A 72,089-nucleotide genomic window follows, 5' to 3' on the forward strand; every position below is an offset into this window, starting at 1 on the left:
CTGGACTTGGGACCCTAAATTGCAAGTATTTTTAATGATTTTATAAGCGTTTCTAAGCGAAGGGAAAAAAAAGCTTAAAATGGCGACTGCTGAGGCTTGAGAAGCAGCCGAAAGTGAAAGTCCTTCCGTAATAAGATACAAAGTAGCAGAGCAAACAGTGCTGGCTAGAACAGAGAAAAGAAAAAATTTCTATTCTAAGTTTCTTTTTTTTTTGGAGATCTGATATTGATCTTGTTGGAGAGAAGTCCTCTTTCTTCAAAAAGAGTTTGTCTGTGTGGCAGGATGGCGTTAAAATTAACAAAGCCAGACAAACAAGCAGCGGGGGGGGGGTTCCCCCATTTACAATTGTGTGAGCAAGTTTCTAGTTTACAGACTCAGAAGGATGGTTTTAATTTAAAAGAATTTGTTTTGAAGGAAATGGCAAGATATGACGAGATTGTGAACCAGAATTTTGAAAAATTTAAGCAGGAAATTAAAGAATTCATACAATTAAAGTATGATAACTTACAAAGAAAGATTGTAACAGTGACTAATGCTTTTTCAGAAATAGTTATAAAGATGGATACAAATATCAAGTTATTAGAGTCTAAAATGGAGGAAGTTGATGATAAGATTTATAATTTGAACAATAAAATACAAAGAATGGAAAATGATCTGATAAATATTCAAGACAATAGTTCTGAAGTAAAGTCTAAACAGGAAGCTGATCACGAGACTTACAATACAGAAAATATAAAACAAGGGATTGAAAGAGAAGTTACAATGATGCAATACAGGCTCACAGAATATGCGGTCAGAATGAGAGGGTTACAGGAAAACAATAGAGATGATCTAAGAAAAATATCTGCTGAAGTTCTGGCTGGGATTTTAAAGATTCATCCAGAGGAGGTATCTTGCAAGATCGACAAGGCCTATAGAGTAAACTCTTGGATTGCAAAGCAAAGGCAATTGCCCAGAGATGTGGTGATTTATTTTACAGATAAAGAAATAAGAAATGATATTGTGCAAAAATCTTTTAATTCTACTCTACAATTGTATGGAAGAAAGATCTGGATATATAAAGAGTTGCTGCCCAAGATATTAAAAGATAGAAAGAAATTCGGATTTTTGATGGCTGAGCTAAACAAACAAAACATCTCATTCAGGTGGGATGTCCCAGTTGGCATAATATTGAGATATCAAGGAGAAAGATATCAACTAAATTCTGTTGAAAAAGCGGAAGAATTTTACTATAAGGTTCTTAAAATGGGTTCAACATCTTCATGTATAATACATGAGTGGAATAAAGAAAAGCAAAATCAACAAGAGATAGAAATTCAGGATAAGCAGAAAGAGATGGAAGTAATGGAAAAACAACAAGTTACAGAGGACTTTGTAGATGAGCAGCTTCTGGATTCTCCTTCAGAGGTTATAGCTGGACTATTTATAAATACAAGAGAGGCGGCTTTGGATTTTAATGTGATGATTCATCAAGTTACAGACCAGCATAGAAATCAATCAGTTGACATACAACTTAAAGAAAAGAAACCAGAATGGAGACTTAAGCCACAAAAGCAAAACCAACAAGATCAAGTTATAGATCAGCATGAAAACCAAATAGTTGATACACAATTTATAGAAAGGAAAGCAGGATGGAGATCCAACCCACAAAAAGTCAAGAAAAGAAGAAGCAGGTCTTACAAAAACAAAATTTTTTAAACTAAACAACAGTGCAATGCCAATTATCTAAGAGATGATTGAATATATGACAAGATAGCTGAGGCAAAGTATTGATTTATATTATCCTGAGGACAGTGACAGACCTCTGCAGTGCTGTACTTTTGGGATGTGAAAAGGGCCTTAAACTGAATGGATTGGAATTATCTATTTTGGATTCTTTGATAAATGTATTACGTTTATGTTGAGCTACAAGGCAAGAGAGTTATGGGATTGGGGCATGCAGAAGATCTGGTTGTTACCCTATTACGGTGTTGGAATTAATAATTTAGATGAAAGACACTACTATAGACACTATATGGAATACAAATATAAAGTCACTCGGGTGGTTGTTTTTTATATACCAAGTCATCTATTGTTGATGGGGGCAGATGGTAATTGAAGATACCGAACATACTGTTGGAATTAGGATGTGATGTTACCCTAATATGGGTGATGGAGTTAACAATCCAGCTGAAAGACATTACAGAAGATATTGTATGGATTACAAGTTTAAAGTCATTTGAGGATTTTATTTATATAAGGGAATACCTCTTAGTGGTGTGGGCAGAAGAATAAAGAGATCAAGAATTATTATGTATGGTAGTTCTGTAGGAATGTGGGTGGAGATAGGTTAGCTTATTGATTGTTTAGTTGAAGAAAAGGGATATTATGTTTAGATATGAATATATGTAAAAGATTTGAGTTAAGAGATATATCTATGGGGGTGGAGGAAATGGGCAGACTATGAGTTGAATGTATGTTAAATTAGGATTTATTATATAGTTTTATAATGGAAGGTCGCTTTGAAATGTTATATTAATATACAAAAAAGAGATTTGATTTAAGAGATATATGTAGGGGGAGGAGTAAAAGAGTAGATCATGAGTAGAAATTGATAAATTGGGGGATATAATAATATTACTGTGCTAAATTAGGAGTCATTATATAATGTTATAGTAGAATGTTATTCCGAAATGTATAGTATAAGGGGGATATAATAACATTATTAGAAAGAAAGGGTCAGTATATGGGGGATGGAGCAAGGGGATGGTAAAGTATTATATAATCTGTTAAGAATTTGGGTTGTACCTTGAAGAAGCCACGGGGGGAGGGGAGGGTGAGGGGGGTTAGGGAGGCGGGGGGGGGGGAAAGGGGGAAAAATTTGTATTTGAAAAACTTTTTCAATAAAAAAAAAAAGAAAAAAGAAAAAAGTGACATGACCATTTTTCACATTTGTGACCATTATAGCATCCCCACAGTCACATGATCAACATTCTGATGCTTGGCAACTGACTCATATTTATGACTGTTGCTGTGTCCCAAGGTCATGTGATCACCTTTTGCGACCTTCTGACAAGCAAAGTCAATGGGGAAACCAGTTTTACTTAACAACCATGTTACTAATTTACCAACTGCAGTGATTCACTTAACAACTGTGGTAAGAAAAGTCATAAAATGGGGCAAAAGTCATTTAACAAATGTTTCACTTAGCAATAGAAATGTTGGGCTCAATTGTGGTCATAAATTGAGGACTACCTATAATTTTATCAGGTGAAGCAGCACTTTATAATATTGTGAAGACTAGGTGATATTTTTCTCTTGTGCCCAGCTACAGTAGAAATTTTCCCAGAAACGACTGGATGACCACTTTAGCAAAAAGGATTCTAGACCAGCTAGGCTTTTGTCTGATTCAACAATTTATTTTGTTTTTCGGACAAAAGCTCTCACCATGCAAAAAGCATCTCTTTCAAATGGTGTTCCATATTTTTTAAAAAGCTACACATTTTCACAGCCATACATTGCAACTGGGAAAATCATAGTCAAGGTATGGTTTTCCCGGTTGCAATGTATAGCTATGAAAGTTGGACCATAAGAAAGGCTGAGGGCCAAAGAATTGTGGCCTTTGAACAATGGTTCTGCAGAAGACTCCTGCAAGTCCCTTGGACTGCAAGGCGATCAAACCAGTCAGTCCTAGAGGAGATCAACCCTCACTGCTCTTTAGAAGGCCAGGTCCTGAAAATGAAACTCAAATACCTAATGAGAAGGAAGGACTCACTGGAGAAGAACCTAATGCTGGGAAAGATTGAGGGCAAAAGAAGAAGGAGATAGCAGAGAACAAGGTGGTTGGATGGAGTCACTGAAGCAGTTGGTGTGAGTTTAAATGGACTCCAGAGGATGGTAGAGGACAGGAAAGCCTGGAGGAACATTGTCCATGGGGTCATGATGGGTCGGACACAACAGAGCAACTAACAACAACACATTTTCAGCTGATTAAAAGAGCAATTCCATGTCAATGTGGGTCATTCTGCCTCTCATTGGTCTTCCATCAACTGATAGAGCAAAATATTACACCTCCAACATCCATAACTTTCCAATTAATCAGCAAATACAGGTAGTCCTCGACTTACAACCACAACTGAGCCCCAGAATTTCTGTTGCTAAGTGAGAAATTTGTTAAGCGAGTTTTGTCCCATGTTCCGACTTATCTTGCCACATTTGTTAAGTGAATCACTGCAGTTCTTAAGTTAGCCACACGGTTGTTAAGTGAATCTTGGTTTCCCCCATCAGAAGATCGTAAAAAAAGGTGATCCCATGACCTAGAGACCCTGCAACCATTATATACATCTGAATCAGTCGCCAAGTGTCCCAGTTCTGATCACGTGACCATGGGGGGGGGGAATCCTGCAGCGATCATAAGTGTGAAAAGCGGTCATAAAATGAGATCCGGACTACCACCACTCTATTGGCCTTCCGGAAAGCGGTGAAGACCTGGCTTTTCCGGCAGGCTTGGGGCCGTTGATCTCGCTGTTGCAATCTTGCGGGATCCGGCCATGAATGATGTGCATGGGCTTTTAATGTTTTTATAATGTTTTTAATAATTTTTCTATGTTCATTGTTCGCATTATTTGCTGTAAGCCTCACAGAGTCCCTTGGGAGTTGGGCAGCATAGAAATGCGATAAATTAAATTAAATTAAATAAACCCCATTTTTCAATGCCGATTTAAACTTCGAACGGTCACTACACGAACTGTAGTAGTGTTGTTAAGTGTTGTAAGTCGAGGACTACCTGTAAAAAACAAAACAAAACACAAGTCCAAAGGGAACAGCGGTAATAAACCCTACGAATCAGGTCCCTTTAAACTTCCTGCTCTTATTTCTGCCTCCGCCCTTCCAACCGCATTCTCCCTCGCGCGACGCTCTCGTGCTTGAGGTGACGCAAAAGGCCTCCGGCCTTTCCAGCGCAGGGGACGAGAGCTAAAGCGCAGGCGCGTCGGCCAGGCCGCCGTCCTCCGAACAATACTTTGTTTATGCGCAATTGGAACGGCCGCCTTCTATTTCCCGTCCGGCGTGACGATGCGTTGTTCTGTTGCTTCCGGGTCACGTGTCCCCCCGGCGTTTGGGGCCTCCGACGTCTGTGGGTTTTGAGGAGCCTCTTGAGAAACGCCGGGTCGGGCCGATGTTGAGGCGTCGCTGCTGGCCGGGAGGTTGAAGGGCGGCCGCGGGAGCGAAGGGAAAGGGCCGAAGGGGACCGGGTGGCCAATGCTGGGCCGTCGCCCTTCGCCATGGAGAAGATCTTGGAAGGCCTGGTGAGCTCGTCCTACTCGTTGCCGGTGAAACGTATGATCGTCAAGCGCGTGGTGGAGTCGGCCGAGTCGCCGCTGAGCGGGCCGCAGTGCCAGGCCATGTTCGCCCTCAGCACCCGCCTCATCCTTCAGGGCCCCGACCAGTTCCAGCGCCAGGTCGGCCGGCAGGTGCTCGAGGCCTACGCTCTCCACCACCGCGACGACTTCGAGGCCTTCTTCACGCGCGACCTGGTCCTGGCTTTGCTTCACGGAGGAGGAGGAGGAAGCCCCGCATCCCTTCTCTTCCTCGTCCCTCCTCCGTCGCCTGCTCCCGGCCTCGGCTCCAACTTGGACCCCGGCGTCTTAGACTACATCCAGGCCGGCCTGAGGCTTCTCATTAGCTGCCCGGCGGTGCTGGAGCTGTTCGCTCTGCTCCAGAGGGAAGCGTTACGTCTGGTGAGCGAGAGGCCTCCGGCTCCTCTGTGCGCTCGCCTTTGCCAGCTTCTGAGCGACTTTCCTCAGTGTCTGCCCCGGGGTAGAAAACTCGCCCTCGCCTTTTGCCAGCAGTTGGTACGCAGCATTGCTCACTTCCAGACCCAAAGCACCCGCGAAGCCGCTCTACGCCTCTACGTCTCCCAAGTCACCCAAGTCAGCAATCTGCTGCGCAGCATCTGGAAAGCAGAACCCGACACGCTGCTGCCTTCCTTGCAGGAGCTCTTTGCCATCATCTCTTCCACCGGTAGGCTCGCGTTTCCCTCCTGTCTGTCTTCCTGTTGAATCTAATCCCGTTGGGATTCTGTAAGTAAAGGGGGAAAAAATAAGAAGCTGAGGGGGATATCAAGAGAGGGGAAAAGGCCTTCCAGCCAGCCCCAGAAAGGCTAGGAACCAGAGTCATGTTGAAGTGAAGCAGAAAGCTGGTTAAGGCTTCATCTGGATGGCAGCACAGAGATGTTGAAAACTGAAAATCCTCTGCTGCTTTCTAGTGGTTTCTGGATTTTTGCAACTCAGATATGTTATACCTCTTTTTGGTTGCTTTTTTAAAAAAAACACCAGCTAAATATTGGGGAATGGAACCTTCTCTTTACTGCTAATAAGGTTCTCATTAACACAGTATTTGTGTGATATCTGATTAAAGTTCCTAAAGTTTCAAAGAATGTAGGTAAAAAATTGATTGAAATACTAAGCATTGGTATTGGTTAATAGAACCAGTGACTAGATTTTAGAAGTTCTTGGAAGTAGGAACTGAATGTAAATATTTTGGAGAATGTTAGATTAGCAAGGTATATATTTTTATTCCTGTATGCCAGTGGTTCTCAACCTGTGGGTCGGGACCCCTTTAGGGGTCGAACGACCCTTTCACAGGGGTTGCCTAAAACCATCGGAAAACAAATATTTTCAATGGTTTTAGAAATAATTTTATGGTTGGGGGTCACCACAACATGAGGAACTGTATTAAAGGGTCGCAGCATTAGGAAGGTTGAGACCCACTGCTGTATGCCATGATGTCCTTGATTTGTGATGGGCTTTGATTTATAATATAATTCGGGGACAGCTTGAAAATCAGATGGATTCTAGTTTGATGAGTGAGATAGAAGTCACTAGATAGAAGTTTATATTTTTGTTATTTTTTGAAACTTTTAAGTCACTTATTATAGTATTATTAATGGTATAGTTAATATTAAATGTCATTGAGTGGCTTCTTGGGCTGCCTGCATGGCTTTTAGTGACTGTTGGCTTTAAAGTGCACTCATTTTTTTTTTCTAATGTGAGATTTTAACACAAGTAGAAAGTTTTTAGTTGCAGTACCATAAAACTAGTTTAGTTTAATCAATTGAATATATTTACAAATATAATTAAAGAGTAGTTATTACCATCCAGCTGTGCTGTCATGCTTTGGTACTAGCTGCAGAGATACAACTTATGGCTTCTCCATTTTGGGTTTCTCCTTGCAAAATAAATGATGACATGGTGCAATATGTCATGTGTTGCTGTTCATCTGAGATTGTACTCAATTATTTTTAAGAACTGCTTAGGACCAGATGATTTTTACTATGTCCTGATACATAAAACTTGAAGACGGTGTATTTTCTTTTTCGCATGACTGAATATGAACTATAGCATTTGCTAAAAACAGAATAATGGATGTTGAAGCTGGTGTCCTTTTTATAGTAGCATCACATTACTGAATGATACATCTATATGAGTGTGAGACAAATAATTTACATACAAAATGTAAATAAGAAATTCTATGAGTTGTATTATTCAGAAATTTATTTTTATTTTGCCTTTATATTGTTTTTATAAATAATTCAAAATGCTAATTACACATAATATTCCTTCCTCCTATTTTGCCATAACAACAACAACAACCATATGAGGTGGTTTGGAAAGAGAGTGACTGGCCCAAGGTTACCAAGCTGGCTTTCATGCCTAAGGACTAGAATTCAATTTCTAGCCTGGTGCCAAACCACCAAACTATGTTATATCCAGACTACCTGTGAGCTGAACTATGATACAGGAAAGCCCAATTAGAGGAAAGCAAAGAGCTGATTTTTCCAGTACTTTTGTAGTTTCTTTAGCTTTTCTCAAGATGAAAATAGGAAGCAATGCTCAAATACTATCTTTTATCCTTCCAGCAAGGAGCTTCCACTGAATATCACTCCTTTTGGGTTTGAAGGGAGTCTGAGAGCTTTGAATTGGTTCAGAATATGGTTAAACTTGAAACATAATCTTTTAAAATTGATTAAAATCTTAATGGAAAAAAAGCAGAAATAATGTATTATAATTTCTTATATGTTTGGCAATTATAGATACTTCTGAACCTTCAGTTGCTTTAGCAAGTCTTGTGCAGCATATCCCTTTACAAATGATTACAGTCCTGATTGGAAGCCTTACCACAGATCCAAATGTAAAAGATGCAAGTATGACACAAGCTTTATGCAGGTATAGTATTCAGTCTGGCAAAAGAGTAATTGTTAATTAAGCATCTTGTTTATTACATGCATTTTAAAAGGAAGTTTATTATTTCAATTTATATCACTGCTTATCTCAATTTCATGACTCTAGATAGCATCCAGTACTGAAACCACAACAAAGAAACAAAACAAAAAATTATACATGTAAATAGCAGCTAGGTAAAAACAATGACAAATTAACATAACTATTGTATGGACTACTGCCTACTGTCACAAAGCATGGATGTCACAACAGAAAGGCTCTCAGGGCCCAACATATAGCATTCCCTACTAAACTGACCTGAAGCATGCCTCCTGCCAGACTTAATAGTACAAGTACACAATCAGGTGGAGGCAGTTCCTCAGATAACTAAGTCCATTCTAGTTAATATGCAGATTAAATCTGCATATGTCTTAACATGGTGTTCCTGTGTTGAATTTATATTTGTATTGGAATGGAATACTTTATTTGGCCAAGGATAATTAGAGAAGGAATTTGTGTCCAGTATAAAAGCACTCAGTGTACTTGCCAGCAATGGAGACAATAATAATATAATACCAATAAAATGGGGAAATGAAGATAATGAAAAGGATAAATAATATTCCATGGTTTAATATGCATGCACATTAGACAGAAATTGCGAGAATCAGGTGTTCAGCAGAGTGATGGCATGAGGGAAAAAACTGTCTCGTCTTTAGTTGTCTTGGTATATAGTGCCCTATAGCACCATCCCAAGGTGAAATAGTTTATGTCCAGGATGTGAGACATCTGGAGATATCATCTCAGTCCTCCTGACTGAAATTATTTTTTCTGCAGTGTTAACCATCTGTTGATGTCTGTACCTGTCCTGTTTGGTTGCTATACTAAACCAGAGAGTTATAGAAGTACAAATAATAGACTCAATTATTCCTCTGTAAAGCTATATCAGCAGCCTTCTGGGATAGTCTGAACTTTCTGAGTTGATGCAGAAGAACATTATTTGTTGTGCCTCTTTAATGATGGTTCTAATGTTAAGCATTCATTGCAAGTCTTGGAAAATTATAGAACTCAAAAACTGAAGGACTCTACTGCTGATACTGTTCTATCGAATATAGTAAGAGGCAGTAAAATAGAAGGGCTCTTCTTAAAATCCGCTCTTCATTTCTACAATTTAAAGCATGTTCAGCTCCAGGTTGATTCAGCTGCACCACAGCCAAATAAAACTCCTTTTGCATTAATTTAGACAGCTTAAATTAGCCATGCAGCAAGCTAGCTCTAAACAAGAAATTTGTTTATCTTTTTCTTTCCTATCGTTTCTTCCAAAATAAAATACATAGGGCAGTGATGGCTAACCTTTTTGCCATCGCGTGCCAGGAGAAGGGGCGGGGGAGGGTTGCGCGTGCACATGCCCACGCGCATGTGTGCGCAACCCCCTCCCCCCCGCTCCTGGCACATGATGGCCTGGTAGGCCCGTTTTTCTTTCTTACCTGGCTCCAGATCCTCTTTGTGTATCTGGGAACGGGAAAAACAGCCTTTCCCACTCCCTTGGAGGCCCTACGGAGGCTGAAAAAGCCCATTTCCCAACTCCTGGTGGGACAGGAAGTGACATTTTTTGCTGTCCCCAGCCTCCAGAACCTCTCTAGGAGTCTGTAGGAGCCTCTCTAGGAGTCTCTGGAGGCTGGGGACAGGAAAAAACGTCACTTCCTGTCCCACCGGGAGTGGGGAAATGGGCCCTTTGAGCCTCCATAGGGCCTCCAAGGAAGTGGGAAAGGCTGTTTTCGCCGTTCCCAGATACACAGAGAGGATCTGGAGCCAGGTAAGGAAAAAAAACGGGCCTTCCCCACTCTCCCCAGGCCCTCCAGAGGCAGGAAACAGCCTGTTTCCCTACTTCTGGTGGGCCCAGAAGGCCCGAAAATCAGCTGGCCGGCGCGCGCATGCGCCCCAGAGCTAAGCTGGCGTGCCCACTAATATGGCTCCGCGTGCCACCTGTGGCACGCGTGCCACAGGTTCGCCATCACGGACATAGGGTATATACAGTAGCTTATTTTGTTATTTTCCATTAGCTAACAATTAAAAAGTGTGCTGACTGTATGATAATCTATTTTATATAGGACTCCTTTTTCTGTGATCACAAACACTGCAACAAATATGCCTATATATTTTAATTGTTGTAGACTACAAAGTCCATGCATGGTTTAGGAAAATAGTGCCATTTCATTAGAAATTGGGTTAATTTTGCAGCTGTAATTGACAAAAGGAAAGGTAAAGAAAAATTGAGAATTCTTAGAAAATGTTTATGTTTCACAGTAATTTCAAACCTTTTTTGAATTTCTCTACTACACGTAAATAATTTAGAACTACTGTACTTTTTCTTATATTTTCTTTTAGACATTTCCTTAGCCCTCTCTGGCATCTTTACTTGATTTACCTTTTTCCTTGGGGTGTTTCATTTTATTTATTTTATATTACCTATATATTACCTATATCAGTAATGATAGACAATTCAGCTTTCTGAGAAACTAAGCTAAAGTTAGGAAATGGGGAAAAATTCACCTTTTTAAAAATTAGATCATGAAACTTTTATTTCCAACAAAATTCAACAGCACTTCTGGTTTCCAAAGAAAACTTAGTGGAGATCTCGTGTAATTGCAGAATGTAGAAACATATTTATTGGGGGGTGGGGTTTTTACAAATCTGGAAGAAGAAATATTTTAAAGTGTACAAAAATGGTGAATATTGTGATTTAATAGAAAATTTAATTTGAAGATTATATGTGGAATATCAAATTAATGCTATCAAGAATTTTTTTTTTTTGCTATAATAGATGTTTTGATGATAGTGTAAAGAACATACGTTGGCTTTGATAGTTTTGTTTATGTAATGTAATAAAACCAGAAGGGATTCAAACTGTTTATCTGTATCGTGATGTCCATATAGTTCCATAGAGCAGTGGTCCCCAACCTTTTTATCGCCGCGGACCAATCAGCCTTTGATAATTTTACCGTGGCCCGCTGAGCGCGCGCAGGGGTGGGGGCTTTGGGCCACACGTACGTACCTGCGCGGGGCTCTCTTCCCTGGAGCCTTTGTGCACGGCCCAGGAGCTTTTGCGCACGGCCCAGGAGCCTTTGCGCTGCAGCGTTCATGTCCCCCGGCCGCTGCGCGGCCCGGTGCCAGGTACTCCACGGCCCGGCACCGGTCCGCGGACCGGGGGTTGGGGACCACTGCCATAGAGCACTGCAAATAACAAAATATGTGTTGCCTTGATGGAAACGAGACAAAATACTCAATCGTCGTTATAGCTTCCCTAGAGGAAAAGCTATCTGGCAAAGTTTTTCTCCCAGCCAGAGCATCTTAAAGTTCTGGTCTCACCTGTGATCTGTGACCTTCATATAATTGATGTAATATGTAAACCAATATCAGAGTTCAGAAATTGAGTAACTGGGATATAGATTTTGCAGCTGAAATACTAAAAATGAGAAATTCATCACTTTTCAGGATGATTGACTGGTTGTCCTGGCCATTAGCTCAGCATGTGGAGACCTGGGTGATAGCACTACTGAAAGGACTGGCTGCAGTTCAGAAGTTTACTATCCTTATTGATGTTACTTTGCTTAAGATTGAATTGGTAAGTATTATTACTCAATGATTATTAGAATTTTAGTTAATGTTTTAATAAAATTGTAAATGGGTTGCTTTTTTATAGAAATTCTTCACTTTAATTTGTGTATTTTAAATATATGATACAGAATTATAATACTGCTGTACATTTCTTATTTTTAATAATTCTTCCTTTTCCTGAAAGGTATTTAATCGCCTTTGGTTTCCTCTGGTGAGACCTGGTGCTTTGGCTGTCCTTTCTCATATGCTGCTCAGTTTTCAGCATTCTCCAGAGGCTTTTCACTTGGTGAGTTCTATCTTTTTTTTTTGCTTTAGAACTCACTGAAAAAGAAAATCTCTATAAGCATGCCATCTTACTATTATATCAATAAAACCAAAACCACATTCTTACAACCCGGAAAAAAATGAATCAAAACAAGTAACAGTAGTTTAAAGAATTTGCTATTTATCTATATAAAGATGTAAAATCTAGTAAGGAGAGAGATACTTTACAGAATGTTGTTGCTGATGTCTGTCTGGTTCTTAATACTTTCTTTCTAAGAGTGTTGTATCTTACAGTGGGTTATATCAGATTATGTTACTCCAGTGGCCAAAACGTCTTTGATCCTACAGATTTTTTTTCATTCCTTCATGGAGCCCCCTCCAATACTCCTATCTTGATAACCTTATGGCATAGGGATGGCTCATGCAGAGTGAAAGTGAAATCATCAAAATTGATTCCTAGTTTGCTTCCTTGAAGCTTCAACTGAATTTAAACAGTCTGTCATCAATGAACTTGGATGCAATTTATTTTATTTGTTACATTGTTACAGATGTCTGTTATAAAGAACAGCATGGGTTATAATTTAGCAACAATGCAAATTAAACTAGAAATTATAGGAACAAAAAATCAAAGATGTACTCTGCTAATTCTAAAATGATTGAATATTCTTTTTAGCACTTTTGTAAGATTTTTCCTTATTTGCTAGCAGAGGTGGAAAATTATGGAGCTATAAAATTAATTTCAGGAAGAGCTCACAAAAATAGAATGTTTTATACCTTTGCAGACTTGCCATACATTTTAAAATGTTACTGTTTCAATCACAGCATGTAGAGTAATAATGTACTAGTATTGGCTATCCTGATTTCTATCCCAATAGAATGTGAAATTATATTTCTTAACTTGAAGTTGCTCATTTAAAAATATAGATAAAACTGAGATGTTCAGGTAAATAGAAATATAGTTAATTATTATGTTCTGACTTCATAATATAGTAATTTTTTTAAAAATGTGTTACGTTCAACAAGCAAGCCAATTATTAATCTATTTATTTATCTTAAAATTAGATTGTTCCCCATGTGGTTAAATTGGTGATATCGGTCAAAAGTAATGGTTTGCCTACCAGCACAGCATTCTTGCAACAGCTGAGTGAATTAATGCACTGTATGATGTACCATTACTCTGGATTCCCAGAACTTTATGAACCCATTCTAGAAGCAATAAAGGTATGCAAACACAAATATTTCAGTACTGAAGGATGTAAACATCATTTTTATTTTTATACATAAAAATTGTATCAGATTTCAGGAAAAAGTAATGAAAACATTGAAATCAGCAGAGTAATACTGTCATTAATGTAAAGCTTTTAAATAAAATATTGAGTTTTATCTATAAAAGAAAATGGTAATGTATATTTTTACTTCAACATGGGAAGATTTTCATAGAGGTATTTCTTGCCAGTTAATTATATTTTTAAAAAGTCATTTTAGCTAATTCTTTGATATCAGAGATTGCTGTTTAAACTAGCCCAAAGGTTGCCAGATTAGAAAAAAGTTTTTCACATTTTTGTTAGCAAGGGAATAGTGTTTTAGAAGATAATGTGTGTTTAGATGTATGTAATAAACTTCCACAAGATGTCAGACAATGTCTGTAAAGGTGGATTGGTGACCACTTAGCTGTGATCCTTGAATTGAACTGCAAGAAATAAAAATAGATCGTAGTGAACAAGATGGTTATATGTTGTTGTCAGTTTACAAATAGGCACTTTTCTTAGCAGAGAAGTTGTTCAAGATTTGGAAGAGTGGAACATAGGCTGCTTGGCTACTCTTTTAGTAGATATAAATGCCATGGAAACGCTTGCATAATACTCCCTGTTCAACTTGTGTCTCTGATTTCATTATAGGAGCTTTCCAAACCCAATGAAGAAAAAATTAAGATGATACTGAATCAGAGTGCCTGGACATCTCAGTCCAGTTCCTTGCAATCTTGTCTGTCTAGATTTTCTGGAAAATCTGAAACTGGAAAGACTGGTCTGATTAATTTAGGAAATACTTGCTACATGAACAGTGTGATTCAAGCACTATTCATGGCTACAGAGTAAGTTTAATCCTATTTGTTTTAAGGTTTGCAACTTTTTATATATGCAATGTTTTCTTTTTAAAAAAAAATACATGGTATTTTTAAATTTTAAGATCTAAACAGTCTCTACTGGCATTTCAAAGGACCCTGAAGACATAGCTGTTGGTGATGACAACTGGCACTTTCTTTTCCTTGTTACCATCTAGACTTGTTTTCTTCGCCAACTTTGTTTTTTTGTTTTGTGTTCCTTGTTTTGTTCCTTGTTTTTAAATCTTTTGAACAATTTGTAAATGCCCAGAATCGCTGGGAGTTGAATGGCATATAAATTTCAGTTGTTATTGTTTCTACTACTAGTTCTGTGATGGCTTGAATATGGTAGTAAGAATCTGAGTAAACAGCAAAATGTATTTCCTTGCCTCAGTTCACATCATGATTAAAGAAAATGTAAATCGCAATCAATAAATTTTTATTTGGCCATTGACCAGCAAATAAAACAAGAAAATTACAATTATTTAGGATATAAATATCAGGAATATATAGGTGGACAGCGGGGAGGTAGGCAACAGTGCAGGAGGAGATGGTTGTGCGTGTGCAACCTAACTCTGTGCATGAGCAAATCAAGTTTTGCATGCTCACTCGTCGCTTGCATGGCCCAGTTCCCAACAGATTGCAGACTGGCACCTGGGAGTTGAGGACTTCTGAGTTAATGAATTGCCAAACATATTTCTATAGTAGAAGGAAATTTAAAGGCATTCCTTCTGCATTATTTATAATTGGAGAAATTTACTTGAAGGTTGCTTCCCCCCCCCCCCCCATTTCAAACCAAAGCAAAGTCATTTCCCAAAGTGATTAAATTGTTCTTCAAAAGTATGGCTTAGCATTAAGATTTAGTTCAAGTTTGAGCAGTCTCATATTGCTAATATGATTTGGAGCATAGTTAAATTATTTTAAATTAGCATAGTAAACACTCTTGAAACATCGGAGTGTCTTTGTATAAGTTGTATCTGAAAACATGATCTCATTTTTTGCAGTTTCAGAAGACATGTGTTATCATTAAATCTAAATGGGTGCAATTCACTAATGAGAAAATTGCAACATCTTTTTGCATTTCTTGCTCATACACAGGTCTGTATTATTTTCTGAAAATTAAAATAATATTGCAAAAAGGGGTTTTTGGCCTTATTTATGTGTAGAATTAATTGTGGAATATTTGAATTTTTTATAAATCAGTAGAAAATGCAGACCATTTTGTTTCATCTCTGAAATTTTGAAAGAAGAATTGGATGCTTCTGGAAAAAGTGCAGACTGGTTGAAACTGGGCACTATACTGATACCGTACTCGTAAAATTGTAAGATACTCTCATAAAACAGTAATTTTAAATTAGATATAATCAAATGTTTTATTCAAACATAATCCCAAAGGTTAAAGTAATACATTAAGAGGTTAGGATTAATGTCCAAAATTACTTTGGAAAAGGACATGAAACAATTCTTGTTGCACCTGAATACATAACATTTCATTAGTTGTCTTTAATAATAACTTTTATTTTTCTTGTATTTCAAATATACTTTTTAATTCTAAATTAATATTCAAGATTGAATTTGAACATGAAATTGGGAAGTAGATACTTAAATATTAGGATTTATTCTGCAGTCAGAACAGTTCATTTCCACTGTATAACGGTATGTGAGAAAGACTTTGAGAAGTGGGACAAAGAGATCATGTCTAAGGAACAATCAGATAAGAGGGTACATCCTGCAGCTGCATAAACCTCTCTAACTTCTCAGGCTTTAAATGAAATATGGTTGGAGATTTGTACTTTTACATTTGCAAGATTCTGTTAATGTAACCTTACAATAAATTAGAAGTAGCTTGTGTGGTCTGTTTCCTATCTGATGTACCTGGGAAGGCGGACATCTACTCTACTTGTCTCCTATTCACTTGATTTCTGTTTTTATAAATTATGAAGTGCTTTGTAGAATAAAGTCAGTGTTTGAAATCAGTTTTGTCTTTGTTTGTTTTATCTAGAGGGATGCCTATGCTCCTCGCCTTTTCTTTGAGGCATCTAGGCCTCCGTGGTTTACTTCTAGATCTCAGCAGGACTGCTCTGAATATCTTAGGTTCCTGCTAGACAGGTAATGATATTCTGAATTCATCATCCAAGATATTATTTTTAAATACATTTTATATGCAAAATATGTTGTAGGCAATACATTTCTTGTAATGGGTAAGAAGTATTTACCATAAACTTCTTCCACAGAGAGCTACAAAACTTGAAGCAGTCTTCCCAGTCTTCAGGTATAAAAAATATAGTATCTTTGTAAAAACAACTATTATTTAAAAATAAAATAATTGAATTTTATATGGTCTGAAATAATATGTGTTGCTTTTGACGTGACATCTCAATCACAATCTCTTTCAATACAACCTTTGTTTTCAGGTACTGTTTGCTAAAAACCATTTGAATCTCTGGAGTGGAATGTTTCTCTGTCTATAAAATTCATATGATGCATCAGAAAGCTCAAACTTTACCCCAGTTAGAGCTGAAGTAAAGTAAAGTAACTGTTAGAATTAAAGCAATGGAGCAGAGTATATTTGTAGTTGGGCTGACGGCATTCAAACTATAGTACTTTATTCCACACTAGTCTTGCGTAGTAAATAATTGGTTGTGTGTATAAGCATATTGAAACATAGTAACGTATCAACTAGGTAAACTGGTGGAGAACAATATAACTTGAATAGAATTATTTTTTTTCCTAAGGCTACACGAAGAAGAGAGAACCTTGAAAATTCTGTCTTCATCAAAGCTTCCTGAGGATATGAACGAAGAGTCCCTGGTCCAAGAAGTAGCCAACAAATCTCAACTATTTATCAAGCAGTCGTGTTCAATGAAAGAGGAGAGAACCTTGATAGAAAAAATGTTTCGAGGGAAACTACAAACAAGCATATGCTGTTTAAATTGCAAAAGTACTTCTCATAAAGAAGAAGCCTTCACAGATCTTTCACTTGCTTTTTGTCCTCCAGTATTCTTTAAAAATGTTGGTCCACCAACTGTAGAACATTCATCTGATGAGAAAGATGAGTCCATGGAACAAGTCAGTGCTAGGGCATTGAGCCCCGTGACAGAGATGCCATCCGGTGATTCCTGTGAAATGGTCACAAATGATGGGACTTTGAAAGATGCCCCCACTGACTCAAATTCTGAAACTGTTACTGATCCTTTTATCTGTAAGACTGAAGTTGGGGATAACTTGAAGAAACACGTCAATGAAGTTACTCCTTCAGTTACTGATTTGTTAAATTATTTTTTGGCACCTGAAGTTCTTAAAGGGGATAACAAATACTTTTGTGAAAAATGTGCCTCCTTACAAAATGCAGAAAAAATTATGCAAATTGTAGAGGAGCCAGAATACCTCATCCTTACTCTTTTGAGATTTTCATATGATCCCAAGTGTCATATTAGGCGTAAAATCCTAGACAACGTGTCTCTTCCACTTGTTCTAGAATTACCTGTTAATAGAACTGTCTCATCCTTAAGTACATTGTCAGGCATTTGGTCTATGAGTGTTGAGTTTTCTGACACGGGGGAGAATTTGGCTAAAAAACTAAAGCCTTCTGGTGCTGAAGAAGTCGGTTGCCCTCAACTAATACCTTATGTATTAAGTTCTGTAGTTGTTCACTCTGGCATATCTTCTGAAAGTGGGCATTATTATTCTTATGCAAGAAATGTTGCTAATTCAGGGTCTTCGCTAGGATCTTTTGATCAGTCCCAATCTCTGGCTTTAGCTTATCCTCAGAGCAATTTAACTGCAGCTACTGAAAAGGATCTGGATGAAAATGAAGTCTCCAAGGAATGGTTTCTATTTAATGACAGCAGAGTGACATTCACCTCATTTCAATCAGTCCAAAAAATTACAAGCAGATTCCCCAAAGATACTGCTTATGTGCTGTTTTACAAAAAACAAACCAGTGCTGGGACTATCAGTGCGAAATCAGCCAGTGGACTCTGGATCAACGGAGATCCCCCTCTGCAGAAAGAACTTATGGATGCAATTACAAAAGACAATAAGCTGTATTTGCAGGTAAATTGCAGATATTAATCTGAAGGAAATCAGTTCTGTAATTACTGTAAATGTGGACTGTATAATATAAGGTTGGGAATACAAATCTAGGCAGATTATTCTGATTAATCAGCATTATTAAGATAATGTTACCGATTGCTAAATTTTAGTATTCCCAGATTTCTGGCAAAGGAAAACCTTAAATATTTTCTGAACTGAAATAACAGTTCTTTGGAACCACAGTCACAGTGTGTTAAATTTTTTATAAAGTATTTTATTAGTAGTATATTTATTTTTCACCCATCTCACAGATTGAGATGAATCTGAGTGGGATTTTATGATCTGCATTTGTTGAATATATAAATATTATGATTATATAATTAAAGGCTTTACATGAAAAGTTATTTAAAAACTCAGGGTACTGTGAATCCACAATTTAGAATTCAGTTTGACAAAAAGCTGTCCCATTACTAAAGTGTTCGTATTTTTCAATATGCCAAATCTAAATCTCTTTCTAACTCAGCAGTATACTTCAATTATTTTAAAACGAGCAGGAGTCAAGATGGGGAATACTAGTTCTTGTCAGCTCTTGAACTTCCATTATTTAATGAATATTCTTGAAGTCAGGTTAACATATATCTATGTTTTATATAGCTGACCATTTCACATATGCAATTCTGGGTGACTCATTCTAGCTTTGAATAATTCTAACTTGAAAAAAAATTAAAAATTGCAATATTTGTATGGGATTTGAGCACAAGGCAAAAACCTAGTAATGTGATGTTATGTGTAGAGTTACTTGGTCATAATGATGAAATGATAAATAATCCATGATTTAGATATTTATGTGGATAAGCGGGAAAGTAGGAAACACAGTTAATTTGTAAAAGCAGTCAAGTAATGGATCAAGCAAGTTTTTCAATTGGGTGTAATTTTGTCTGTACATACCAACTTACTCTCAAAAATGGCTTAGTCATTATCATCCTAAGGTCCTGCGCAGAGCATATTGGGCAGCGAGTGGTTTCCAGTGGTTTTGATCATTCGCAGCATCTTTAGCATCATCCCAAGAGACATTAATAATCTTAAGAATTTAAGTGTTTGATACCAAGTTTTCCAAGGCTGGCCTCACTTCCTCTTTTCTTCAAGAAGTATCAAAAATGACTCAGTCCCGAGTCAAAGAAAGCAAGTTTATGCTGGTACAAAATTAGCTATCTTAGTGTTAGGATAAGAAATAACATACATATTTATTTATTAAATTTATATGCCCCCTATCTCACTATCCAAAACAATTGAAGAATGCAAAGCCTAATTTATTTAAATTGTCCAGTAATTTTGGAAATCTTCCTGACTGACTACAATAACTTACTGTAAAGCTATGGTTCCAGTGGAAGTGAAGAATTAACTTGAGGATAGAGCACATTTTATCCAGAAAACCCAGATTAGATAGGTCTCAAATTAAATTCCCATCAGAAACTCTAGGAAAGTGCTCAGTGAATCTATGTGAATCAGGTTAGACCACAATTGTTAATTTAAAGGTTCAACTGTGTGATTTAACTTTTTGATTTAAAATTCAGTGCAGTTCAGTTGTATTTATACCAGTTCAAGATTTCATTTGGAAGAAAAGATTTGTCTTTACTTTATCATGAGAAAGTCTTGAATGTCTGAAGCAGTTTCACTTCACTTTTTGGTATAATGGAATCCCTGATTGTATCAAGGATATGGTTTGCCTGTAATATATTGGGTTAGCTAGACATGGCAGTAGAAGGATGTTAGTACAGTTACAGTGCCATAAGATAGGCAGTCCATAACAAAATAGTAAAAGTGTCACCTGTGCCACTAGTCTATACCCTTATATACTACACCCTTACTTTTAGAAGAATAAAGAAGCTTAAACCTTTTCTAGCTGTGCAGAGTTTAAAAGTAAAGCAACCTTACTATTTTACTTCTCATGGCTTTCAGTGAGGTCTGACAAGATGGGCATTATCCAGTTCCCCTCAATTAAACAATCTTGTCAGATGGGACTTAGGAAATGCACCTCTGTTCTGTAAAACAGAACATCTGTTCTGTAAAATAGCCTCGTCCTCCAATATTGAAATGCCCCTAATCCTGTAATACATGGAAAACGTGATAATTCCTCTGGTAATTGGAACAGGAAGTTACCGTAAATGTGGTAATTGTTGATATTTTAATTTGTTGTTTGCCATCCAGGGTCATAAGTCAAATGGGTGGCTCTATATAGCTAGTTAATTAATAAGCTTGAATCTATATTTACATTGCTGAAAGCTGAGTTGAACTTCCAGTTGTGTTTGCAGGATCAGATTCCATTAGTGCAAGAGAGAGATTAAGGCTTGTGACTGGCCATATTAAAGAATGTGACAGCTGAGAAAGTGAAAGAAAGCCTAGGTAAAGTTAGCCTTGCCAAGAGCTGATTTGGTAGATATTATAATGAACAAATAAATTACTGGCCAGTAATTTGTGTCAGTGCCAGAAATCATAATATTCAGTGCTGAAGTTAGTACTCTATATATTATTTATAAGAATCACAACTATCCAAATCTCTGAAGTGCTTTGGATTCACTTTACTTGATTAACATACCTGCTTCAGTGGCTTGATTCAGTCAACGTTCTGCTGAATCTGTTGACCCATTCAAAATGTTACACAGTTTTACCCGTCAATAGATGCAATATTCAGTGGGAATAAAAAGGATAGGAATGCTGGTAATTTGAGTCCTTGATCTATTATACATTTTATTAATCCATGGTTTTAACAACTGAAAACATATCCAGAAAGCTTGCCAAAGGATTTATATAGGATTCTTGCAAAACTGGTATTTGATGTGCTTAATTGTTTACTTAATTTAGTCAACAATTTTGCCTATACCCTAAATCTGTCAGGGTCCAAAACTAGAAGTGTCTTCATATAGGACTTGGTGGTTTTTTTTCATCAGTAGGCAGACTAATTAGAACTAGACAAGCTATTTTTTCCAGAATGTTCTGGAGAAATACTAGAATTATGATGAATCTAGTGTCTGCTTATTAAAAGATTTTAAAGAAATTTGAAATGTTGCAGGATCCAATCTGAGGCAGTCACAAGGACCAAAGGTATATTTTCCTTCATCTACAAAATTTGAAATGTTCTGGAATAGTTCCTTAAGTTTAAAACGAAAGTTTCTAAAACTAGTAAAAAAAAAAAAAAAGGATACTTCTGGTTTATTTTGTAGAGAATTTGTTTTACATTTTATAGGGTCATAATTGAAGAGGTATTGGATAAAACTATTTGATATAGCTATGTCATATGTAGAATTCTGTTTCCCATTTCCCCCCCTGGAATTTACATCATAATCACGTTTCTTAAAAATCTGTGTGTGTGTGACCACCGTTTTTTTTTTTTTCTTTTAGGAACAAGAGCTTAGTGCTCGAACCCAGGCCCTAGAAGCATCTGCAGCTTCGTGTTCTTTTCGGCCAAATGGATTTGATGACAATGATCCCCCAGGGAGTTGTGGTCCAACCGGTGGAGGTGGTGGGGGAGGTTTTAGTACTGTTGGCAGGCTTGTATTTTAAGGAAGATTGCATTGGTTTCTAAACAGCTTTGATTCCTGCACAGGACTGTTATGTTACTGAACTGTATTAAATAATGTCCCAAGCTTTTTTCAAGATGTGATTTTTGTTCTAAAAAGAACTTTTGTTTTTTGTTTTTATTTGAAATAAATAAGTGCATCATGGAGAAATCTACCTCTTAAATTCACTTGTTTTTTGGAAAGATATTCTTGGTCAAAAAAGGAATTAAACTTTTTAAAAAACAATATAGATCAGAGAATAAAAGCACTTAAATATTTAATTCCAAGTCCAGTGATAAAATAATATTTGAAAAAAAGACATGTTTGTGTGACACCAACAAGGCTTGTGTTTTTATTTTTATTTTATTTCTTAAATATGTAAATTGTCAAAGGCATTAGAAATGATAACTATTAAATGGAAATCTAATCTTTTAAACAATGTAACCCAAAATAACAAAAGCTCTAATTCAATATATTTGTATTACAAGTACAAGTATGTAAAGATCAATTTCATGTGCGTGCTAAGTCACTTTTCTAAATGGGTATGGTCTTGTAGAGAGAATTTTTGGGGGGAGAAAGAAAAAAACATTTGTAGTATTTCTTATTGCTTTGAGGATTTTAAAATTATTTCAGGGAGTACATCTTGCTTTGAAGGAAGAGTTTCTATGTGCCTTTCCATACTGTAACAAAGTACAAAAAATTTTGAAGCTGAAGAAAAGTGTAGAACATGAGTTGTTAATTTTTTGTTTAATATGAAGTTCATGAATTTTTGAAAAGTGTTAGCTTCTCCAAAAGTAAAGTCTGATGGTTCCAAAAATATAGTAATTGCTCATGTGTTTTTAGTAATAATACTGATTAAAACCTTTTGCATTGAAAATTAATATTGTATTTAAAAATTGGAAGTGAAGCTTTACTTATATTGCTGAGATTAAACCTGTTAGGGTCATATTTGCTAAGTTTGTGGTAGTTGGCAAGAAACTTTTAATTTTTTCCCCCTCACATGCAGTCTTATCTAGATTTTTTTCCTCATATATCCTTTTGCATTTCAAGATTATTCGGTGAATATGCAGGTTTTGGAGATTGAGAAAAAATACTCAAAATGAAACATAAGGTGAGGGCACTTTTTGAAGTTAGAACACATTTACACCATTGGAATATGCTATAGCCACACAATAAGAATTGAGTACTGGGACCTTAGTGGCATCAGGAGTTGAAAGTCAAAGGAGTTTTGTGAGCCCAGTACAAGATTAATGTACACATCTTACTATAATATGTGATTTTTAACTGTTATTTTGAAGGGCACAAGGAGTTGTAACACTAACTGGATTGTATTACACCAAAGATGCATTAAATTAAAAACAAATTACACTCATTATCCAAGAAGTCAGCTGTTGCCTATTTGCCTGTGCTAGTATTGTTCAAATATTTTTAGTAAATTATGGAAGATAAAAATAACAACTCACAGTTGTTTTTAAAACTTTACATTAGTAAAAAGAAAAAAAATCAGTATGTGGTCCTAACACTTAGGAACTTTGGATTTTCCCTTATAGGTTTGTTTGATTCTGTCCACATTGCCCTTAATTGTGTTGTGTTGAAATATAGGCAAAAAAAGTAATCCATAATAACCTGCAACACGAGAGCCAAAGAACTAGATCACGGGTATCAAACTTGCTGTGTCACATTGCTGTCATGTGACATTTCACAATGTTTTTCCCACTCGTAGAGCTGGGGTAGGAGTGGCCTCTGTGTGACGCATCCAGCCCACAGGCTGCCAATTTGACACTCCTGAACTAGGTAGTCCAGTATATTGTTTTTCACATTGCTAATCAAATGGATTGCTTGCCAACAGACTTGAAGGCAACTGCCATTTTCTGCTATTATTTTCCAGAGTCAAAATATCCACTGACAATTGAATTAATGTTCTAGGGTAGTGTCTTATGTAAATAGCATTTTATTTCCTGAAAATAGAAAAAAAAGTTTTAAAAAGGTAGCATCTTGAATAGTTCCCTGTAGTCACAATTCTACACACAAAACCACTATCTTCTTAAACATGGGGTTTGTAAGGGTAAGGCTAAGCCCAAGAATATCATAGAACAATTCAACCAAAGTTCAATTCTTTATTTACTTACACACAATAGACAAAATCTTGCCAGGCTAAACTTTACTACTCTCACCTAAAGGATATATCCTGGAGATTCTGTTGTTACTCTTCCTTGTCTCCTCTCCAGCTCTGGGCTGGGTTACTTCTTATCTTGTCCCTTTTTCTAGAAAGGGGGTGTCAAACTCGCGGCCCGTGGGCCAGTTGCATCACGCACTGGCCATGCCCATCCCCAGTTTAGCAAAGGGGGAAAAATTGCAATACAACATGTTGCCATGAGTTTGACACCCCTGTTCTAGGCTATGCTCCCTCTTTCTGGGGAAACTGCTGCTTCGCTATAATCCATCACACCAGCTTCCCTCTCTGGGCACCATTTCTCAAAGGGAGCAACAGAAAACTAACTGCACGTACCAGGAAAAGATCAGCAGAATTCGCCATAGTTTCTAATTAAAATATTGCCGAGCCATTAAAATTAATAATTTTCCTTTAGGTTGCTATTTTGCTATGACTTTGAATGATTGCAGAGATATGTTTTTGAGACAATTATCTTTGAAATTGCTCTTATTTTAAATTTATTGAATAAACACTTTAAAAGATATTTGATTTGCTCTGCACAACTATAGTATATTTTCTATAACAATAATTGGCCCGATAAATTGGTAAATATTCATTTTCATATAGTCCAAGCTAGGCAAAGCCTATAAAGTTAGCATAATTTGTGAACATTGATACAGATTTCAGCACACATCAGCTGTAATTCATGTATATTAATATTCAAACTTCGTTACTTATATCAAAACTTCCATACAATTAATGAAAAGATTGAATCCTATAATCAAAGAGACGGGTTTCTTTTATAATCATTTGGTCATTCCTTACCACCTCAATTTTCTGAAAATATTTACTATTCTGCCTGCTGTATGTTGTATTTCATTTCTCTTGGAAATCAATAATTCTCCCAACTCTGGGTGTGTGAATGTGGACTGTAGTCCATTCAGACATAATTTGAAATAAGCTCATGGAACGTATCCCAGGTATGTATATGGATAAATCTGTGAAACTTATGCTAAAACAGTACAGGACTGAACTTTTGCTAAACTATCATTCATTGAGTTCAAACAACATGCTAAGCTCAAACCAAATAAACTATATTATATTTGAAAATGAAGTGTGAATTCAGTGATTGTACTGGCCATTGTTCAGTAAGAGCCATGCCTCATAACATCCAAATTACACAGGATATTTATATAAAATAAAAAATAGCAATAGCAGACTTATATACCGCTTTACAGCCCTCTCTAAGCGGTTTACCGAGTCAGCATATGGCCCCCAACAATTTGGGTCCTCATTTATTTATTTATTTATTAGTTCAATTTATATGCCACCTTTCTCCGGAGACTCAGGGCGGCTAATTTTACCCACCTCGGAAGGATGGAAGGCTGAGTCAACCTTGAGCCTGGTGAGATTTGAACTGCCTAACTGCAGGCAGGCAGCAGAAGTAGCCTGCAGTACTACACTCTAACCACTGTGCCACCATGGGTCATAAAAATGTTTATAGAGCAATGCTGGCATATACTGCTTCAAATGCTGAAAAATATAATTATCAGAATCTGAAGAACTGCAGAAAGAAAAAAGTTACTCCACTACTTTTCACAGAAACTCTGTACATGGGAATATACAGCTTTCTTTGTCACATATGTTCCCCAGTATGAGATGCATGTGGCAGGTCTGCTGAGGCACTGACCAAATGAGGGCATGACTCCCAAATATTTGAATACCAGCCACACTTCACAAATCCTATTTTTACAATGGCAATAAATTTTTGAATCGGCACTATTATTCCCATTCTTTGCTTCATGCTTTGCATATGTCCAGTTTAATTACTATTTTCTTATTTCTGCTTTCTTTTAGTCCTTTTGTTTGTATTAAAATTAATACAAATAATTGTTCAAGCTAAACAATTTCCCCATGGGGAATCCCTTTTTTCTTCTGCGTTAAATACAAAATAATTCTCAATTTTATCTTCAAGTAATAGTTCCATAGCTATAATCGACAACTCAGTAAATTATCAGACTAGTTAAAAGCAGGGAAAGTACTCTAATATCTAAACAAGCCAGAGAGAAGAGACTAAACGTACTTCAAATTAGGCGCAAAAATGCTATGGGCCACTGAAGAAAAAAAATCCCATCTTTCTTCTCTTTCTATTAGGCTAGTAAAAATATTTATAAATTATTTAAGAATTTTTTTAAGAGAATGAATCTGGGCCAACAAGATAATCTGAGTTTTACAAGTATGTTCTTGAAAGCTACATACAGTTGATACAAAATATACTTATCTCTGACAAATGCATTCATTCAACAGTTCATTCTAAGACCAAGAGTGGAACGTATGACCTAATTTTATTCCGGTTTTTTGTCTGAATTCTGAAGAATTTGAAAACTTGCAAGCTTTTTTATTAGTATTGGTTTTAAATATATACTATATCCAAATTTAGATTTTTTTTCTGGTGGACGAACATTGATGCTACATTGATTCTTTTTATTTATCATACTTTTCGGAGTATAAAACGCACTCCCCCCCCCAAAAAAAGTGGGTGGAAATGTCTGTGCGTCTTATACGCCAAATGTTGCTGAAGCCCCGCCCACCCACTGGCTCCCACCTGCTGGCCATTTCAGCCTCCATGCATTGCGTTTTCGGCCTCCGCATGCTCCATTTTAGACCTGTTCCAGGCTGTGGGAATTGCCACAGCACATTGTCACCGATCGCCACCTCTGCACGTTGTATTTTTGGCCTCCACATATTGCATTTTCAGCCTCCGCACGCCCCATTTTTGGCCTCAGTGCATCGTATATTCGGCCAGTTCCAGGTGGCAGTGATCAGCGGCGGCAATCCCCGCCAGCTGGAACCAGCCAAAAATGCATCATCTAGTGCAGTGATGGCTAATCTTTTCTGGACCAAGTGCCCAAAGGGCGGCTGAACCCCCCAAATGCAATGCTTGTGTGGTCCCCGCGCATACACACATACCCTGCCCCCTGCACATGGACATGACTCTGTCCCCCCGTGCATGCACGGCAGAGACCCGAAGACCAGCTGGCCAGCAGGAGGCATACACGCATGCGCAGCGGAGTTGAATTGGGGCACGGCTCATGTGCCATCAGAGAGGGCGCTGCGTACCACCTCTGGCACACATGCCATAGGTTCACCATCACGGGACTAGACATTCCCAGTTCCTGCAACCATTCTTCATATGTTTTACCCTGTAGTCCCATAATTATTTTTGTTTATTTCTCTGATTAAGGTGCAGAATTTTTGTTTATTGTTTTATTTATAGGTTTTATGGTTGTATGTCACCCAGAGTTACTTAATATGGGAAGCCATATAAATCAAATAAATAAATGTAAAGCAATTCCAGGAAGACACTTCTTGTCCTTCCCCTTATACCTGCGTTGCATTGTTCTCAAAGTTACTTCTCTTATTCTTGTCTTTCTCCTTTCTACAATGATACCTGGGAGTTAATAAAATGTTGGCTCTTAAATTAATTAACTTGAAGTGAGACTATAGCCATTACTTATTGGCTAATCGCCACTGACAATATTAGGGGATTAGAATTAATCATGTATTTAGGCCAAATCCTGTCACTGATTGCTGATGATATTTCAATTTTAAATATTCCAGAATCATTGTTTTTCATGTGAAATAAAATATTTAGAATATTACCACTTTCATTTGATTTCTCTTCATATTAAAATAACTAACTACATTGATGTCTATAGAAATTCTCAATCATCCAGATCATGGTTGTCCCAAAAGAGCTTTTTCAAAAGGCAACTGGACTTCCTTGGTTTTTTCTAACTCAGTTAGAATTGAAGGAGCTTCTTGGATGAGAAGCAAAATGTTTTCAAAGAAAAAAACCAAGAATCTCCAATTGCCTTTTGTAAAAAGCACTTTTGGGACAACCATGATCTGGATGATTGAGCACCTACATAGACATGATCGTAAAGGGTTATTTTAATATGAATAGAAGTCAAATGTAAAAGATTTAGAATATGACTACTAAAGTTTCCAAATATCTATTGAAACACTTCAACAGATATATGTTTGAACCACTTGTTCAATTTCTGTAGTTCAATACTGAACAAAATAATGAGCACAATATGTACACAGCCAGTGTTTCCAGCTTGAACCTATAGGTGGTGCTGTATTTCAGTTTTTCAAAGAGTAGTGCTATGCACTTTATGACATTTACTTTGCAATTTGCACAATTGAAAGCTCATCCCTCTTAAACCAAAGCATATCATGAGAATTAAGCAGTCAAAACAGCAAAGGAATTGCTGAATGTCTCTTCAATTGTTTTCCTAACATGCTCAGATCTTTTCACCATTTTCTCCATTGCCACAGAACACGTTTTATTTATTTATTTATTTATTATTGAATTTCTATACCGCCCTACTCCCGAAGGACTCAGGGCGGTGTACAGCCATGAAATAAAACACATAGATATACAAAATTTAAAATCGAATAAAATGAATTAAATAAATTTGGCTGAATTAATACCCATAATTTAAGATACCCATATTTTAAAATACATTAAAAATTTAGAATTTACACTTAAAAGGGAGAAGATTTAGGCGAGGCCAGCTTGATGAAATAAAAGCGTCTTCAACTCGCGGCGGAAGGTGCGCAGATCCGGAATCCTCTGTATCTCTGGGGGGAGCTCATTCCAGAACGTCGGTGCCCCCACAGAGAAGGCTCTCCCCTTAGGGGCCGACAGCCGACATTGTTTGGCCGACGGCACCTGGAGGAGCCCCTCTCTGTGGGAGCGTACTGGTCAGTGGGAGGCTGTTGATGGTAGTAGGCGGTCCCGTAAGTAACCAGGTCCCAAGCCATGGAGCGCTTTAAAGGTGGTAACCAGAACCTTGAAGTGCACCCGGAAGACTACCGGGAGCCAGTGCAGCTTGCGCAGGAGATGTGTTACATGGGAGCTCCATGTTGCTCCCATAACCACCCGCGCGGCCGCACTCTGCGCCAGTTGGAGCCTCCGGGTGCACCTCAAGGGGAGCCCCATGTAGAGAGCATTACAATAGTCCAAAATTAATAGTTAATTTTGTCTTTAATAGAATTATGCATATTCTCACTCCTCTACCATTCTAGTCCCAGAGATCTTCCTCTACCACCATTCTTCCTTCTTCTTCATGCCAAAAATACTAGGCACAGCTTTTGGAGCCATTTCTGCACTTAATAGGCTTCCAGCAGTGCTGGATGCATGTTTGATAAAGCAGGCAATAAAGGCTTATGGGGGATAATATAATATAGCCTTTGTTGTCATTGAACATAATATATACAACGAAACTGGTTTAGCCTCCCTGGTGCAATCCACAACAGAAAATACAAAACAACGTAAATAGTATAGAGAATAATCCCTATACAAGTAGAATAATCCCTATACAGTACAAGTAATTGGGGGAAAAAGATTAGTCATATGTTTCCGTATGTGCGTGGAGTGATTGTGATTGTGTTTAAGAGTCTAACAGCCCATGGGTAGAAGCTTTTTTTAACCTGCTTGGTTGGCTGGCTATGCTTCGATGTCTTCTGCCCAATGGTAGAAGCAAAAAGGGACACTAGCCAGGGTGTGAATCATCCCTAAGTATCTTCCTTACTCTACTGAAACAGCGAGACCTGGTGATGTCATTTAGTGATGTTAGAGGGCAACCAATGGTTTCTTGTGCCAAATTGATCACTCTCTGTAGTGCCTTCCTGTCCGCAGCTGTTAGACCAGCATACCATACTGTTATACAATATGTGAGGACACTTTCTATTGTAGACCATTGTTCCACTTGATTTTTCTGCAGGACTCTAAGGAAATAAAGTCTCTGTTGAGCCTTACTAACCACCAGGATGTGTTGTTTTTCCAGATGAGATTTTGACTAATGAGCATCCCAAGAATTTAAAAGAGGAAATCCTCTCCACATGGCCCCCTTTGATATACAGTGGGGCAGGTTCCTCTCTGTGCTTCTGGAAATGCAGCGCCATCTCCTTTGTCTTGCTAGTATTTATTTGTCAGTTGCTTTTTGAACACCATATGGATACCTTCTGGACTTCTTCCCTTTGTCCCCTCCAGTTATAAGCCCCAACACCATTGTGTTATCTGCAAACTTTATTATGGTGTCATATGCAGTCATATATATACAATGAGTACAGGAAGGGGTTGAGCACGCAGCCCTGAGGGGAGCCTGTGCTGAGTTTCAGGGTGGAAGATATCAGAGGCCCAACCCTTACTGTGTGTGGACAGTCCATTAGGAAGTCTTTGACCCGGTCACAAATGAGAGGAGGGAAATTCAGGTCAGTCAGCTTTTCAACAAGAATGCCTGGTAAGATGGTATTAAAGGCCAAGCTATCTATCTATATATATATATAAAAGGATGTATGTATGTATGTATGTTTGTTTAAGCATAACTCTGGAACACCTGATTTGCCCTCTGGAGACAAACACTGTGTGTGTGTGTCTGTGTGTTCCAGCATAACTCTGGAACGCTTCGAGAAATTTCAACCAAACTTGGTACACAGATGATTTACCCTCTGGAGACAAACACTGTGGGGGTAAGACACCCTAACACCCTCGGTGTATGTGTGTGTGTGTGTGTGTGTGTGTGTGTGTGTGTGTTCCAGCATAATAATGGAACACCTTGAGCAATTTCAACCAAACTTGATACACAGATGACTTTACTCTCTGGAAAAAAATACTATAGACACCCCTAATACCTCTTGGGGTGTATATGTGTGTGTGTTCCCTCTGGAAAAAAATACTGCAGGGGTAATACACACCTAACACCCCTTGGAGTGTTTGTGTGTGTGTGTGTTCTGGCATGCAGGTGGCATACAGAGCCCAGCTCAGCTCCACCATGCATGCTCGCGTGCTTCCTGCTGGCCAGCTGATATTTGGGTCTCTGCTGCACATGTGTGGGGGGTGGGAGAGCACAGAGGATGTTGCGCAAGCCCCCCACGGCCCATTTTGGCTGCAGGAAGGCATATTAGGCCAAAAATGGGGCACGGGGGGGCGGGGCGGCCCTCCAGCAGCCCATTTTGGCTCACAGGAGGCTTCAGGGAGGTCTACTAGACCCAAAACAGGCCCCGGGGGGGGGGGTCTTGCATACATGGGCGAGAGGCGGGGGGGATTAAGTTGAAAAAATACTCAGGCAGCACCAGGTCATCAGCTAGTAGGCTAGTTTGCAGAGTGAGGGACCTCCGACTGCAGCGCCAATTGCTGGCCAAGATGAAGATAACCCTGAGAATAATGATAGACAGAGCCCACGCTGCTGAACTATCAAACCAATCTACCGCTGAGATCCAGAGGACAAACAGTCCAACCCTAGCGCAAAAGCCTAATACAATTCATCATGAGGAGCTAGACTCTGATGATGGGACGGACAAAGAGGATGACATCCACCGCCTCAAAACCACGAAAGCAAAGAGCTGGACCAGTGACAAAGCAATAACTCAAGCTGTATGTATGGGATGTGGCGGGAATCACCCGCAAACAACCTGCAAGTTTAGAAATGCTGCTTGCCGACAAAGAGAAGAAAGGTCACTTAGCCAGAGTTTGTTGGGCTAGTCAACCAACATCAATTCCCTCAGCGGGGGCCTCTTACATCAAGAAACCTCCAGTCAAACTAGCATGGAGGAGAGAAAACTGTTTCACCCAGTGGTGGGATTCAACTAGTTCGCACCACTTTGGCTGAGCTGGTTGTTAAATTGCTGGCTGGTCCCTCCCCTTCCCACTCTTCCCAGAAGTCCCCCGCAGCCTGTTTTGGCTACCAGGAGGCTCCAGGGAGGCCTACTAGGCTCAAAATGGGGTGTGAGGGGGCGGTGCCCTTCCCCGCAGCTCATTTTTGCTCCCAGGGGCTGCAGGAGGTCGAGTGCTGCCTGTCACACCCCATGACCTCACCCACCATGGCCACGCCCACCCAGCCAGTCATAAAGGCAGAGAACCAGTTGTTAAATTATTTGAATCCCACCACTGGTTTCACCATAAGGAAAAACACCTGCCCAGCTGAAACTATTATCCGGCAAGCCAACCTGGGACACAAGAAAATTTTCCTCACAATTAAGTTGGAAGGGAATCCTTGCAAATGGAGATAGACACAGGGTCAGCAATGTCCCTGGTCTCCTGGAGCACCCTAAAAAGTTTGCTGCCTTATAGGCAGCTGACATCGTTAATTTATAATTTATCCCAATGGTCTAATTCAATACTGTATCATGGATAAATCAAGGATTACCTGTACTAATTTTACAGTAAGCCTAAATAGCCTTTACATCCGGCCTGGGGTTGGTAGTAGGGACTGTACATTTTATGTTGTCCACAGTTTTCTGCCAACATACAGATGCATTGGTATTACTTTAATTTAGGTGTGTGGAAAAGTCAGTAGTGAGAATTCAGCCAGGACTGGGAAGACCAACTTTCAAAATCTCTCCTCTATAATAAAATTATTCATGATTTAGTTTAACTCTAAATTGGCATTTTGTGCAAAGGTAATCACAATAACATTTGCTTGATTTACTATATTATATGATCCTAGCCACTGTAATTTTGAAATCATGGCTCAATTGGCACACCCAACCAATTGAGATTTATTTAATAACAATGTTTAAATAAATCATGTAGTGCAATATGTGAGCCAAATTCCCCCAAAAAAGTATAGAAGTATGCATAAATTGAATTGTCAATATATATATTCATGCAAAATGGCCATATGATTAATTATAAAGTTTACATTGCAGGAAATGACATTTAACGATGGCAGTCTTTAGTAACTTTAGTAACTAATGCCAACTACGTATAGTTTCTATCAGCCCCAAGCAGTAAACGATTAATGGCATCTGAATAGGATAGCTAGTTTATATTAATTGTATTTTTATTGTAAGACATCTTATATTTTAAGGGGAACCTAATAAGTGGAGTTTTTTTTGGCTTTTTGTTCTAAACCACCTGCTTTCAATAAAGCATTTCAGGCTGGACAAATGTGCTTTCCAGACTTTGCACCAATAACTTGTGGTCAGATGATAGTTAGATTATGATGCTCAGGCTTTAAAGTACAGCCGCAGAAGTGACAGAAATGGGATCTAAGGCAGCTCCAATTTAAGCTGAGCTTTTATGTACTTCCCAAGAACAATGCAAACAGGCTTTGATTTGAGATCCAAGCTGCAATTCTATACAGCCTTTCCTGAAGTAAATCCCAAGAAACTCAGTGGGATTTTTTTTTTCTGGGTTGGATTTTATTGCTAGTCTCATAGATTTATTAAAGTAAGTTCCTTAGATACCAACAATGTAAATTAAATCTGAAAGACCAGACTATTGTTAAAACAATTGAGGAAATAGGTATTTGGTTTCCATCTGATGCTTTTAATATTTCACGTGTTTAGTTTCTTTGAATAGGATTATTATTTTTTTGTCAGTAAAAGCTAGCAGAATGTTTTTGCATCAATTTCAATTGGACATACATTTTGCTAATATGCGCAATGTCACATTAGATTATATGTATAAGCCTACATAATACAAAAGCAGGAGTTTTATTTCCATCATTATTTAATCCCTTAATACATTGAATACAGAGATAAAATGGAACTTGGTGAAGCCCTTAAATATGTAGAACATACTGGGATTGAGTTGTGTAAATGAGGATTGTGCTATCAACTGTATCTAGTACTCTTAAAGGAAAAGGAAAAGAGCAAAAAATTGGGAAATAAATCAAATTTCAGGAAGATGTTTAAGAGAAACAGTCAATTTTTTAGTTTTAAAAAAAATCTTTAACCTGTAAAGTATTATGTTAATTTTCTTGTTTTCTTTTTTGCCATTGAGAAACTTTAGACCAGGAATGTTTTAAGCAACTTTTTTTTTTCATGATTTGATCATCAGTTGTTTTCAATTTTGAAATCCATACATCCTGCTACCAGGAATGATGGTATTCTAGACTATATCAGAGTTTTTGATAGTGGCACCAGAAATGAAACTCTTTTTCCAAATGAAATTATACTCTTTCTGTGTTGGGTTTTTTTTGTGTGTGTGGGTGTGTGGACTCCTGGCCAGGACAAGTCCCTGCAGTTTTCTTGGCAAGAGTGTCTGGCCCAAGATGGAACTAGAATTCTCCTAGTTTCTAGTCTGATGGTTTAACTGCCACACCAAACTGGGGACCTCCCAGACTCATGGCTCCTACTGAAGAGCAGATGGCAGCCTTTGCTAGAAAGGCCTTTGCTCAAATTTATATTGCGCACCAGTTAGGTTCTTTCCTGCATAGGGAGGCTCTCTACTCACTCACTCATATCCTATTTGGACTATTGCAATACCTCAACATGGGGCTATCCTTAGAAAGTATTCAGAAGCTTCAGCTGATACAGAATGTGGCCATGCAGGCAATCTTATGCATCCAAGGTATGGCGCATGTAACACCTATGTTGTGTGAGCTGCATTGGATGCCAGTTTGCTTCAGGTCCAATTCAAGATGTCAGTTGTGACCTTCAGGTTATGATCTTTAATGGTATGGAGCTAGGCTACCTACAGAACCGTCTTTGTCCCATTACATCTGCCCATCCCACCCAGTCAGGTAGAGAAAATATGTTGGGGACCCCATCAGTTAAAGAACTCAGACTGGTGGCCGTCTTTTTCATAATGCTTCCTTTTTCTGGCAATATATTAGATAACAAAGAGCATCTTTTTGATAGCATGTTCTCTAGCATTATCATTTTATCTTATGTGGCTTTAAAAGGAGAATATTGTGAACCCAAGACCTGATGGCCTAGAGGTGGAGCTCTTGCCTCACAATCAGGAGGTTGTGAGTTCGATCCTAGGTAGAGGCAGATATAGGGTCTCCTGCTTGGGCAGGGAGTTGGACTCAATGACTTACAAGGTCCCTTCCAACTCTGTTAATCTGTTAAATAATAGAGTTCCATTTATGGAAAAGACCCATATTTATACATACGGTTATAATTAGCTGAGAATCTAAATAGGAATTAAATTGCTGAACCCATCACTGAAATGTCCTACATAATCTGAAGAAATTACTTTGAATATTTAAAGGATTGGTCATAAGAACTATGTTTATTTGTTCTGGAGTGAAGAAGTTCTGAGTAAAAAAAACCAAACCACTGAACATATATGGATCATCTCTCATGGAAATCTGTTTGCAATTGTTCTTGATTTATTCATTATCCACCTAGATTTAGATTGCTGACTTCCAAAAATAAAGCAGCTATTAGTTTCACTAGAAGACCTCTACTCTCTTAGCCTTCCAGAAGGAAATGAATAGCAATAGCAATAGCACTTAGACTTATATGCCATTTTACAGTGCTGTACGGCCCTCTCTAAGCGGTTTACAGAGTCAGCATATTGCCCCCAACAATTTGGGTCCTCATTTTACCCACCTCGGAAGGATGGAAGGCTGAAACCTTGAGCCTGGTGGGATTTGAACTGCCAAATTGCAGCAGCTGGCAGTCATCAGAAGTAGTCTGCAGTACTGCACTCTAACCACTGCGCCACCAAGGCTCCATCTTTTTCCCTAGCATTGGACAAGGATAGGCTCCTGGAATATGGAAATGGTATGGTGACAACATGTGCTGTGGGGAAAAAATATGCTTTCTTTTCTGATGTTATTTTATATTTATGTAGCCAAATAAGTCCTTCAATTTGTTTAAATAAATAAAAAATACTTAAATAATCCCCCCTCTGTTAAGAAGTAGTTGTGACCTACTACACAATTACTGGCAGTAGTACCAATAATTGTACTCCTCAATTACCCCCAGGAGTACCATCAACTGATCTATAACTATGATCTATAACTATGAATACAGATGAATGGTCTGCAACTGAAATTGCAATCCTAACGTGTTTTTAGTAAACAGAACTCTATAAGATCATGACAACTATCATAACTTTCTTCATATATACATTGCCCTATTGGCTCAATTTAAAAAATCTGATCACTGGAAAAACGTCAAACTGATCAAATAAGCCTTATATCAGTTATAAATATAAGAAAGTATTGCAAATGGGAGCATTTAATACATAAATTAAACTTTAGGTTTTCATGATAAATATAATGTAATATGAATTCATGAATTAGGCTTGGTAGAATGGACCTAGCTTACCTTGTGAATGTAAAGAAACAATCTTTCTTAAGTTGGGAAAAGCCATACTTAGAGATGATATACACAGAAATAAATATGAATTGTTTTCTGTACTTTATGCATCCCAGATGGCAACAATTATAAATTCATTCATATGTCATGGATTACTGAATGGGCTTATAGAGAAAATGCTTATGTTAGACAGCTATATAAGTAAGGAGGAACAATAATGTAATGCATTAAGGGATTTTTTATTGGCATTTAAGCTTTGAATTTATATTAAGTAAGCCAGTGTGAAGTATCTGGTTTGTCATAAACATACTAGTGCTTGGCAGACTAAATAAAAGAAAAGGTAAAGAACCTTCCTTTAACTCTTCTGAATATTTACTGAATTGGGAAGAAATGCAGTGGAAGTATTCTTACCTGTCACATCAGCGTTGTTCTGCTATGATTTTCATCATTAGTTGATTTCCAAATATGTTGAATTCCAAATAAAAATAACAAATATGCAGAATCAAGAATATCAGCATTGTGTATATGTGTGTGTGTGTATGTATACAATTCATAAACATGTAGTACTTTTCATATGAACAGGAGTGAAATGCTACTGGTTTGCACCAATTTGGGCGAACTGGTAGTAAAAAAAAGCTACTGGTTCAGGCGAACCAGTATTTCTGATGATCAGCTGTGCCACGAGGTTTATATTCACTAGAAAGCAGGAAATCCTGCTTTCTAGCGAAGCTAAATTGCGCAGCATAGCTGTTCCCCCCCTTGCTGTTTTGTTTACCTTCCCAAGCCTCCTTTTTCTGCATGAAGCGTGCATTTGGTGTGCATTGTGCATCTGTGCACAGTGTGCTTTTGGTGTGCACTGTGCATGCGTGCATGCAACATGCTTTTGATGTGCGGTGCACATGTGCACATGCAGCACGTTTTGCACACACTGCATGCATGGGCAGCAAAGCAGAGGCAATCCACGGAGGATTTCACCACTGCATATGAATATGATTATTTGAGGAACCGTCTCACCCCAATGGGACTGCCCAGTCCCACACATGCCGGCAGAGGAGGAATGCTCCGGGTCCCATCAGTCTGATTATTCTGGCTGGTGGGGTCCAGGAGGAAGGCGTTTTCTGCTGATGTTCCTATCCTCTGGAACATCTTGCCTTCCGATGTGAGGTTTGCCTATCTTCCAATGTGAGGAGACCCTATCTTTTCATAAGGGCCTAAAGACCTGTTTCTGCCAGTTGGCCTGGGGCCCCAGCAGTGGTGAGTTTCTACCAGTTCGCCCTAGTTCGGGTGAACTGGTAATGATGGTGGTGAGAGGCTCCGCCCACCTACCCGGATGTCATCACGGACGTTCTGCGCATGCACAGGTTCTGAGCAGGCACAGAAGTGCCACGCGCGAGCAAAGCAAGTGCATGCACACTCACAGTTCCGAACTGGTAACAAAGGTAAGTGGAACCCACTACTGGGCCCCAGTGGGGGAGCAGCACAGTACAGTGGAAGTGGTTGATCATGAAACAACTGCTCTCCCTATAGTTCTTAGATTTTAATGTTTGGTTTTAATTTATTTATATTTCAATGTAGATATATTTTTATGATTGTAAGGTGCCCAGAGTTACCTTATGGTATGATAGGTGGCCAATATATTTTATAAATAAATAAATATCAAGCGTATACACACTGGATCTGGGGCACTAGATGTAATGGTATTTTCTTTCTGCATAACATTATCAGTTATGGAAAGTAATCTTGGTTTATTTGTTGGAAGGAAAATCCATTTGGTTCAGTTCCAAGCTAGAAGAAAGATGTTGGAAACATCATGGAAGCTGATTAGAAAGAAAATGTATTGATGAACAGAACCACACCACACAAAGTCAGCGTGCAGTTCTGGGTCAGTTGAACAATTAGCTCGATGAGTGACAGGATTTTTATACAGGTCCTGAAATGCTCCTGGGGGGTGGAGGGTTGTGCAATGTCTGACATGTTCTTAGGAAATTGTGCAATGTAGTGAACTCTGTGTCTTCTGCTAAATGGTAGTGGGTTAATCTTATCATGTCCTAAATGATCCTGTCCTGTTCTTAGAATTTGGGTGGAGAATGTAAATTTTTAACCCCATTGCTGCAGGTAAAGGTCTTTTGTTTCTAAATAGGCTGGCCCAATCTTTCTTAATGGGCACAAATATTTGCTTGGGGGAGGGGTATTAAGAAGGGCTGAGTCTGCTTTCTGTCTTTAAGAGCATGTTTCTCCATTTCTCCTTTAGGGAAATATAATATTCTGCCATTTTAATATTCCCCCAAATATTTCAGTCTTCTAAGGGGGAGGCTTCCCACAATATAAAATGGAAAGAGGTGGTATGAGAAGGGATGCTTTTTCTTTTTATTTATTTATTTAGTTAGTTAGTTTGTCAAACATGTACGAGATAACAGGTATAAGTATAAACATGGACAAGAGCACATGTCATGATAAATGCCTAACTACTATATCTCCCTGATCACCCGGACCTGCAAGGGTTAACTGACCACATATCCCATAATCCCTGTAACCACTCCTTACCTCTTTGCCCCTCCTCCTGGGTACAAAAGGTCCAACCACATGGTCCACAGATTATTCCAGATGTATACCTGAAAGAGAAAGGTACAAGGTCAGTGACCTCCAGTACCATCAGTTCTATAATAAAGCTACAGAAAAGAATTGGAGTCTGTCTTTGAGTTATTGGGCTAGATCCAGCTTTTCACAAAATGGTAGCAGAGGTCGTTTGCCCATAACTCCAGACAATGACTGAACCCATCACCTACCCTGAAGAAGCAAACAGAGCACAGACCAGAGCTCTTACCAAGAAGATGGCTGAGAAACTTGCAACCAAAGCCACAGCCATGGAGGAGACAGAAGCTGGAAGCGAGCAGAACTCCAGCCTGGACTCACAATCAGATGAAGAGGAGCCATCCAAGGAAATCACCGCCCCGGAAGAAGAAACAGCACAGAAAATGAACAAATTCAAACTCTCCATCCTGAAACTGATGGAGGCAAGCAGCGACAAAGAAAACCTCATCGCGGACCTTCAAAGCCTCTTCGAGCAACAAGAAGCAGCGATTGAGACCCCAAAGACCACTGAGAAAGAAAAGCCAGCAAAAAAGGGTAAGCCACCCCAACCCGATGATCCTGAGCTGGCAGAATCCATTTTCGCGCCCCCTTCCCGGCGGCCATCTTGGGACGAGCACCAGCCAATGGGAAGCCAGGATTTGAATCCTTTGGCGCGAAAATGCCCGAACCCCGAAACAGACGAGGGGAACTCAGAAAGCGACTACGAAGAGCCCGAATCTGAAAGCGACCACGAAGAAACCACAATCACTCAGAAAAGGACACCTACCGATCTCGAGTTGCAAAAGGCAATCGAGACCATCACCGCTACCCTAGGCTCCGCTTTCAAGCCTCCTGCGGCACTCAATAAATCAAAGAAAAATCCTGGAAAGCACAAGAAGGCCAGGACAACCAACAAAGACCAGGCAACCGAGTCACAGCCAACTAAAAACACCGCGCACACCAACAACCGGCACAAAAGACCGCCCACCTGCAGGAAGAATCAACCGCAGGACTCAAACTCGCCACCCGCTACACCAACAACGCGAGGCCCGAGGGAGAAGAGAAGAACCGGCTACTCACCAACGCCACGACATCCACCAGGCCGATCCACGCGACCAGGGACCAGCGACCACGAGGGAGGATCCGCCGCCGCCGCCATTACCGCCGAGCCGCTGGGTGCAGGGAATCCTCAACCTACGACCTCCGCTGCTGCCGCGCCGCCGACCCGTGAAAGTCCTCGACTTACGACCGCGTCACCTCCTCACCTTCTGACCTTCTTCGCCGGGGATCCGGCCATCCAGCAGTGGTGTCCACCTTCAGGAGGAATCTTCGGACCCACCGGGGGCGGGTCCAGCCTCCCACCGACAGGCCTAGGCCTAGGCCTGGGAGCTCCAGCAACAGGAACCTCACCCGATGGACTCCAGCGTGGAATGAGTTTCGCGCATGCCCAGTACCTGCCTGTAACAAGAGAAGCAAGTTACATAGATCCAAGCAAGTACAGAATGGCCACAGACATCCCAAAGCCTTATTGTGAGTTCAATCACATTTTGGACCATGGACAGCTCCCCGCAGTAAGTAACCTTACTAACATTTCTGGGCAAATTATGCCAATTTGCCAAAATTGCAGTTAGATGGGGGTAATGTTATAGAACGGAGTCAACAATTAAGAGTTGCTCTCATGAGAGAGAATGCACTGTTCCTAGCTAACAGACCTCCCCAAAAGTCCTGGTCACTGGAAATTGACTGCATTCATCACAGGGCATTTTGTATCATGTTAACCTCCATTCCATCTGCTATGTATCCATCTATTGAGGACAATCTAACTGTTTATGATGTTATGCAAAAACTATGTAACCTGTTTTATAGCCAGAGCAGAGCCACTATCACTAGACTATCTAGGGAGTTCCACTCCACCAAGCACAAGGCAGGGGTCCCCATGAGTGAGCACATTTTAAAGATGAATGCTGCAAGGGCAGAGCTCATGCAGAGGGGGGAAATCATCACTGAAGAGAGCATGATAAGCATAATCATAAACTCTCTTGATAGCAGTTGGGACAGCTTCATAACCCAACTAAATAGCCTCAGCTTGCAATACCTAACACTAGGCGCACTGACCAGTCAGCTCGTTGCAGAGGACACTCTGAGGAGGGAACGCCAACTATCCAAAAGGGATCCTAGACCCACGAAGAGGGTGGATTTCCAGGATAGGGCCAGGGATACCTCAGAATGTTATTCTTGTGGGTCAAGGAACCACCTAAAGAGGGATTGCCCCAGGAACCATAGGGACAGGGGACAGCACGACAGTAGAGGGGGAAGGTCACCTGAACACAGGTACCCAAGGGAAAGAGGGCGAGGGTGGTCACCCAACCCCAGGAAACACCACGAGCGCAGAGACCACACCAGGGACAGTAACTCTGGCTCCATGTACGGGATCAGGCACGATGACCCAAATGACAAACATAAGATAGAGAGAAACACATGGCTTCTGGACTCAGGGGCCACAAGTCACACTACTTGTAACCCAGAGCTGCTAGACTCACTCACAGAAGTAGACTCAGAAATAAAGGTGGCAAACCAAAACAAGGTCAAAGTAGTGGGGAAAGGAAACGTACACATCACACAGATAGGGGATTTAAAAGAGGTACTGTACATACCAGAGATTCCCCACAACGTGCTAGCCATCACAAAGCTGACACGGGACACAAACATAGAGATAAAATTTAAAGATGGAAAGGCACACTTGATCAAGCAAGGGAAAGAGATAGGAAAGGTAACCATACACGAGGGACTTCCCTACTTCACACCCAACGCAAGGGAGGAAGGCGGCATTGATACCAACACGAACCACAAAGTAGATAAGTATCCAGAAATAGAGGGGGTGCAGCAAGAGGCAGGATGTGGCCATGAGAAGGCAAACAAGTCTGTATCTATCGGCAAGCCATTGCATGATAACTGCGCCCACCTCCTCCACAGGAGGCTGGGACACATAAGCTTCCCCATTGTAAAGAAAATGACGGAATGTACCAAGGGTCTCAAAGTAAAGAACTGTGAAAACTACTTGGAGTGTTCGGTCTGTAAGCGTTCCAAGATCAAGGTTAAGGCTATCCCCAGGGGATCCAAACGAACCACGGAATACCCCTTCCAATTGGTGCATATGGACTTGGTAGGGCCAATGAAACCCTCTGTAGGGCATAGGAAGTGATTCTTTCTCACGATTGTGGATGACTACACCAGATACGGGTATGTCTACTCCCTCAGACACAAAAACGAAGTGTTCCAAAGGTTTAAAGAATTCCACAGAAGAGTAGATATGCAACATAACATGAGAATAAGGCAGATAATGACAGATAGGGGCTCAGAATTCATGGCCAAAGAATTCACAAGGTGGCTGAGGGAACAGGGCATAGCGCATTACACCTCTTCATCTTTCTCCCCCTTTCAAAATGGAGTCTCAGAGAGAAAGAACGGGCTGTTGCAAACCATGATGAGATGCGCCCTGGAGGATGCTGGGATGGGACAGCATTTCTGGTCAGAGGCATTACACTACGCTAATTACACCCTGAATAGACTGTGGTCAAGCTCTATTAATAAGACACCATACGAGATGCTATACAATAGAAAGCCCAACATCACACACTTACACATATTCAGCGCCCCAGCTGATGTCCACATTCCCAGACAATTAAGAAAGAAAGGGGAGAAATTATCAAAAAGACTGAGATTCGTGGGTTACGAACCGGGCACAAAGGGCTACAGATTTGTCGTCAACAATAACCGTTTTGTGGTTTCCAGATCAGCCAGTTTCCACGAAAACGCAAACTGGTCGAGGGTACACTCCAACAAAATTCCAACCAATAGGGTCATGTTCGAGCATGGCCAAGGGGAAAGGGAGGTCAGAGAGGTCGCAGGGCACAAAGCCAATCATCGCAAGGTGAGCGTCAAAGAGTGGAAAGAAGGGCATCCTTCCCTGAAGATAGATGACCTGACAGACAAAGAGGCAGACAACATGCAGGAAACGAGCCAGCCCCCAGCAGGCCAATCAGAGAAACCAGAAACAAGCTACCAAAGAAGCTAGAGGACTACGTTATGGCCATCCACAACACCCATTTCATGCCCAGCTCATATGAGGACATCCTCGGGCTCCCCCAGGAAGAGAAAGAAAAATGGATGTCTGCCATGGAGAATGAGATGGAGAGCCTAAGGAACCTCCAGGTATACTCACCTGCCCAAATTCCAGAGGACAAAAAACCAATAGGAACCAAATGGGTGTTCAGGGTTAAGACATTAGAGGACAACAAGGTCCTATACAAGGCAAGACTAGTCGCACAGGGTTTCGCCCAAAGATACCCCGAAGACTATACAGACATCTCCTCGCCAACCGTCAGGGCGGAGAGCGTCAAAAGCGCCCTGGTGGTGGCCACCATCCTGGGCCTGGAGGTTTTCCAATTCGACGTACAAACAGCGTACCTGCACGCCGAGTTGGATAAAGAGATATACGTTAAAGCGCCGCCTGGGTATAACGAGGGCGAGAACCAAACCTGGCTGCTGAACAAAAGCCTGTACGGGCTCAAGCAGTCAAGCAAAAGGTGGTATGACTGCCTAGCCAAGGCTCTTAGATCCATGGGCTTCGAGGCCACCTCAGCCGACAAATGCTTCTTTATGAAGAGAGAAAACAACACATTAGAAGGTGTGCTCGTTTACATGGACGACATCTTGTACATCAGCAAACACAAGGACAGATGTGACAAGTTCGCCACTGAACTGGGTAGCCACTTCTCCTTAAAGTCACTTGGAAAGATTGATAGATACCTAGGGGTCCAGGTGATAAAAACCAACAAGGGTTTCCGCCTCTCCCAGAGAGAAAAGATCATCGAGCTGCTGTCCAAATGCAACATGTCCGAAGCAAAACCCAGAGAGACCCCCATGCAACCTGAGTTCCTGAAGACTATGTACGAGGAATCTGAACCTTTCACAGACAATAAGTTGTACAGATCAACGATAGGGTCACTGCTGTATATATCCAACTGGACCATCGCCCTAGCCGTCAATCTGCTGTCCAGGCATGTAAGCAAACCCACAGTAACACACTGGAACGCCATCAAAAGACTACTTAGATACTTAAAATTCAGTGCGGATGCCCTACTCTGCCTAGAACCAGAAACATCCGAGAAACCAAAGCTAACCTGCTATGCTGACACTGACTGGGCTGGGGACATAGAGTGCAGAAAAAGCACCTCCGGCTACGTGCTACTACTCAACAATTGCCCCATCCATTGGTACACTGGAAAGCAAAAACTGGTGGCCACATCAACTACGGAAGCAGAATTTGTTTGCCTATCAAAGGCCGCAAACAATTTAGTATGGTTCGATGACCTGCTCTGCAACATCTGGGCTGAACCCTCATATCCAATAGTTATCCACGAAGACAACAAGGCAGCAATAGAGATCTCAAGGGCCGATGCCATAGGTCAGCGGTCTAGGCACATTGACATTAAATACAAACACGTCAGGCAGTTTTCAGAGATAGGTTTCATTAAGGCAGTAAACTGTGACACAGAGGAGCAAACAGCAGACATTCTCACTAAACCCCTACCACATAAACAGCATGCGTACCTCATGTCAAAAATGCGTGTTTACTTGTAATTCGTGCCTGTGCCTGTGTATTCTCTGTATGTATACAATCACTTCCCCAGGTACCCAGTTAGGCATTTAGAGGGGGTTTTGTCATGATAAATGCCTAACTACTATATCTCCCTGATCACCCGGACCTGCAAGGGTTAATTGACCACATATCCCATAATCCCTGTAACCACTCCTTACCTCTTTGCCCCTCCTCCTGGGTACAAAAGGTCCAACCACATGGTCCACAGATTATTCCAGATATATACCTGAAAGAGAAAGGTACAAGGTCAGTGACCTCCAGTACCATCAGTTCTATAATAAAGCTACAGAAAAGAATTGGAGTCTGTCTTTGAGTTATTGGGCTAGATCCAGCTTTTCACAGCACATGAAATGAGTACAAATGGGGACAGTAGGACAGGGATGGTAGACATGCTGGTGCGCTTATGCACGCCCCCTTACAGGCCTCTTAGGAATGGTGTGAGATCCACAGTAGTCAGTTTAAGGTTGAAGCTATGGGGCAGTGGTGAAATCTAAAATTTGTTACTACCATTTCTGTGGGCGTGGCTCAGTGGGGGGGGTAATGTGACTGGGTGGGCGTGGCCAATTTTTTTTACTTTTAAAACCATTTTTTACATGTAAAACCATGTAAAAAATGCTTTCAAAGGGCTTTGACGATCCCAGCTGAGTTGCCTGATTGTCAGAGAGTTTTTAAAAAACCTCTGCCAATCAGGCAACTCAGCTGGGATCGTCAGAGCTTGGATTGTCAGAGCCATTTAAAAGAAAAAACTTTTTTTCTTTTAAATGGCTCTGACGATCCAAGCTGAGTTGCCCGATTGGCAGGCAACTCAGCTGGGATCGTCAGAGCCATTTAAAAGAAAAAAAGTTTTTTTTCTTTTAAATGGCTCTGACTATCCAAGCTGAGTTGCCTGATCGGCAGGCAACTCAGCTGGGATCATCAGAGCTTGGATTGTCAGAGCTTGGCTCGTCAGAGGCATTTAAAAGAAAAAAAGCCTCTGATGATCGCCCAGCTCAGCTGGGCATGGGGGGCGGGGGCAGGGATTTTTGCTACCGATTCTCCGAACTGCCCGCCATCGCTACCTACTCACCCGAGCCAGTCGAAACCGGGAGCATTTCACTCCTGCTATGGGGGTTTGAGGAAGTAACAACGGAGTCCGATAGAGCATTCCAGGCATTGACCACTCTATTGCTGAAGTTGTATTTTCTGCAGTCGAGTTTGGAGCAGTTTACATTTAGTTTGTATCTATTGTTTGCCTGTGTATTATTGCGGTTGAAGCTGAAGAAGTTGTTGACAGGTAGGATGTTGTAGCAGACAATTTTGTATACTGTGCTTAGGTCAGATCGTAGGTGTCGTAGTTCAAGGTTGTCCAAGCCCAAAATTTCAAGCTTGGTGGCATAAGGTATTCTATTGTGAGCAGATGAGTGGAGTACTCTTCTCGTGAAATACCTCTGGACTTGCTCAATTGTATTAATGTCCGATATACAGTGTGGATTCCAGGCAGATGAGCTATATTCAAGGATTGGTCTGGCAAAGGTTTTGTATGTCCTAGTTAGCAGTACAGTACAGTGTTACCAGAGAAGAAGCTTCACAAATTTAGGTAACAACTCTTAGTGTCTTTTTGGCAATGCTGTTACAATGAGCTCTGGGGCTTAGATCGTTTGAGATGAGTACTCCTAGGTCCTTGACAGTGTGTGGGTCATCTATGAAGTTGTATCTGCCCAGCTTATATTTGGTGTTCTGGTTTTTGTTGCTAATTGGTAAGACAGAGCATTTATTAGTTGAGATTTTGAGTTGCCAATTGCTCGACCATTCTGACACACAGTCAAGGTCACTTTGAAGGGCAGCAGTGTTGTCGGTGGTGTTAAATAGTTTTATGTCATCAGTGAAGAGGACACAGTTGCTTATAATATGATCGCAAAGGTCATTTATGTAAAGCAGAAAGAGTGGGTCCTAATACGCTGCCTTGGGAGGCACCGCTGTTAACTGGTGCAGGGTTTGATAAAGCGCTTCCTATTTTGACTACTTGTTGCCTATCCACTTGTGCAGGGATCCAGAAATTCTGTAAGAGCTTAGTTTTAACAGTAGTTTGTTGTGTACCACTGAATCAAAAGCTTTGCAGAAGTCTATATAAATTGCATCTATTGCTTTACCGTGGTCGAGTTTCTGCAAATGTTCTCCAAATGTTTCTGCAGTGTTGTAGACTATAGGACAATTTTTTCCTGAAACCAAATTTGCTTCCACTGTCACTTTCTTTTCCTTAATACCTGAAAAAAATGTCTACAGAAATGGTGACTCAACTACGTTTCTCTTTTCCAGTGATATAGACAACTCCAATCATATTTACCATTAAAACAGGTGTCAAGATTTACAGCATGGTGTTTGTCTCTTTCTGTTCTGAGACAATATGTAAGTACATTTACTGAAGTCTGTTCCACATGAACTTTGAGTAATATAGAAACCTGTTTGAAATTGAATCTTAGACTCAAGCACTTGGAAGGTGCCTTTTAGGCCAGCTGTGAAGGGCAGCCACATGATCCAGGAGACAAACACAGCTGCTTTCCAGAGTTGCAGATTGTGCTATGTTTGTATTTCCTTGTGATTCAAAGCACTCTTTTGGAATCAAATTCAAAGCACTGAGTAGCACTAATGGTTAATGCTATTAATAAGAAAACTTCCTTAATGGGAACAATTTTTAAATGATAAATGCATACAATGTGTATTAGAAAGGGAGAGGCTGCAATTATTTCCGTTTTCTGGTTTAATAGCAGAGGAGATTATTTTTGTTGTTTCCAGAACCCAAAGTAGCTTGAGTCGGGCAGCAACGGAGATATATTTTTTTGCATTCATCAGTGGGGTGAGGAAAAAAGATGCCACTTGAAGACTGTGCTATTGGTTGTATCAAAGGAGGTTGGTTGTGGCTAGGTTATTTATTTTTAATACTTTTTCTTTTTTATTGTTTTTATGACATTAGGTTTTATTCAACTGTTGTGAACTGCCCAGGATTGTATCTCTTAAGATAGAGAGTTACACCAATCTTCTAAATAAATAAATAAAAATGAATGAAAACATTTATTTATTGAATTTATATTGCCGCCTATTCGTACATGGTGACTCAAGGTGGCTTACAGAATATAGGTTCCTGGTGTTCTTTGCTTTTCTCTGCATTTAGAGAGCTGCAGAAAAAAATGTCTCTCCAAAGTGATTTGTAAGTAATTGAAAAGTGGAAATTCTGGGGTGTCAAAAGTCATAAATATTGTAAAGAAGGAAGATACTTCACTTGGCCTTTGATGGGTGGAGATAGGGAGCTTGAATGAACCCAAGGCGAAGTTTAAATATAACTTTGGTTATGTCTGTTATTAGAGTAAAATACAGTCATATATAATATATACAGTAGCATTTACTCTTCAGTCTTATAATGATTATTCCTTTCTCTCATGTTGAAAATCACAAAAAAACTACAATTGTGTAGTTTTTCTGTAAAGGACCCTGAAATGGAGATGGAAATATTAATGCTATTAACCGTTTCATTCCATGGTTACATAAGAAAGGCAATCATGTTAGCAGAGTTGGTAACATCAAAGCTCCAGTATGTTTTAACTGAGAACATAAGATGATTTCTCATTATCCTGGGAGATTTCATAATAGCTTATTGTTAGAGTGGGAAGGCATTGCGATTAGCATCAAAGGGGCATTTTTATAATTTAGGCTGAGCTTTTCTGAGAAATGAACATTTCTTTTTCTACATAGCAAAGCACATTTTTAAAAGGAAAGATGCAAGTCTTGAATTTAGTTTGCAAAATGAGACAAGAAACGGCAAATGTTGCACATTTATTAACTAGTAGAGGAATCAATAAAGTGGCAAAAATTAGTACTTCTATATTTCACAATTCTTTGCCTTTCTGTTTAAGACAAAAGTGGAAGTTCACTGCTGCTTTCTTTGGTGGACTGCTGACTTTGCACATTTACTCAGAAGATAAAACAGCTGACTCTTCTACTTTAAGATAGAGGTTTTCAGGGAACTTAGGCATGAGATAAATAATAGTTTTGGCCTTGCAGATGTACAATAGTCTGAACTGGAGCAATAATAGTATTTACCTTCATGCTTCACTTTGGGTGGTCCATAATTCTGTTTGGAAAAGTATAATTTGCTTCTTTGGCATGAGAAAAAAGATCTAATGATGTTACTGGCCACAAAACTGCAGATTGCAGTTCTACTGAAAGAACATCATGAAAATCAGAATTCCCTGGATAACTTTTATAAGAATGCAGAAAGGAGAGTTACGGGTGGAGACTATGTCAGATATTAGAAGTTTTCCTTATATTTAAGAACAAAAAAAGAGCTATAATGGATCAGACCACAGATCTGTCAGTATACTCTTAGTAGACTGTTTCTGCAATGGCTGCTAACCAGATGCTCCTGGGATATGAGCACAACGTTTCCTGCTGGTCGTCCAATCTTTCCCCCCCCCCCGACAGAGATTGTTTTGATGATAGGAAAGTAAATAACTATTATGGTCACCGTACTTTTCAGAGTATAAGACGCACTTGCCCCCCAAAAAAAGTGGGTGGAAATGTCTGTGCGTCTTATACAGCGAATGTTGCCGAAGCCCCACCCACCCCCCCTCTTTGGCCTCTGCCTCCCAACAATTTACCTCCTTGCAGCAAACAGCAAACAGCGTGGTCAGCTTCAGCACAGTCTGATTTAGCACGAACAGCTGACTGGCGGCTGGATTGACCTCCCAGAATACCATCTAACAGCTGTTCCAGGCTGCAGGGATTGCCACCGCCCATCGCCATTGTCACCTATCGCAGCCTCCATGTGCTCTATTTTCAGCCTCTGTGCATCTTGTTTTTGGTGTCCACTCGTTCCATTTTTGGCATCCACATGTCCCATTTATAGCCCATTCCAGGTGGCAGGTATAGGCGGTGGTGATGCCTCTCTAGGAGTCTCTGGAGGCTGGGGACAGCAAAAAATGTCACTTCCTGCCTCACCGAAAGTTGGGAAATGGGCCCTTTCAGGCCTCCGGAGGGCCTCCGAGGGAGTGGGAAAGGCTGTTTTCTCCCTCCACAGATACACAGAGAGGAGCTGGAGCCAGGTAAGAAAGAAAAACGGGCCTTCACCACTCCCCTGGAAGCAGGAAACAGCCTGTTTCCCTACTTTTGGTGGGCCCAGAAGGCCTGAAAATCAGCTTGCTGGCGCATGCATGCATGCCAGAGCTGAGCTGGCGTGCCCACTGATACAGCTACGTGTGCCACAGGTGGCACAGTGCCATAGGTTCGCCATCACGGGACTATACTATAGCCAGAATCCATGTTCTCCACTATCTCCCTGACTTTGCCAGATTCATGTTCATCACATGGATGACACTATCTAACTATCTTATCCTCTACTGTCCCTTCTCCTTTTGCTTTCAATCTTTCCCAACATCAGGATCTTTTCCAATGAATCTTCTCACTTGGTGACCAAAGTAGTTTTGGATTAAAGTTTAATTATTCAAAATACCAATAATCTGTACCAAATTCTTTGCAATTCCCGTGAATAAAATAAACTTGTGACATCTGAAATGAAAAGAATATTAATCTGATGTCAATAATCCAAACCCAAAATAAAGAGTATCTAAAGAGCATAATGAATTTATTTGTTCATTAGTGCATCTAATTCTTATGAATTATTGCTGATGTAACTCATGTAATTTTCCTTTGAATTAAGAATGTTCTCTACCAATATCCAGCTACATATAAAATCCCATGTTTTTCCCCAGCCGTATATAAGCGTCATTATAATTGCATACAGAAATTTTTATTTACAGAAATTTTTATTTAAAGTCGGGATGCTTTTTTGTTCATCCCAAACCAACCAGCCACTGAAATAAATGACATGAACATGTTTTGAACGTTGTGCTTTTTTCTGTGCTGTTTTCCTAGCTCTTACTAAGAACCTTTGTATTCTCAAAAGAAATTATATATAAACCAAGAAATCTTTACAAGTAAATTTATATTGTAGAGAAGAATTTTTTTGTTCCTTTGTATTATGCACAGAAATCAGCTTCCCTTGGTGATTTCCAGATATCATCATGTTGTTTACTGACTTACTTGCTAGGCTGAGGAAAGCAAAACAAAAAGATGAAATTACTGATGCTGTAGTATAGTCTTTTTACAAGTGTCTGAGGTTCTTTAAAAAGATAATAGATGTGGGACAAAAGAATAGAATAGAATAACAGAATCTAGTCCAGGTGTCAACAACCTGTGGCTCCGGAGCCTCATGTGGCTCTTCGGGCCCTCTGCCTGTGGCTTCCTGTTGGGTGATCCCACCACTGGCTGGCCCCGTCCCTCATCCTCCCCTCCCAGTCACTCTTTGCCTGGCCTGAGAATGTAAGGGTGACGGTGGGTGATGGAGAAATGGCTGGAGCAGAGACAGAGAGATACAGGGGGGTGGGGAGAGGGAGAGAGAGATGTCAAAAGGGTTTTGTGGTTCCCAGTGTTTTTTAACAACTGGTTCACTGCCCTAATGACCGGATGGGTAGGCATGGCTAGGGAAGGGGTCATGTGACTGGTGGAAATGTATGACATCAAGCTGGCCACGCCCACCCAGGTTTTGAGGCTTCCGGTGTTTTCTTTTCTGTGGGAAACGGGTCCAAATGGCTCTGAGTGTTTAAGGTTGCAGACCCCTGGTCTAGTCCAACCCCCTGCTTAGGCAGGAAATCCTATACCAGGGGTCCTCAAACTACAGTTCATGGGCCGAATACGGTCTGCCAAAACCATTAATCTGGCCCGCAAGGACCATGAGGCTGCTCCACCCACATCGCCCCACCCACCCGCACCCTTCAGTTGAGTGCTGGACTTACCTTTGAGAGACCTGCGGGCTGGAACTGGAAGGTAAGGCCAACATTTTTGGCCAACAGAGTGTGACTGAAGGCGGGGAAGGCCAAAAACGGGCCCATTTGTGGCTTGCAGACTGCTACTGGAGATAAGGGGAGATCAAAAACAGGGCATGTGGATGCCCCAGGAAGCCTCCACATGCCCCATTTTTGACCAGCAGAGTACTTCTGGACGTAGGGGAGGCCAAAAACAGGCCCATTTTTGCTCTCCCCTGCCTCCAGAAGATAGAAAGAAAGAGAGATAGACAGAGAGGGAGAGAGGGAAATAGACAGAGAGAGAGACAAAGAGAGAGAGAGACAAAGAGAAAGAGGTAGAGAGACACACACACACAGAGAGAGAGAGAGAGAGAGAGAGAGAGAGAGAGAGAGAGAGAGAGAGAGAGAGACTTGTTGATTGTAAGCTCCTTGGAGCTGAGAAGAACTGCTGCAAAACTGAGTTTCCGGATCACTAGACTCCTAAACAACTTAAAAAACGATCTAGTAAAAAGAAAACCAAAAGAGCAACCTGCAAACAAAAGCAAATAGAACACCCCCAGGAGCAAAACAAATTAGAATTTAATCTGTGTGTATTGTTTAATGGACTGTTAAATTGGCCATGCCTACCCAGACACAGGACCACCTAGCCACACCTGCCCGCCCGCCTGGTCCGGCCCCCACAGCCTGAGCGACTGTGAAGTGGCCCCGTTTGAGGACCCCGGCCCTATACCATTTCAGACAAATGGTTATCCAATCTGTTATTAAAAACCTCCAGTGTTGGAACATTTACAACTTCTTGGGGTAAGTTTTTCCACTGATTAATTGTTCTAACTGTCAGGAAATTTCTTTTTAGTTCTAGGTTGCTTGTCTTCTTGATTAGTTTCCACCCATTGCTTCTTGTCCTGCCCTCAGGTGCTTTGGAGAATAGCTTGAGTCCCTCTTCTTTGTGGAAGCCCCTAAGATATTGGAACACTGTTGTCATGTTACCCCAGTCCTTCTTTTCATTAAACTAGACATATCCAGTTCCAGCAACTGTTCTTTATATGTTTTAGCATCCAGTCACTAATCATCTTTGTTGCTCTTCTCTGTACTCTTTCTAGAGTCTCAACGTCTTTTTTACATCATGGCGACCAAACCTGGATGCAGTGTTCCAAGATAAAAGATGTTTCTGTTTTTTGTAAATAAATACCAAATATAAATCTTTTATTCTTATCAGCCTACTCCAACTTAATGCTTTTCAGGATGTATTTTTATTATTTTTATAATTATTATTTTGATGCATTGTATTATTTCAATGCAGATTTCAATAATATTAAAGTAATATGATTAAAATTATGAACATTCTATTATTTGAAAAGCCTCAAGAATTGAACATGAAAATAGTAAAATCTATATATATATAAAAGCAAAAACCACTAATGTCGTTATCACGAAATCTCCAGAACCGTAAAGCCTACAAACTTGAAATTTGCCATGTACGTTCGTCTTGACTTCTAGGTGCTCATTAAGAAAGGATTTTTCGAAATGACCATCAGAGCATTAGTATTTCCTATATTATGATTAACAGACTCTGATACTAAGGCGTTCTACTCCCCCTCCCCACCTGAAAAGAAATCTGTTCCAAATGCAAACACAAGCAGAGGAGAGGAGTTTCAGTTTCAGTTTTACTTTCACAGCAGCAAACCACAGGATAGGCTAGGGGAGGCTTCTCTGGGGAGAGAAGGGGATAGGATAGTGGAGGCTTCTGTGTGGCAAGGCTGAGGGAGAGAAAGGGATAGAGAAGGGGAGAGGAGAGGCCGATTGTAACTACTCATTAATTTTCAAGCTTTAACTGTCAGTTTATCAAGCCCCATCACATAGTTTTGTAGCGAAGCATGGGTATCCAGCTAGTTTATATTATATTAGTATTGATTGCACTTTAGGATATCAATATTAAAGTCATAAAACATTTGACCCTTCATCCATAGTTCAATGTATCAACAAAAATCCTGGGGCAATTCACACCAAAGTGTTGTTATATAATAACAGTTTTGGAAAATACCCACTTCTTTTTCTGATGGCAGAAAATAGGAGTGAAACTATAGTTTGTTCCCGTGTCTCTGGCCTGGGATTTTGTGCATATGGGAAGACAGACTAATACGGAAGGTAGTATAGAAAATCAGAGAGATAACCTTGAGGGAAATAAGCAAAATTGTTATATAAGCAAATAGTGCTAAAACATTCCCTAAATCCTGTAAAACAAGAAGGTGTTTGGAATAGCCATACACAGGCTATTCCCTGACTCTCTGGGATATAAAGATGAGAAGTAAAACCTAATGAGGCTTGCAAAATAGCCTATCTCAATAATGTAAAGTTCTAATCTTATGGAGTTTCCTGATCTGAAGAATTAACATAGATTATATCTATGTTATCTCTACTCTTGACAAAGCCATGTTGGTTCTTAGTATTTGCATCATTGTCTTCAAGAAGCTTACAACTGATTGCTTTAGTACCTGCTCTAATATCTTTCCAAGGACACTGTTAGATTCATCAATATTACTGCTCTCCTCTCTCTCCCCCTTTTATTTGCTTTCTTGAAGAAAGGAACCACATTTGTTATTCGTTATTCATAGTTGTGCACATTTCATTAGTATTATCTTAGATATTTCTGAGCTAAACAGAAATCTCCAATATTCTTCAAATCAAGATAATTGGACAACTTATTTCCAATGCTTGTAGAGTATGGACCCTTGACCAGTGATCTGGCTTTTTAGATCCTAGATTGCTCCTTACTGATTATTTTCTGATGCTATATTTATATGTTACACTTTCCCATAAATATACACTGGCTGGATTTGCACAACAGTAATCTAAAATGTGCTTGGCTATTTTTGTGGCTCAGTGTGTCATAGCTTGTTTCTGTTAAGAATAGGTTTTCCTGAATGTTGAACTTCTTGCTCTTCCTTAAGGCATTTTAAAAGCCCTATAATTACCAATGATTGCTTCCTTGACATTTTTGAACATTCAGACAATTGGCCAAATTCTTTTCAGGATAATGAATCAAAATATGGATTTAATGAATAAAAAAAATCAACATTATTTGTTAAATACTTTATAGTTCATTAGACATTTTAAGTATGAGAGACACATGGAAATCTCGGTATACGAAAAAATATCCAGGTTTATTTGACTCTGCAGTAGTTGGACTATGTGAGAGCCAGTTATTGTAGTGGCTAAACAAACTAGTCTTGCCCATATCCAGCTGGGTGACCTTGAGCTAGTCACTTTCTCTTAACTCTAGGAAGGAAGCAAAGAAAACCAATCTAATGGACAAGAAAAAGAACAAAACAAAACGGGGATCATTGAAAAATAATAAACATCAGGACTACAGTAGGCCTGCAACCAAAGCCAGGTTTTCAAAAATTTCCAGAACCCCAGGAGGGAGTGGGTGCAGTTAATGGAGGGTGTTGGCAACACAACATAGAAGGTACATTTCTTGGCTCTCATAAGAGGGGCAATGTTTAATGGAAGGGACCTGGAATGCATCCATTCTGCTAGAACATACTGTGTGGGCAGAAAAGTTGTACGCTGCCCGAAGTCCCTTCCCTGTGAAATGAGTGGCTATACAAATATGATAGTTAAATCAATCAATCAAAGCTATCCAGGCCCTATAACGTGTACAGCTTTTGTAGGTAATAATCAGCACTTCAAACTGTACTCGGAAGCCAACTGGCAGTCAATGCAGTTTGCATAGCAGTGGTGGTGCATAGATAAATTGAGAGGCACCTGTTACTGCTTGTACTGCTGCATTTTGAACCAGCTGTAGCTTCCAAGTGGTCTTTAAGGTTTTCAGTGGCTGACGTACATGAAGTGCATGCATTAATCTAATTGCATTCTTTGAATGAGCTATAAAAGCAGACTAATGTTTCTCTAAATGAGAGGAACACATTGTAGCTGAAATGGGGCCCAACTATTGGAATTGGAAGGCTGAAATTTCTCTCAAGTGAAAGACATAGTCAGATTACTCACATGTGCTCTGTACAGCTGGTTTTCTGTTAGTGGGTGGTAAGAATTGTGTTTTTGTAGTCAGTTTACGATTGGCTGGGTGTTGTGGGATTGTATTGGGCTTATATACGCTACTGTTGCATCTATGGACTAAGTTTGATTGGCTCATCTCTTAATCACCTCAGACTTGTTTTATTCTTTGATTTTAAGAATTAAGAATCTTCACTGGTGAGTTTAATTGAAATCATTGGGTGAGTATCCTTTAAGTCTATTTTAAAAAGTTTAATTATAAATATGACGATTTATATTTTGGGGAATATATAGCAAAATAATGATTATTGTTGGCTTTAGAAAGTTTTATATGGATTAAAGGCTCAATGGACTTGGTTTAAAACTTTGAAGGTGATTGAAAGAATCCTCTCCTGTGAAAAAGTCCTGTTTGTGTTCTGATCTGTTAGAAAGACTTTGAAGACTAGACACTAGAAGACATCAGAAATTTTTGAACTATTTAACTCTTTACTGGCATTGGCTAGTATTATTGCAGAGAAAGAAGCCCCATTGACTAAAACTGAAATTAGCTTACCGGTGGAATTAAAATTTAAAATTTACAGGATGGAGATGGAAATACTGGATTTACAAATGAAATATAATGGCTCAAAAATTGAAAATATTGCATTGACAAGAGGGGTTCGCTGGAATTGCTGTATTGGAACTACAAAGAAGGCTTGATATAGAAAAGAATTTTGAGAGAAAAGTAGAAGAAAGCATAAGAAGTCAGATGCTAGAACTTGCTTTGAGGATTTTAAACACTGCCTGAAGAGCCAAATCCTCTACAAAAATGCCTGCCATTTTCAGGGAAAAAATACAAACTCTTTCTACAGAACTGGGTCCATCAGTTGCCTGAGATGGCCATCTGAATATATTCTGCCCTCCCTCCCTTTCTAAATTGGTCCATATTAAATGGTGAACTATGATTTCTGTATACTATGTAAGAAAAGGAGTTCCTATGAAATTTGCTTTCCTAGTCATAACTGACTATATGGGGTGGCGCTAATCTCCATTTCAAGGGCCATTGAGCCAGCACTGTCCAAATATGTTTCTGCAGTCATGGGACCAGCATAATATCACTGTTACGCTGTTTTCCTCCCACCAAAGTGGTACCTATTTATCTGCTTGCATTTGCATGCTTTCAAAGTGCTAGGTGAGCAGAAGCTCACCCCATCGTACGACACTTGGGTCTCAAACCAGGGATGTCAGCTTTACAGCTGACAAGCCAGTATTTTAACCGCTGAGTCATTGCACTGCCTGAATACTAGGTAAGCCTCAATTTAAAATACAGCTTGAAACTTCATGAATTTTAATTTCCCCAAGAGATCACAACGTTGAAATCCTATTGTGGATTAAGATTTAAAGAACGGGGAGAGTTAGTAGTTACCACTCACCTTCTTGAAAAGAATATATCAATTAGTGTAAAAAATTTCAAAAATTAAAAATAGCTATTTTGTGTTGTTTTTAAGGACACCCTAAACAATGTAATAATATAAAAAACAAAAAATTGATAATCAAAATTCATTAAATCAATATAAAACTTATTCCTGATTTGATTTGCATTTTGCATTCTCATGGTTAGTTAAATTATGCACCGTATACTGTGTTCATGTAAGCTTTACATTTTGGTATAGCATGATGTGTTAATCTAGATACTATACCTACTGGTACTTAATTGGAGGGGATTTCAAATAAGTTTCTCCCAAGCTCTTTCTGGAGATAACCCAGAGCTGAAATCTGAAAACTTTTGCATGGAAAACTTGAGCTATGACAAGAATTCTCTGTTCTTATTTGATTTTTTTCCCTAATTAAGAATGCACAGAGTTATAGAGGCTGATCTTGTTTAGAATCTGAAATATGTAGCAAAATGCCTACCCAAAATAGCTAGACAAATACAATCATGATTTCAACTACCAATTCACTTTATTTGCATCACTGTGTATAATCCGTGGTTTGAAAACTTTCCAAGAGCCGAGGTGGCGCAGTGGTTAGAGTGCAGTACTGCAGGCTACTTCAGCTGATTGCTAGCTGCAGTTCAGCAGATCGAATCTCACTGGCTCAAGGCTGACTCAGCCTTCCATCCTTCTGAGGTGGGTAAAATGAGGACCCAGATTGTTGGGGGCAATATGCTGACTCTGTAAACCTCTTAGAGAGGGTTGTAAAAGCACTGTGAAGCGGTATATAAGTCTAAGTGCTATTGCTATTGCTATTCTAGATGACACAATTTGCCAAGCATCCCATTGTCTGATTTGCTCCACATATTTACTCTTTATTTCTGCAGAAGTCTTGCACGGCTGCATTCCAATTATATGGATACAGCCATGTATGAATATTACACCCTGTTAATGCTTTGCTGCTATGTTTTCAACAAGATATGAAATATTAAAAATACTCCGATTTGTATACTCTACTCAAAATTTCATATGTAGGCATTGTCTTGACCTGTTGTCCTTATTTTGTTTTTCCTGGCCTTGAATTCAAGGACTAAAGAGAAATAGGTTTTTGTGCAATTCTCATCATTTCAATGATCAGGACATGATCAAGGCAAAAATGCTGGGCAGTGAATTGTATTAAATTTTTAAAAGAAAACAAGGTCAGAAGAGATTTTTTTTAAAAAAGAAACTCTAATGTTACCGGTACGTAAGACATAGTAATCCAAATTAGAAGACTAAGGTAAAAAAAACAAAAACAACTCATGATACACTCTAATCAAATATTTTGGTCTAGTGCCATAAATTGCAATGCCATAAATTTTCCCATGAGGAAATCTAAGGGATTTTCCCTTTCATATATTTCCATTATTGCTTCCTCAATCTCTTACCAAACATTTCACTTACCAAACAAATGTAATTGGTTATGGCCTGAGAAATGTAGTTTTGAAATATAAGTTCTTATACACATATTAATTCATCATCTCCATTCAACTAAGTTGTCAAACTTTTGCATTTTTTAAAATCTAATTTTTCTTGAAGAATTGAAGTATTACTATTCTGTTTAAAAAAAAACTTTTTTTTTCTCTTTCTGAAAATGTTACTATAACTTCTGCCTCTTTTCCCTCCTGTCTGCTCCCTACCCCATTTTCCTAAATTAAAACTACTCTTTTTATTTTGCTGTCCTGGCCACCTCCATGCATTTTGCTAAAATTAGATCCTATCAGATTCCAGGCAGCTCTGGAGAATGTTTTCTCAAAACTGCCTGGCTATCGTATCAACCAGACTGAGCTGTAGAATGCCAAATTCTCCTGGACACTTTGATACGGTGGTTTTTAAGAAGTTCTTTCCCGCTTCATATAAAGCAGGTATTGGATGGCAACTGACCAGGGACTACCAGGACTGTAGAATAGACAGAAATGTAAAAGGTAATAGTGCCAAACCATGTAATCATCAGAATTAAGTATCATTTAGACAGGAATCATGGCATAAATCTCCTAATGGTTGTACAGAAAATATTCCCCTCAGATTCTGGAAATTGTAGGAAGTAGGAATTGTCTGTTTTGTTAGATAATAATCTCTTCTGATGTTCTTTTTTATAAGAAATTATTCTGATCACAGAAGATGACATGGACAAAAATAGTGTCAACAATAGATTGCATATATTAGAAAATACACATACATTTCAGTAAAACCAGCCAATTCTGTCCATTTCAGTTTTATAAGGCAAGGGAAATAGCGCTGGAGAGATTCTTTTTATTTTTGAACTTTTAATGACTATAAAGGCATCACGGACTGTGACAACACAGTTTCTGTTACACTTTGGAGTTAAAGAGAGGAGAGATGGCCCAAGAAAGATAGCTGATACTGTAGCAGCATGAATGAGCAAGCTACTATCTGAAAGCAGAAAGCAGGGTTAGGGTATGAAGGTGAGAGGGCCTTTTCCAAAGAGATTTGATACCTTCAGCCTTCCACACGACGTCACCACAGGCTCAGTGCAAGCTCTTCTACAGCTTTTTAGTGCTTTGGCCATATTTGAAGTATTTCTAAAGAAAATTTATAGAATATCAGAATAACAAAGTTGGAAGGGACTGTTGGAAGAAATATCCTTCTGGGTTCTGCTCCAAGTGGGGAAAAAGACACTGGAAACATGGAGACTGCTTGGAAAGATGGTTTAATGGTGGACAGGATCACATGGCTTGAGTTCCTGAACAGAAAAGGGTCGAGATAGAGCAAGTCCCCAGGTTTTATGCTTTCTCTGGCTTTGAACTTCCTGGGGCTCCGAAAGACTATCCTGATTGGTTGTCAGACTCCCAGGGGGTGGGGGTCTTAGCTAGCCTTGCTGGCTGATGTAATCTTCCCAGGTGCCATGTGGTGAGTTTCTGTTGCTATTGTGTTGCAGATGGGTCCTATTGTCAAAGATTGAGTTTCTGCCTCTGGCCCATTAACAAAGGGGGGGAGACAGGAAGGTGGGAGTTGCTTTGTCTTTAAAACATGTTTCTCCATTTCTCAACCAGGGAAACATAATATTCTGCCTTTTTAATATTTCCTAAAATATTTCATTCTTCTAGGAAAGGGATGGGTGCTAACTTCCTACAGGACGTTCTAGTCCAATCCCTGCTCAAGCCGGAAACTCTATACCATTTTAGACAAGTGGTTGTCATATCACCGCTTAAAAAAAAACTTCCAGTGTTGGAGCACCCAACGCTTCTGGAACAAATCATTCCAGAGATTCATTGTTCTTATTGTCAGGAAATTGCTAGGTTGCTCCTTTCCTTAGTTAGTTTCCATGCATTGCTTCTTGTATTACCTTTTGGTGCTTTGGAAAATAGGTTGACTCCCCTCTTCTTTGTGGCAGCTGCTCAAATATTGGAACACTGCTATCATGTCACCCCTGTCCTTCTTTTCACTAAACTAGAGATATCCAATTCCTGCAACATTTCTTCATACGTTTTAATCTCTAGCCCCCTAATCATAGTATCAACTTGAGTATCAACATCCTTTTTATATTGTGACCACCAAAATTGGATGCAGTATTCCAAGTGTGGCCTTCTTGTAATCTTGATACTATCTCTTTGTTAATGCAGCCTAATATTGCATTGGCTTTTTTGGTGGCCACAGCACACAGTTTAAGTGACTGTCTACTAGGACTCCAAAATTCCTCTTGTAGTTACTGCTATTGAGTCAAGTTTCATCGAATCTATATCTGTACATTTGGTTTGTCTTGCCTAAGTGTAAAACCTTACTTTTCTCTACACTGAATTTCATTTTGTAAGTTAGGACCAAGTGTTCAAGTCTGTCAAGATCCATTTTGATCTTGAACCTATCTTCTGGTGTTGGCTATTCCTGCCATCTTGGTGTCGTCTGCAAATTTGATGCGTTCCCCTTCTATTTCTTTATCTGAACTGTTTATGAAAATATTGAAGAGTATTGGGCCTAAGATAGAACCTTAGAGTATCCACTGCTTACTTCCCTCCATGTAGAGTTATTTCTATTAAGGAGTACACATTGAGTGTGATTTGTCAGCCAGTTATGAATCCATCTGGTGGTGATGCTCTATCCCATATTTTTCTAGCTTGCCAAGAAGTTGGTTGTGGTCTACTTTGTGAAATGCCTTACTGAAATCCAGGTATACTATGTCCATAGCATTTCACTGGTCCAACTAATTTAATCACTTTGTCAGAGAATGAAATAATATTTGTTTGCCATAGTTTGTTTTTGACAAACCCATGTTAGCTTGATATTAGCTTGATAGGTATTAGCATGTTAGCTTGATAGCTATTGATGTCAGGCTGATTGCTCTGTAGTTTTCTAGATATGTTTCCCCCCGTTTTTGAAGATCGTAACCACATTAATTCTTTTCCAGTCCTCTGGTACTTCTCAGGTGCTCCAGGATCTTTGAAATGTATGGCTCAATGGTTCCAAAATCATGTCTACTAGCTCCTTCAGAACTTTGGGATGTGATCCATCATGACCGTGTGATTTGAACTTATCTAGAATGGACAGGTGTTCTCTTTTCTTGCTGATTTTAATTTATATTCTTAGTCTGTCTTTTATAGTTCGGTTTTTGATAGGCTGGCCTATTTTTTATTTTTGCACGAAGACAGATGCAAATAAGGTATTAAGCACCTCTGCTTTCTCCTTGCTGCCCATCACTTCTTTGCCATTGTCTCCCATTAGTAGTCCGATTGTTTCTTGCAAGAAATGTATTTTTGACATTTCTTGCAAGTTTAGTTCATTCTGAGTCTTAGCTTTCCTGATTTCATTTTTGCAGATTAAATATGTTCCTTAATTAAAAAAACTATCTTGGTCTCTGACTGGAATTCAGTATCTAGACTGAAATCCTTCTGACTTTTAATAAAAGTCTGACTTTTATTAAAAGACTTTTAATAAAGTCTGAGAAGTTGATTTCAGTTTTAAATCATATATGTTGCTTAAGTAATGGGGTCAGAAGAAAAGTAGCTATTATTTTTACATGCAAAGTACATTGTATAATGATATTAAAAATTATGTTTTCTAAACTAATATATTCATGAAAAGCTGGCTAATGATGTTTTACTGGCCAGCAGCTGATTTCTTTTTAAAATAAACCCAATGTGCTTCTGACCTCTAACCACAAATGTATAAAAGTATGTTTTGACTTCTGAATCAGCTCTAAAGGCAATTCACTGAAGAAAAATGTTATACTGCAAGATTTTTTTAACATGTCTCCATAGTACCATATGGATCCAGGACACCTGGAAACATTCAGTTATTCCATTGCATGGCTGAACACTTAGATCATATTTACTAAAAAGTTAGCAGAAGTCCTGCCCAACTAGCAGAAATGATACTATGCATTTAGAAATCTACAGTTGTCAAAGAGAAGAAAAAATGAGCTTTTATTATTACTTTAGATTAGATCTCAGGTATTGGCCGACACTTGAAATGAGCAGACCTTCCATCTGTTCAATTTAGGAATATTCTGCTTTGGCCCAGTACAAGAGATTCTGGTTTACGGTATATTTGTAAGTAGTCCATAATGCTTGGTTTAATTCAATAGTATTGTAGTCAGTGCTCAGCTAAATGTATCTGGAAATATATCAAGAAGACTTGAAGACAATTGCTGTTTTGCCTTATTTATTTATTTATTTATTTATTTATTTATTTATTAAATTTATATACCGCCCTATTCCTGAGGGACTCAGGGCGGTGAACAGCGAACGATAAAAATACATGTAATACAAAGCCTTGCCGCTCCTCAGGAAATGGAATTCAGCAGCATACTGCCCTGAGTTTTTTAAATACTTGGGAATAAATTTCGCTGAACGCACAATAAAAATGCATAAGGCTGACCCTTCATCCCGCTGATTTCTATGGACAGTAAAAGCCTTTTCTGCATACTGCTTGTATATGCTACTAGGCAATGTTGAGGGGCACTTAGAAAGGAGCTATGCACAATTCAAATTCCTATTATAAATAATCCCTAGTGAACTCCTGACAGCCAATTTTGTGTAATGGTTAAGACAGTAAACTAGGAATGGTGAGACTGAGTTCTAGTCCCACTTTGGGGCTAAACTGACCGGGTGACCTTGGGCCAGACACTTTCTCTCAGCCCTAGGAAGAAGGCAATGGCAACCATTTCTTAACTAGCTTTGCCAAGAAAACTTCAGGAACTTGTCCAGGCTGTCTGAGAATTGAACATGATTTCATTTCTAAAAAAAAAAAAAAAAATTAACTGCAAATCAATTTTTTTCTTTCAAAAAAGTGATTTTCCACCTAAGTATTTAACAGACGGTATCTGCTTTAGGAACTTCCGCCAAAGTGCTATTTTATACAATGAACCCAGCATTGCTTCTAAAAAAATATGTATTTTAAAATTGGTTAACTAGGATGAATGTGCTAAAAAAGAAGTATCTGAAGCATATTGAACATACATTTATATTGTATTATGTTTTTTAAAAAATATGGAATTTGCATAATAGGAATCTGGGTGATCTATGAATATTTCATGAATTGGGCTCACAAGAACAGTTTTTCAAATTCCACCTTGTCCCTCCACCTTCAAAAGCAAAAGCAAAAGGAAGACATCTGGTTGAGAGGCTTGCATCAAATCCTTCTGTTTGTATGCCCCAGGAAGAGAGTAAGTAAGATACAAGCTGGCCTTTTCTTTCTAGCTTTCTGGGCTTGCAGTATCCATATGTTGAGGGCAAGATAACCTTGCCTTTCTCATCTTCACTCCACTGCACTATGAGATACTTCATTCATCAGTGTTCCTCAACTCTCAAATTTAGGATGTGTGGACTTTACTTGCCAGCTAGTCTTCTGGGAGCCCACACACCTTAGAGTTGCCAAGTTGAGAAACAGTGTTCTTTATTATCCTCCCATACCAACTCTTGGGAGAACCAGCCTAAGAAGCTTTCCCCACGCACATTTAGTCATGGCCCAGATCAGTTTGAAGACATTTTTCTGTATTTAAAATATAATTACCGTATTTTATTATGCCGCATGGGGGGTTTGGGAGGCCCCCCAGTGTCGCATTTTTGCTCTCCCCAGCCCCCAGGAGCCCTCTGCAGGCCTCCCAAACCCTCTGTGCACCCCGTTTTTGTGAAAAACAGGCCTGTTTTTGGCTTTCCAACCCCCCCCATGTTGCGTTTTTGCCCTCCCCTGCCCCCAGGAGCACTCTGCAGGCCTCCCAAACCCTCTGCGCATCCCGTTTTTGCAAAAAACCAATCTGTTTTAGGCAAAAACGGGAAGCGCGGGGTGGGGTTTCGGGAGGCCAAAAATGGCTGTATTTGGTGTATAAGACGTGCCAACATTTCCACCCTCTTTTAGGGGGGGAAGTGTATCTTATACTCCGAAAAGTATGGTAATGCAAACATTTACAACAGCTCTTTATACCAATCATGAAAAGTAGGCAAAAAAGTTGCATCTTTCTTTTCCCAAATCTCCACTCTCTTGCTCAGTGCTATTCTGGCTTTTCTGAAAAAGCTTTCCTTGTTTTGTAGGCCTTCAGCAATTCTCCACCATCCTTTTGTTGCTTTGTTGTTGTTACACTGTACAGATCCCAGGATCCTTTTGACGAATTTGTTCAATTTGCCTGCCTGCCTGCCCGCCTTTTTGAAAGAAAGCGTACACGTGAGAGGGAAAAAAAGAAAAACAAAAACCTGGCCAACTTTCTCACAGAATTTGGACTTTGGATGCTGAGTGCAGTACACAAAAAAGTTATGAGGCCAACTTTGGGGAAAAAGGAAAGATTTACAGCAGCCAGAGTAAAGAGTCAGCAATTGATTAGTGCAGGCCGGGTAGGGCTTGCAGGAGAACCGGTCTAGAAGGGGAGGAAACTTACAGTACGGGTGAGATCTATGTCTTAGTCAGATAGATAAGATAGTAAAAACTGAGTAAGGTCACACACTGTGGTAAACTGGGGTGGTGATTTGGATTTGATTTCAATGGTAGACTCTCCTTCTTTGTAAAGGACGATTTAATAGAGTAGCATAATGTGAATGTAGACACATGAATACATGCATTCAACAAATATGGGGAGTCCTGGACTTACAATAGTATGCTTAGTGACCCTTCAAAGTTACAAGGGCATTGAAAAGTGTGACTTATGACCATTTTTCACTGTTATGACCTTTGCAGCATCCCCATGATCGTGTGAGCAAAATTCAGATGCTTGGCAACTGGTTTATATTTATGACCGGTGGCCGTGTCCCAAGGTCATGTTTTGCGAGCTTAGGACAAGCAAAGTCAACGGGGAAGCCAGATTCTCTTACTAACTAACTAACTAACTTACTAACTCAGCAACTGCAGTGATTCACTTAACAACTGTGGCAAGAAAGGTCATAAAATGGGGCAAAACTCACTTAACAAATGTCTCACCTAACAACAAGGAAATTCCCAGCTCCATTGTGGTCGTAAATCGAGGACTACATGTAATGATTAAATCCAGGCTGGCTTCACAAGATATGCTTACTCACAGTTAACCAAACTCAGTTGTCTGAGTTCGCAGGACGCGCCGTACCACAGACGAAGCGCGCTGGCTCTGTTCCTAGAAAACGCTGGGCTCAACTGCGGTTGGCTGGTTTGTGGTTCAGCGCTCCCCCGCACGCCTTTTGCCCGGGACCACTGCTCCGCCTCCCGGTCCATCCTCCCCCCCCCCAATTCCGGGCTAAAGCTCTCGTCGGGCTGAGGCGCCGCTAAACGACCAGGTCAGCCTTCCAGTCGCGAAGACTCGCGCCTCAACTCAAAGACGGCACCGAAGGGGCGCCCGAGGAAGCCGCTCGGGGCTGCAGAAGAGCCCAAGAAATTAAGCGCGAACGGCTGGGCTCCTCCTCCCTTCCCCGTTGCGCTGGCCGCGGGCGTGAGGGAGTCACTGTGGGCGGACTCCAGCCTTGCCCAGCCAAGGCGAGGCGAGGGAAGCCCTCCGCCTCACGCTTCAGTAGATCGGGTGGGAGGTTCCTGCTCTGTAGAGGACCGGGGAGGGAGGGCTTTCCCGACGCCGGGCTTCCGTGCAGCTGCTGGGTCGCAGTAGTTGAAAGTTATAGCAAGCGAACACTTCGTTTGCCTGGAGGGAAGAGGGGCGGTCGCTTCAGCTCCTCTGGGCTGTCTGTCTCCGCTCGGAGCACCCGCGTTAATATTCACAGACGAGCCCCACACGCACCGTTCGGCCCTCCCTCCTCCCAGCCTTTTTCTCTCTCTCCCTTTCCCGGTCGTCTCCTCCCTCTCCTGCGCTTCTCCCTCCTCTTTCCCTTCCCCCAGAGGAGCTGCCGGAGGAGGCCGGCAGACAGGCGCGGCGCGGCGCTCCTCTTGTGTTCTCTTGGGCTGTTTGTTCGGCCCGGCCCGGCCGTCGCAGCTGCGGAAGAAACAGACCCCCCTCGCTCTTCGGGGGCGAGACGCAACCATGAGCGGCGGGGAGGTGGTCTGCCAGGGCTGGCTCCGAAAGTCTCCCCCGGAGAAGAAGTTAAAGCGCTATGTAAGTGTCTCCGGTGGCTTGGCGGGTTCTCCTGCTTGCAGGAAGCGCCCTTCTCCGCTTCTGGCCACTCTTGGCGGTGTTTTCTGTCTCATTGCTGCCTTCGTCTGTCCGGGTTCCCTCCGCGCTTGTCCCCTTCTTTTCTCGCCCTTAATCCGTACGATAGTTATCCGCTGCCCAGGCTCTCAACCCCCGGCTACCTCTGCGTGTAAAATTATGTACACACGAATACTTTGGTTCTTGGGTGACTTTTCAAACAATCTGATAATGTCTGTTTACAGTGGGTTAATTCACCCGAATCTGACAGCTTTGAATTATGCAGTAATAAATAAATATATATATATATTATTATTTTGGTAAAAAAAGACCTCTGCATTGACTTTTCATAATTGCCAAGTGCGCAGTTTTGTTCCTACTGGGGCTTTTGCAAGGCCCTGAACGGACCCAACTTTTCTCTTCTGATTTATAGCCCTTTGCGACGGAGGATTGGGGAAGAGCGGACGAAGTTTTCCGGAACACATAATGTCTTAAAAAGTGGGGGAAAGTCTCCGAAGGACTCGAGACGGAACTCGGCTGTTTGGTCGCTTTAAAAAAAAAAAAAAAAAAAGGAGGGAGGGGTGTAGGAGGGGAAGAGCCTATGGAAATCTGCAAATATATTTTGCTCTTGGAACTTTCAAAAGTTATTCCGCCCGTGATATCTGTCTAATATGGTTTTCGATCGGTTTTGAAAGACTTGCATTTTAGCTGCCTTCTACCATGGGGAACAAAACATGCAGGAAAGGAGAAAGGGAATCTGTGTATTGATTGCATTGACTGAACTTGCTGCATGTATAACATAGTTTCATTGTGTTACCTGAAGCAGTTACTGTTTACACTGTATTCAACATTGAGTGTAACACATGGATATGCTTTTTCTTTCTCTGAATGAAATGGTTAGCAGACTTTGGAATGCATTGAGAAATGCAGTGATCTTTTGGAAAACAGATTTATGTGCACAAATACTTTGGGTCTTTGTGACTTTTAAAATAATCTTACAATGTTTGTTTACAGTGGGCTAATTCACCAAAACTGACATCTTTGAACTATGCAGTAATAGAAAATAATTAAAAAAAGATCTCTACATTGACTTTGCTTTTAACCGTAATACTATTTCCACAGAAATTTGCATTAGGGCCTCTAACCAATTTGTTGCATTTGCACTTACTTAAGTGTCATTCAGATTTGAAAATAGTATTTCTGGAAACATTTGATTATTATACAAAGACAAAGAGAAAGTTTGCTCCCCATTTAATATAACTTTTTATTCCAGAAATAGGGACCTGTCCTGTATCTTTTAACAGACTACTAGGCAAAACATTGCATAATATACCGTAGATATACCTAACATTGGGAACATAAATTACTTCAAGACTCTGAACACATTCAACTCAGCAAATCAAATTCTATCAACTAATTTATTGATATGGTTATTCAGAACCTTCAAATAGAATAACTTTTATCTACTGGCTTCCACATATGTTGATCTACAACATCTAAAATTTGCAGCCACAGTCCAAAACTTCTAGAATAGATAGTGTCATCAAAGAAAACAACAGTATGAAAAGATGTATTTTAAAGATAGGCTGTTTTGCTCTTGAAGGTAGCCTATGGTACTTGGGTTTTAAAAGAATCCAGCAGTATAAACTTCTGGACTAATAAATGTACTTGCCTGCCAATTGCTGTTTCTGGTTAAACAAAATATTGTTTATCTTGCACAGCTTTGCTGGCTGCATGGTACTACTCTTACTAATGTAGCATAGACAATTTTAAAGTACACAAGAATATAGTAATTATGTAGTTATTTAATTGTTCTGAGAAATAAATGTAAGAAATGCCTAACAATTCTTAAATACTGTTTAATGCCTTTTAAATTTTTTAGATTGAAATAATGAGACAGAGTAAAACAAGGCTAATTCATACCAGAGACAGTTCTCAGATTTTGTTTTCCACAAATGAACTGAAATTGGGCTCCAGCAGTTCTAAAAAAGTATTCATGGAGATTTTGAAATAACATTGGTAGGAAAAAGGTATTCATGGTGATTTTGAAATAACATCGGTAGGGTTACTGACATGTATAGACAAGGTTGTGAGATTGTTGGGAAAAAGATAAAAAAGGCTGGGGAATTGCTTTCATTGCAGTCACCAATCAGGCTGAACATAGGAGAAACGCTGCAACTGTTTAACTTCTTTGGTTGAGTATTTGGAGTGAAAATTGACTTTATTACAGAGGGAAAAGCCTTACGTGTTAGGGAATCTTTCAGTTAAATTGACTTAGACCTGCTGCTGAAATGTGTTAAGTATTCAGACTATTTCTCCCTTTCTACTTCATTATGGCATTCAGTAGAAATATGTATAAAAATAGCTTAATTATTAGATCTTAGGTTAGAACTGGGCAACTTCTGTTCCATCCTGTTTGCATATTCCGGTGCAGTTTAAACAAGTTCATAATTATATTAGATCATGTAGAAAGTGAAGTGACAAGCTGCATATTAGATGGAACATAATATTACAGTGTGAAAATATTGCACTGAAATTTTCAAAGACTGAATTTCATCAGTTAGCATTTAAAGATTAGTAATGGTCTTATCATTAGTTCTGCATTCTTATATCAAAAAGGAATAGAAATAACTGGTGTTTTATAAAAATGACATCTGATGTAGTTGACTCTGTTGCACAACTGACAATGTTAGTGTTTAAGGTGTAACTATTTTCGCTTTTAAGAATAACTCAGCCAGCCTTCTGAAACTGGTATAGGGTATAAATGGAGGTTATGCAAAGTAGTAAGCCTGAATTACACATATAGGAGGTAAGCCCTAGTTCAGGTTTTCATTAATATGTAAAAAATTAATGGACAAAAGTTACACTTTAAGATACTCTCATTCGACAGTATTATTTTATAAAATTAATAGCTATAGATGTATTAATAATGGCAAATAAATTAAAACCAGAAAAGTTGGGCTAATATGCCAGCAGCTTTTTAATTCTCTTTTCCCCTATTCTGTCTTGTTGCTACCATGGTATAAGCCTCTGGGGCAGAGAACTGCCTTACATAGCTTTGTAGGAAGATCATGAGTTTTGACATACAGAGTCTTATACATACAGTCCCTGCTAGTAGAAAAATACATAAAGGATTGTGGTCCTAAGGATATGTCTAACAAATTCTTGTGTCACTTGTAATGTAACTTGCTATTTTAGTTTCTTTCTGGGAAGCAGTTCAGGCAAGTATTTGTCCACTAAATGTTTTAAATAATTTTTCTTCTCCATTCATTTTTGTTTCCAGTCCTCTGATTATAGCTAGTACTTGGACATCCTAAACTGGATTCCAGTTCACAGATGCTGCATCCTTAGCTGATTTCTTGCTTTAACTATATTGAAGCAGAATTGTTCATTGTAACATTTATAGCAGAGCAATTTTGAACTCCTGTTCCTTGTGTTTTTGCTTGGCTTGTTGTCAGTATGCATTTGTTTTCTTAGAATGAATGTTTTTTTAAAATTTCCTCACTTGGACAAGACTTTCACTTTTCACTTTTATGCTTTTCTTCTTCACATGTATCCATTTATACTTTTATCAATTATATACAGTACATTCTAAAGTAAACTGAATGAAATCTTGGCTCTTGGTGCATATTTAGTTTCAATTTCATACTCATCTGGTTTTTGTAAGTTTTCTCCTTTGAAATCAAATATCATTTAAGTGAATTGGCATTTTCATTATTCAATGTTCCACTTACGTATATATTAAACTTGGGAGCATTGTGGTCACTAGTCCCAACTGCTCATATCATGCTCTAAATCCAATCAATATTTAAAGTAATTTTTTATTATTACTGTATATAGTGAGGTACACAGAGCGGTGGCCTAGTGATGAAGACGCTCACCATTCAGGGAGGTTGAGAGTTCAATCCTAGACAGCTGCAGATGTTTCTCTTTCAGGGCGCAAAGAGAAAATATCTGCTGCAAACACTGCATAGGTGTCAGGAAGGGCATTCAGACAGTAAATGCTCAGCTCCATTTAGTCACCCCGATGACATACTAAATAAAGGAATTAAAGGGTCATAAAAAGAAATATATATATAGTGAGGTACATGATTAATTGCTCCATATAGAAATGCAACATCTAATAAGCTGTTTTGCATCCATCCATTATTAAAGCAGTTCCTTCTTTTAACTGTTCTTAGTTTTTTTCATATTTAATTCTTGCTTCAAGTTAGAAAGTTGGTCCTCGACTTACAATCATTTAACGACTGCTCAAAGTTACAGTAGCATTGAAAAAAGTGATTTATTACCATTTTTCACACTGGTTGCAACCATTGCATCATCCTATGGTCCCTTGATCAAAATTTGAGTGCTTGGCAAGTGGCATGTATTTATGAGAGTTGCACTGTCCCAGGGTCATGAGGTCACCATTTGTAATCTTCCGAGCTGGTTTCCAATAAGCAAAGTCAGTGGGGGAAGCCAGATTTGCTTAATGACCACCTGATTCCCTTAATAGCTGCAGTGCTTCACTTAACATCTATGACAAAAAAGGTCATAAAATATGGCAAAACTCACTAACAACTGCTTTGCATAGCAACAGAAATTTTGAGCTCAATATTGAAGTCAAAGACTACACCAATCATATTACAATACTATTTGTTTGTTGTTTGCTATAAATTTATACCTTATCTTCATGGATTTTGTTTCTTCATTTATCCTTTCTAGATCCTTTTTTCTTTTTTGAAATTGGTCCTCTTATGCTTTCTAGTTTCTTGGACTTTCTATACTCTTTCGAATATTCTCCCAGAAGGAGAAGTAATTCCAACTGCAATTCTAAACTCTTATTAGCTTCTTTTCAAAATTTGTGAAAAACTATACTGTAACTTTTTTGATGTTTCAGACAAGCAGATTAGATTGATATTATATGAAAGAGGCAGCTTCTTTCAAAAACTTTCTCATAAAATAAAATTTAAATCATTATTTGAACAAGTACTGCAACTTACATATTTGATATATTGTAATTCTATCTGTGTAGTTAGGCAGGTAACATATAAGAAAAAAAAAATCACCTTTCACTCAGATTATCTTGCTGAAACAATAAAGCTTGTGGTAACCAGACAGAATAATTTTTATCTGATATGATTTGAATTTAGTTCATTTTAGTTCTCAGAATACATTTCTGGACTCATGATTATTTCAGTTCATCTAAAAATTGTGGCTAAAAGCAAAGTAGACTAAACAAACCTATAATATTCTTACCACTGAAATATGAGAGAGAGGTTTTATAGCTTGAATATAAATGGATGTCTTTTCAGAAGTAATAATGTTTTCTCTTTAAGGGCTTATTTTTTCTTCTCTTCTCTTTATGCCCCAGTGCCATATAATTTTCAAAAAACGCAAAAGGAGTTATTGGCAGAGATCTTGTTTCCATACTCCTCCCCTATTTTCTCTTTAAACTGGGGGGTGCCCTGTAAAGTCTTCTCTAAAGGCACTTTTGATAGTCCATGGGACATGTAATTTTTTAAAATGACCCAATTCCTAGAAAATTGCCAAATCTAGCAAGATTAGGTATTAATCCCACAGCACTAGTGGTTGGAATGTCAGAGGTTAGACTGTAGGCAGTTATTTTTTTCAACTTTATTTTAGTTTGCTGTTTTATCAATATAAGCTTTGGAAAATTTAGTGAACAATGGTGCTACCTCACTGGTCATTTGTTTATCATCTAAGATTATAATAAGAACTGGTGGTCTAAATAATCTGTGTTTATCTTGAGAATGAATTTATTTCTTAATAGAATTGAAATATAAACGCACCTTCTAAGTACTTCCTCAAAAACACAATCATGTGATAGTCGTTATAACCTTCCTGGTATCCTGATATTCTATAATAAGTTTTGTCCTTTTCTTTGTAATTTTAAATAAGATATTTCCCATATATCTTTTAAAGATAATTGTTGTTTGACTTTAATAGCATTTTCCTAAAGCAGATAATACAACAAGTGGGTTCTTTATATGATTGTCACAAGATGCTCTTACAAAAGTAAGATAGTAACTAAAATCATAAAATCTAACCCCCCCCAAAAAAAGGATGTGGCCACC

At 39.4% G+C, this 72,089-nt stretch overlaps 2 protein-coding genes and 1 long non-coding RNA gene across 5 annotated transcripts in view; 2 read left to right on the forward strand and 1 right to left on the reverse strand.

The window, feature by feature from the left end:
* The first annotated feature begins 4,926 nt into the window (after positions 1-4,926).
* Positions 4,927-21,941, forward strand: USP38 (ubiquitin specific peptidase 38). The gene is made up of 10 exons (XM_070948192.1): positions 4,927-6,000; positions 8,072-8,204; positions 11,691-11,820; positions 11,998-12,099; positions 13,140-13,298; positions 13,976-14,169; positions 15,183-15,276; positions 16,181-16,287; positions 16,914-18,234; positions 21,613-21,941. The coding sequence occupies exons 1-10, from the start codon at positions 5,262-5,264 to the stop codon at positions 21,772-21,774; spliced, it is 3,141 nt and encodes a 1,046-aa protein (XP_070804293.1). The 5' UTR covers positions 4,927-5,261; the 3' UTR covers positions 21,775-21,941.
* Positions 21,942-23,698: 1,757 nt separating this feature from the next.
* LOC139320064 (uncharacterized) lies at positions 23,699-40,019 on the reverse strand. The gene is made up of 3 exons (XR_011600673.1): positions 39,646-40,019; positions 38,539-38,606; positions 23,699-23,728 (listed from the first exon to the last, which is right to left on the reverse strand). It is a non-coding gene; the product is annotated as an uncharacterized lncRNA (long non-coding RNA).
* Positions 40,020-65,781: 25,762 nt separating this feature from the next.
* The window catches only part of GAB1 (GRB2 associated binding protein 1), a 92,309-nt gene continuing 86,001 nt past the window's right edge, over positions 65,782-72,089 (forward strand). For 2 of the 3 annotated variants that reach the window (XM_070948262.1, XM_070948263.1), the window contains exon 1: positions 65,782-65,979. In XM_070948262.1, coding sequence (XP_070804363.1) covers positions 65,908-65,979 — 72 coding nt within the window. In that variant the 5' untranslated portion in view covers positions 65,782-65,907. The remainder of the gene's footprint in view (positions 65,980-72,089) is intronic. The other variant, XM_070948265.1, reaches the window with a different exon arrangement.

Source organism: Pituophis catenifer, unplaced genomic scaffold, assembly GCF_029215685.1.
Source record: "Pituophis catenifer annectens isolate HBS135680 unplaced genomic scaffold, rPitCat1.0.hap2 SCAF_8, whole genome shotgun sequence".
NCBI classification, from domain to species: domain Eukaryota; kingdom Metazoa; phylum Chordata; class Lepidosauria; order Squamata; family Colubridae; genus Pituophis; species Pituophis catenifer.

Coding starts and splice junctions, on each gene's coding strand:
- USP38 (XM_070948192.1), top strand. CDS start 5,262: ATGGAGAAGATCTTGGAAGGCCTGGTGAGCTCGTCCTACTCGTTGCCG. Junction 6,001..8,071: donor TGCCATCATCTCTTCCACCG/GTAGGCTCGCGT, acceptor TGGCAATTATAG/ATACTTCTGAACCTTCAGTT. Junction 16,288..16,913: donor CTTAGGTTCCTGCTAGACAG/GTAATGATATTC, acceptor TTTTTTCCTAAG/GCTACACGAAGAAGAGAGAA.